Below are 72,089 nucleotides of genomic sequence, written 5' to 3'. Positions count from 1 at the left end.
TTAAACCTCACATAGTCTTTTGTTGTTCACTTCTCTCCTCAAAGTGCCTGCTGCTTTTCTAGGAGGAGAAAAGGTTTTAATCTGTACATTTTGTAGTCGTCTATAATAAATCTGAGCAGTGTTAAAAATCCCAGGGATGTATGTGAATTCATTCACTTTCACCAACTCTCAATCTTCATTTGGAGACACCAGTCTCTCTGGCAACAGAGGCATCTGCCTGGGGAATAATTCTAAATTATCTGTGTGAACCAACCACTAAGACATCATGAGAGATTTTCTTAAGATGGCATAATATACAGGCAGCTGAACTCTCCAAATATTCCCCTCCAAACCACTTTAAAATAAATCCTCAAATTAATTTTATCTTTACCAAGTCAAAAACCCTCAAGGCAAACTTTCAAGTAGTAGAACAAACAAAAGGTCAGAGGAAGACATTTTCCCAGCCAAAGAAAACTGAGAAGGTTGGCAGGAAAGGTCTGTGACACTAGTGGGAATGACTAGGAGCACACATTGAAAGACATCAGGTTTGGTTCCCTGACAGAAGTGACAGTAGTAGCTATAACTTCAGGAACTCTGAGACCAAAACCAGCAAGGTGGTCAGACAACTGATCAGAAAGAGAATCCAAGGAACCATTTACTGGTGCTGGTTGTAGCTGGCACTAATTGGCAACTTTATTGCCCATAAGCAGTTCTGGGTCACAGTCCCTGGGTTACAGGAGCACTTGTGATCTATCACAAGTCAGCAAATACCCTGGTCACAGTTCTAGGACAGCAAAGATCAATAGTACTTACAGCTGCAGAAGGCCAGAGAACCTGGTCATAGTTCCAGAGTCAAGAGGAGCACTAGTGCACACAACTGCCTAGGAGCAGGGGTCCTTTCTAGGTAAACATCAGCATGCAGAACAGGACAACACTACCTTAGAAGCAATGAAAACTTGCAGATCATCAGCACTAACTGACAACAGCCAAAAAAAGCCTAAAGTTTGAAATAATGCCTTCCCTACCTCTAGGTGAGTAGAGCCCAACTGTAACATAAAGTTCAAAGTCAAGAAATGGACTAGAAAAATGAACAAACAACAAAAAGTACAAAAAGAATGTGTCCTTCAAAGGCAACTTCAATGGCAGGGAAGATAAAGACATTAACTCAGAAAGAGGACTATAATGTTAAAATGGTTACAAGCAAAACCTCAAAGAAAAATGTTAATTGTACCCACCCCAACAAGAATGCTTGGAAGAGTTAAACCAAGGGTGTCCAGCCTTTTGGTTCTTTTCAACCTGAAATCAGGAAGACTTCTTTTCCTGAGTATAAATCTGGACTCATATTTAGTTGTGTGATGCTGGGCAAGTCACTTAACCCTGTTTCCTTAGGTTCCTCCACTGTAAAATGAGCTGGAGCAGGAAATGAAAAACCATTCCAGTATCTCTCCTAGGAAATCCCAGATGAGGTAATAGTTGAACTGAAAAATGACTGAACCGAAAGGTTATAAAATTGTGCATTAATTGTGCAATAATATCATGACTAGGTTTTTACCTTAAAGAAATTATTTTAGAAAAGAAGAAAGGTACCTATATGTATAAAAATATTTATCTAAACATATTTTTGTGGTGCCAAAGAATTAGTAATTAAAGGGATATTCATCAGTTGGAGAATGGGTAAATTTTGTCATGATTATAATAGAGTACTTTTATGTTATAAAAAGGATGAGAGAGTGGGTACAGAAAATACGGCAAGGACCTATATAAACTGAAATGAAGTGAAATGAGAAGTAAGAGATCATTGTGCATAATAACATTTTTGTTGTAATGGTGATCAACTGTGAAAGAACTGTCTATTTTGAGCAAAACAATGATCCAAGACAATGCCAAGAACTCATGACAAAAAAATGCTATCCACCTCCAAAGAAAAAACTGATGAACTCAGAAAACAAAGTAAAATATAATTTTCTTATTTAATTTTTTCTTTTTTATTATATGGCTAATATAGAAATATATTTTGCATTATTTCAGATATATAATTGATACCATTTTGCTTGCCTTCCCAGTGAGTAGGGGAAGGGTTAGAAGGAGAGAGAAAATTAGGAATCCCAAATTTAAAAAGAATAGAATATTGAAAATAAATTTTACAAAAGAATTCAGCAGGGACAGCTAGGTGGTTCAGTAGATAGAGCACCAGCCCTGGAGTTAGGATTCTGAGTTCAAAGCCAGACTCAGACACTTAATAATTATCTAGCTGTGTGGCCTTGGGCAAGTCACTTAACCCCATTGCCTTGTAAAAACCATAAAAAAAGATTTCAGCAGTGCCTAGTTCATAGAAACTGAAATAATACTCTTTTCAAGAAATGGGGGATCATCAGGGTCTTTTGACTAATATAATTGTAGTCCCCTCTCCACATAGCCCTTAGAAGTTTCCAGTGAGTTTGTGGGACTTTCAAAAAGAATTACATTTCAGGAAATTGGAATTTGATAGTGCTTAAATAGATGACAAATGAGTCATCATCCAACATAAATATATAGTGGTTACCTGAGGCAGAAAAGAATTTTGTAAGTAATTTTTCTCCAAACTACATAGGGATAGTTCAAATTTTAAATCATTGCCCTATGTCCAGTGAGACTCCATCCTTATAAATTGCTTTGTTAAAATAAGTAAGGGCAATGACAAAAAACAAATAACTTCTTTTACAAAATTCCCATTTTAGAAGCTGATAAAAAGTGATTTTAAAACACTTTGTGAATATGAAATAAGATCACCAAATTAGTAATTTTCCATCTAGTGTATGCTGGTAGAAATAGTGATGGGTAATACATAAGAAGTGTTTATTGAGCTCCTCACATGTACCAGATAATTTTACAATTATCTCATTTGTTCATCACAATAGCCTAATTAGATAGGTGTTAGTCTAATTCCCATTTTTACAGTTGGGGAAACTGAGACATACAGCAGTTAGAGTTAGATTGGGTTTCAATTCAGATCTCCAATGCCTTAGTCATGGTGCCATGCTGCCTAGGTAGCAGATTTAACAAAATTATCATCTCCTATGTGTTTTATATATCAAATTTAAGGTTAAGATGGGGTAAAGGGAGGAGAAATAAATATGTAAAACATTTCAGACATCCATTCTTTCCCTGACTAGGTGATAGTATGTTTCTCACATAATCCCATTCATTCTCTTCTGCAAGGATAGGTACAAATCAGTAATCAGGTTGAGTGTCATGATATAATAAATAAAATAAATAAAAAAATAAAGTTAAATGTTGGGGTTTTACCCTTTATTCAGGAATATATAGTTAATAAGTCATAACATAGTCCTTTTTCTCATCTTCCTTGGATCCTGAGGTAATTAAAATAATCTGTCAAATTTCAGAAATGTATCTATTTCTCTACCTAGAGAGAGAGAGAGAGAGAGAGAGATCTCAAAGTGATACCTTTAATGGAGAGTACTGAATGAAAACTATATTTTAAAACTTGTGAAAAGGAAGAAATAATAGCAGGTTTCTTCTTTGCAACATAGGGTTAAATTGCAGTAAGAAAAAAACCCAACTGAGGTATAACAATGGGGTTTAGCTCTCTTCTGAATCTATTTGGGGATCTATTAGTGGGAAACCAAAAGTGTAAAACACAAAGAAATAAGATGGAATGAATTAGTTTAGGATACAAGGCAATACCAAATAATCGAACATATATCTCAATGACTCATGTGTCCCTATCCAGTGGATTAAATAGAAATTTGAATTTGTCTGTTTCAGGATGATCTGTGAAAATTAATGTGATTTACATAACAAGTACCAGGTGGGATTCAGATAGAGAGTCAACTTGTCATTAGTGGAAAGATTAGTCTTTCTATGTATGAAGACCTGGGTTCAAGTCATGCCTCAGATACATCCTGAAGAGAAGGTACCAACTTGATTGGTAGAGAAATTTTCCCCACTTTGGAGTTCACTATATTAAACAAATCAAAGGTCCAGTTTTTATCCCCTAAAATCTATTATTTAGATGAAAATGTGCTATCTTTTTCCATGTAAGGAAATTCCATTTAGAATGGCTGTCATAGCAAATACCATTGTATTTAATGGAATAAAGATTATAAGTGGGAATGTAATGCCCTCTGATGAATAATAAATAGGTTCACTTTCTTCCCACCCACTGAGAAGAAGCCTCTTTGAATAGGAAAATGCTTTTGGCTATTTATTTCCTTTGAGATGCTCTAAGCTCCATCTCTTAATTGTAATTTTATCAGAAAACAACATACCTGCATTATATCATTTTAGTGTTTCAAAGAGGCACTTTTGTTGAGATAAAATTTAATATCATGCTTCCAGGTTTTATAGCCAGTCAGGTCAATTTGAAAAATCATGGTTGATGACATTGTCTATACTAACATTTTTCCTCTCAAGATTTCTAGTAGAATTCAGTGCCAGGAAAAACTTCATTTCCACAATAAATGTTTACTTGACATGAGACTCAGGAGATATGATTTTTAAGAAATAGAGAATTTAGACAGTCAGTCAATAATATGCTTACTTTTTAATGATATAAACAACTACCTCATTAGTTTTTCTATAAAAGTTCTAATATGTTTTCTCTACTAACAGCTACTGGAATACAATATCTAATAAGCATCTCATTGCCAAAAAAGGGTTCAAGTTCTTTTAGTGCATGGCCAAGATCCAATTAATCTACTAAAAAATACCAGAAGAAGCCAGATCCTAACAGCTTTTTTTTTCTGGTACTGACTTGGCTCCAACCAATGATCTGATTTGAGATTAGAAGATTAATTTGAGTTTCAGTTTAATCCTTGCCTGTTAATCTATAAAAATCTATAAAATCCATTTCAGTAACACTACACAACGAAATCTTGCTAGAGCACTATGGCAGGACTGGAGAGACGGGACTCTCCTTCTAATAATGACTGAATGGCATGAAAATAAACCTAAGGCAAGAACTAAAGAAGTAGTTAAATACACAGGGAAATCTTCACCTTTAATCTCTATTCCTGTCTTTATTATACACCACTGATGGTTTCAAAATTTCTCTTGTTTTGACTTCTGTGTTCTCTTTGAGAATTAACTACCTGTAACTCCATTACGTAATAGTTTTATTAGTTAAATAGATATTGAGAAATGGTAATGCTACCAAGCTTCCATGGCCTGAGGAGAGGAACATGAACTAAAAATCTTTCCCCCCCCCCTCTTTGGGGAAGGCAGCAAAGTTCCTGATATCCAAAATGGGATTTCCAATAGTTAGAAACTAAAAAGAAATAAAGCAATAGCCCTACTTTTCTTATTACAGCAGTCACTTCCATGATTAGGCTGGCCATTGAATTCCAGATTCATCTTAAATAGGAATGTACCTGATTTTAGTTTTTTAAAACTGAAATGGGAAGAAAGCGACACTTATCACTGGAAATGCATTAATCATTCTTCTATTCCAATTTACCTGGCATGGGAATTTGTAGGAGATTTGATTATAAGAAATGAACTGAGAATTTAGTCAATCAATCAATCCTTACTATAATTACTTTGAAATGATATAGGAACAAAAAGTAGTAGCTATTACTAACTTCCTTAACAAAGAGACAATTTTCCTTCTCCTAATTATTCCATCTCCAGTTGAAAATTGATGCATGAATTTTCAACTTTCCCACCTGTTCATGATGGGGTTAATTCATATTACATGAAATGGTGACTGTTTATTGAACTGACAAAATAATTTGAGTCAAAACAATGCAGCAGATAAGGCTCTAGGATTAATTTAAAAATCTGCCTTAGATGCTTATTAGGTATACCCTCTGGTCATCTCACTTTAAGTCTGTGCCTCAGTTTCCTCATGTATAAAATGATGCAGTTGGACTTGCATCTTATTCCCTTCTAGCTCTAAATCAACAATACCACAATCATATGCTTTCAAGGTTAATAAAGACCCACTAAATTTCAGAATTTCAAAACTGAAGCCAATCAATTTATCAACCAACCAGCATTTATGAAGCAGCAGCTATGAGCCAGGCAATGTGCTAAGTGATGGGGATATAAGGACAACAGAAAAATGGATCCTGCCCTCAAATAGCTTCCATTCTAGCAGACAATGCAATAACCAGTTTGGCATATGGGAAGGGAAGAAATAGAAAGGAAATGTAGGACAATGCTACAAATGACTTAAAAACTAAACAGAATGGGTCCTATGTGATCCTAGGGACAAAAAGCATTGGGTATTTATCAAGTGGGGCAGTGATTTTTATGTACACAATAAGAAAATATGTTTGTTAGCTACATGGATGATGAATTGGAAAAGGGTCGTGAGGCAGGGAGACCAACCAATGAAGAGGCTATTGCACTAGCTTAGAAAAGAAATAATGAGGGTCTGAACAAGGGTGATGGCCAAGTGAATGGAGAAAATGGGAACAAATGCCAGAGACCTGGTGCAGAGAAAAATAGTAAGATCTGGCAAATGATTGAAAAATATGGTCTGAGACAATGAACAGTAAAAGATAACACCAACCATGTGAATCTGGATGGTTGTGTCCTTGACAGAAACTGGGAAGTTCAGGAGTGGGGCAGAAGCAAAGAGTAGTACATAATTAATTGATCAGTAAAATATGAGTTTAGGTTCAGACATGTTCAGTTTGAATCTTTATCAACTGGTTCTTCATTTACTGCCTTCAAATATATTCAAGTGCCAGCCCCAACCCCACTTATTAAAAAACAAAACATTTACAAGGCTCAAACTTCCCCTTAAGTTATTCTATGTTAACTTCATTGCTTAACCAAATTCCTAGGAAAAAAGTTGTCCATGCTTGATGCCTTTAGTTCATTTCCTCTCACAATTTTGCAATCTGGCTTCTATCCTTATCAGTCAATTGTTGTCTCCAACAAATACCAGTTATCTTTAGTAGTTTTTTCTCTTTACTCATCCTTCATATACTCTCTGTTTCACATGATGCTTTTGAACACTTACTCCCTTTGAATATTCTCTTCTCTGGGTTGCTGCTCTTTCCTTGTTCTCTTCCTCCTGGTAGGCTTGTTCATTTTCTGAGTTGCCTATATCACATACCTGTGGGGAACCACTGTGTATGGGAGCACTGTAAATTATCATCACGTGGTGCCTTTGACTGTCAGAATCTTGTCTTGCTAAGTGCCATGGGAATGGGAGTGGATTAGGGTCTAGAATCCCTATGATTGGAATGCATCCCACCCCCCTCCACCACACACACACACACACACACACACACACACACACACACACACACAGAAACAAATACACACACACACCTCTATTTCATAGAGTTCCTCAACTACTGACTCCCCCAGAGTTCCCTCTATTGCCAAATACCTTGTTTTGGAAAATTCCTCTTCACCTACAGATTCCTTCCTCCAACTGATGAATTCCTTTTAGAACTTCTATTTTGAGAAATTGCCCAATGCAATCATGCTCACTTCCTCACTCCTCTCTCAGTTCCATTACTGACTCTTAGGTTTTCTCTATCAAACTCTGCTTATCTGCTGTCTTTTCTCCTTACAATGCTCCCCGAGGGAAAAGACTTTCTTACTTTTTGCTTGTATTTGTATTCTCAGTATGCCACAGTACCTGCAACATAATAAGTGCTTAAAAATGCTTTCTTCTCTTCATATAACTTTCCATCCATCCATCCATCCATCCATCCATCCATCCATCCATCCATCCATGCATCCATCCATCCATCTATCCATCCATCAATTATATATATATATATATATATATATATATCTATATCTGTCTATCTATGATCTAGTTAGCTAACTATCTCAAACTTTATCTGATTCCCCAACTGTTTTACATTTAACCACCTTTTTTATTTTGTATTTATTCTGTATCTGTTTAAGCTGCATATTCTTAATATGTCCTTATTGTCTCTCTGAATAGAATATGAGTTTTTAAAATGAAAGATCATTTTATTCATTGTATAAGTATACCCAGGATCTAGCAGAATGCTTTGTACCTAATAAGTGCCTAGTGATGATGATGATGATGTTGATGATATTGATGGTTTATCTTTTGGTCTCCAAAAAGACCATGAGAAGGTGATGCCACAACAAGCAAGTGAATTGGACTTGAGTGAGGGGGAACTGTGCTAAGTCTCCAACTGCATTTTCTCCTCTGGAGTCATTTGGGTCCAGTGGCCAGATATGAATCAGAATGTAGGCAATCAGGATTAAGTGACCTGCGCAACCTCACACAGCTAGTAAGTGCTAAATGCCTTAGACTGGATTTGAACTCAGGTTCTCCTGACTCCAAGGCTGGTGCTTTATCCACTGCACCACATAACTGCCCTACTAATTTTTCATCAATTGACTAATTCATAGGACTAATTCATAGTTCATAGGACTCAGGTACTGAATGATATAATCCAGGACATTGCATAGTATATAATCCGGAGCATCTCCTATAATATTGCATCAATTAAGCTACACTAGGAGTCTTATTTTCCAAAGGGAATTCATCTACATAACTTCTAATCTAAATTCTTTTAGAGCACCAAAAACTATGAATAATCTTGGTATGATGAAGAGATGAAGAATTCTGCTAACCCATAAGAATTGATTTGGGGAAGGGATGAGCTTATCTGGTCAATTTTTAGCAATAAGATTTTAATAGAGTAGTAGAAACATGAACAAGAATTCATTTTATCAATTTGGGAGGCTTTTGTAGAATTGATGCCAATAAAGTGCAAAGAGGAAATATTAAATAATAGAGGCAATCTGCTGGAAAAACCAACCAATTGATTATTCAGCAATATTTATTAGTAAAATATTTCCTTTAAATCTAAAAGAATCAATTATTTCCCAAACTATGTCAATGATAATTGATATTTATATAATACTTTATAGTTTGCAAAAAAGCTTCTTTTTTAACAATTTATTTTTTCCCAGTTACATGTCAAGGCAATTTTGACATTCATTATTTAAAAATTTTTAGTTCCAAATTTTCTCTTTCCCTTCCTCACCACTCCCTTCCCTGAGACAGTAAGAAATTTGATATAGGTTTTTCATATTCAATTATGTAAAACATATTACATTTTACCCAAGGGAAAAAAGCATGAAAAAATACTGAAAGTGAAAAATAGTATTCTTCATCCTGCCTTGCTCTTTTTCTGGAGGTAGATAACATTTTTTCATCATGTTCTTTGGAATTGTCTTGTATGGGACAGTTAGATGGTACAGTGGATAGACTACAGGCCCTGGAGTCAGGAGGACTTGAGTTCAAATCTAGTCTCAAAGACTTCATGCTTACTTAGATGTGTGATCTTGGGCAAGTCCCTTAACCCCATTTCCTTGCAAAAACCAAAAAAATTCTCGGATCATTCTATTGATAACAATAACTAAGTCATTTACAGATGATCGTTGTGTATCATTGATTTTTCTGGGTACAATGTCTTCATGGTCAATTCACTTTTCATTACTTCATATAAGTCAGAGAGACTTTCTTATGTTATCCCAATGATCTCATACTACATATGAAATATGTTTTCATTGAACAAGATTTTTCCCCTGGATTTGTGACTTCATTTGTGAATGGAAACTCCCTCCACCTATGTATATTAACAACTCCTCTGTCACTTTTAGTTTTATTAATTTATCTGGGATGCTGGGGAGCCAAATGACTTGTCTGTATCACCATTATATGCTACTGAGACAGGACTCATGCATGATCTAGACATACAAGTTCTCTAGTCAACCAACAAAAATTCAAGCCTCTCATTATAGAATTACAGAAGTTTTAGAGTTAAAAAGACTTCAGTAGTCTTCTACTTCTATCCATACCAGGGAAAAAATCCACCTTATTTCATAATTGGAAAGTAATTGTCCAGTCTCCACTTGAAGACTCCCTTGGTAAGGGACCCTACCCTTTCCTAAAACCACTTACTTTCCACTTGAAGAGTTCTGTTTATTGAGAACCTTTTCAGGGGTGGCTAGGTGGTGCAGTGGATAGAGTACTGACACTAGAGTCAGGAGGACCTGAGTTCAAATGAAACCTAAGACACAATAATTATTTAGCTGTGTGACTTTGGGCAAGCCACTTAACCTTGTTGCCTTGAAAAAAAGAACCTTTTCATAATTTCAAATTTAGTATACTTCTTCATAACTTCCACCTACAACTCCTGCTAGTGCTCTTTGGGACCAGGCAGTTAAATTTCATGCCTCTGATACATGATAAAGACAAATATATTCCAGTTTTTTTTGGAAAAGATCCTCTTATGACATCCTCATCTTTGTTGCTTCCTTTTCTCTTTTGTCAAGGTGACCTTCCCTTTACTACTCACTAGTGATGGTCATCCCTCATTCCTAGAATGTATGCTTTTCTCACCTCCTTCTCATTGAATGCTTCTTCTCCTGATTCTTTGGATTTCACCATCCATTTCACCCAAAAAGAAGTCTCTCTGCCCTGTGACCTGCTCTTCTGAGAAATTCTTTTTAAAAATTTTTTTGTCTATTTTGAGGCAATGGAGTTAAGTGACTTGCCCAAGGTCACACAGATAGGCAATTATTAAGCCTCTGAGATCAGATTTGAACTCAGGTCCTCCTGATTCCAGGACAAGTGCTCTATCCACTGTGCCACCTAGCTGCCTCTCTTGTGAGAAATTCTTCCAGAATTTCCATTTTGAAGAAGAATTTATGCCAACCTCTTTCCTCTTTTCCTAGTTCCATGCCTAATTTTCTGAATCTCTCCACTAGGTTCTTGTGTGAGTATTTTCCCCTCCTTTCCATGTGTTGCTTCTCCCTGACAAAAATGATTCATACTGAACTTTGTCTAATCATTCCTCTACTCTTGTTCCCACTATCTTGAATTTGCCCAGTTGCTGACTGAAAGTATATGACTTGACAAAGCTAGTTTAGGTTATAGAAAAGATTTGGATCCAGATCTCCCTGATCCCAAGAGCAGGCTTCCATCTGCTATATCAAGGTTCTCCCAAATGGGATATGCATACCCTGAGGACTCATGAGATGATTTATGGGGAGGGGTGGGATTTCTTTGTGAGATAATAATTAGCATATCAACCATGGCACTCAAACATTTGTAGGTTCAACCAATTGTAGGGTCAACTAAATGAAAAATGGTATACTACCCATGCATATAAAGCCTCATTCCTCAAATGGGGTCATCTGCTGCTTTCTCAAGGTGATAGAGGGATAATGTATGGACCATAGGGATAACACTTTGAAGTTTGCAAAACACTTCACACAGATTATTTCATTTGATCACATATTTTGATGATTTATCTACTGGTGAATGACTTTTAGACTCATAAATTTGAAATTGTTTACATGTCAAGATATATGACCTTTATCAGAGAAATTGGCTGTAAAGATTGTTTTCCAAAGATACTTATTTCTAATTCTAACTTCATTGGCTTTGGTTCTGTAAAAGCTATGATCAATATGAACCACTTTATCTGTAACTCTGTTTTTTTGTTGGTCACAAACTCTTTCCCAATCCATGTATCTAAAAGATAATTTCTTCCTTGTTCTTCTAATTTGTTTATGATGTCACTATTTTTACCTAACTCATAAATGCATTTTTATCTTATTGTTTTACATGGCGTGAGATATTGGTTTATACCTAGCCTTTGCTGGACTATTTTCTGGTGTTTTCCCAGAAAACTTTTTCAAATAGTGAGTTTTTACTCCAATAGCAGGGTCTTTGGCTTTATCAAACACAATCCTATTAGATGTTTGAGTTTCCTTGACTGGATTAAAAGACTCAGGTTATTTCCTGGCTGCCTAGAACAAAATGGAACAAAGAAGCTTCACATACCTTTCATGATACTCTTCTGGCATATCACAATGGGAAACTTTGATTTGGAAGCTTTGTCTAGCTGAAGTGGGAAGGGTACGCTTTATATAAGTCTAAGGGCTTATGTCCTAAATGTCTATCATTTTAGAATGTCCTTCATCGGCTATGATTAAGTAAATATCCTTCTGCAAATCTGAATTACCAGAGGACTGACCTGAGTTAAACTCTACTCCTAATACTTTAAGGAGGACCATTACCATTTATCACTTCAAGTCAACCTTCAAATACAGAAATATTGTGGCAGAGAATAACCCAAGTGTCTGTCCTCTCTGTTTGCATTGGCTTGAGAAAGTTAATGATTGAAATGTTCTAGATTTTTTTCATCATTGCCCTTTAGAATAGCTATTTGCAATTATATGATTTTACCTCCACTGGTCCAAGGATGTTTCCCACCCCCATTTACTTCTGTGTAGAGATTAATAATTGATTTGCTCATATCACATGTGGAAAGTTCATCGGAAAGGAGACAACCACTTTTTGAAATGACCTCTCATAGAGGTGATGAACCTTGTGGCATCAACATGAATTCAAGTAGCTTAAGAATGATGAAAGTCCTGGTCTTGCTACTTTCTATAACATTTATTCATGCTGAAGAGAGAGGTAAGATTTTTAAAGCTGGGATCCTATAAAAGAAATCTTTTCTATGCACATATTCCATTCTTTTTTTTAAAAAATCTAAAATGAATTGCAATAGACAGTTGTGGGTTTTCTCTTTTTCAGATAAACACATCTGATGATTGAATGGATTTTAAATATTTAAAAGCTGTGAAATTAAGGTGTGAACTGTGTAAGGGATTAGAGGGAAAGTATTAGGTTGTAAGTTTGTCTTTTCCTGTTTCTTTGACAGTAAAGAATATTGTAAAATTCATGGGTTTTAACTATGAAAATTAACACGGTTAGCTAATACAGTATCTATAACATACCAGCTATATATTTGTTGATTTTAAAATTGGCACACATTCATAGGTCCAGAGAGAAACTAATTTTTATGGTTTCTTAAAAATTTCACATTACTAGGGGAAATAGTGACAATGGATAGTAGAAAATATGACCCAAAGATAATAGTATTTTTTCAAATCTCAATTTGAATCACTTTCAATTGGGTCTTTTATCTGAAAACCTATATAGGATTTCTAGACAGAAAGATTCAGTTACTTGCTGATATCTTTACAAAGTATGCAGGCCATTTATAAATCTGTTCAACTTTCTGAAGGCAGTTTGCATCTACTCCATAGTTAAAATTTGAGAAAGTTCCAGGTTCAAATTCTATCTTAGACATTTCATAATTATTTAACCCTGGACAAATCACTTAATCTCATTCAGGCTCAGTTTCCTCAACTGAAAAAATGGAGATAATAATAACACTTATGTCCTAGAGTTGTTGTGAGAATCAACTGGGCCAAAGCAAATTGCATACTTTAAAAATCTTGAAGCTAATATATGCATGTTAGCTACTGGTTAGGATCAAAATCAAAAGAATTATGACTTTGAACTCGGACAAAATTATGCATATGTAGATATATGTCTATCACACATATATAACATGTATTATAAATAATATACACCTGTAAGTGTGAATATATGTGTGTGTATATCTACATGTGCAAAATTTTGTTGAGTTCAAAGTCATCAGTTATTTTAATTTTGATTAATTTTGTATTTATATTCACACATAGATTCAGAATAGATTTTGAATGACATCCTCAACTGTGGACTATTTTTGAATTTTTAGTAGGAATAATTCTATTAAAGCCATGCAAAGTAAAACTTTATTCTGACTGATAAAACTATTCTCTATTTCTCATTCCTTTTTTTTTACCACATACTGAGAGATCTCCATTCATCTTGTTTTGTCACTCGTGAAATTATTTTATTATTCTTGCAAAGGTACTGAATCAAACTTCAGAATCCATTATAGGTAACATATTCAAGATGAAATGTCAATTGAATTTGCCTCAGGAGTCACCTATTAGTCCTTTAAGCAATCCATTTGATTAGGCAAATAATTATTGAAAATTTCTTAAGCACCTACTCTGGAGCAAAATGCCAGGGGCTAGGTGAGGACACAAAGAAAAAAGCAGTGGGGGATCCCTGATGTCATGAAACTTAAGGTCTAAAATCAAGATATATTGTCCCCAGGGGCAGCTAGGTGGCATAGTGGATAAAGCACTAGCCTTGGAGTCAGGAGTACCTGGGTTCAAATCCTGTCTCAGACACTTAATAATTACCTAGCTGTGTGGCCTTGGGCAAGCCACTTAACACCATTTGCCTTGCAAAAAAAAAAAAAGACATACTGCCCCTCCCATCAAATGCAATACAAAAATACAGAAGGAAAGTAGAGAAAGGGAACATGTGATGTCAGATGTGATACAAAGGCAATTACAAAACTTGATCATTTGTACCTTTTCTGAAGATCTGACAATTGTTTCACTTTTTTGAGAGCTATCATCCAAGTCTAGTATCAGAGAAGACCTCTTTAGGTTACTTCAGACTATGATGACCTCCAAACTTCAAGAGGTAATCTAGAGAATGTAACTGCAGATGAGGGGTGTATCCTATATAATGGGAGACTTCTCCAAACACCTGTTTTTTCAATATATGCTTTTCTTTTTCTTTTTTACTTTTCTGTTGTTTTTTTTTTTGCAAGGCAATACAGTTAAAGTGACTTGCCAAAGGTCACATAGCTAAGTAACTATTAAGTGTCTGAGGTTAGATTAGAATTATAAGGTCCTTCTGATTCCTGGGTCAGTGCTCTATCCACTATGACACCTAGTGCCCCCTTTTACTATATTCTTACTGGTTTCATGCTAGGACATTTTAGTAACAATAGTCCAGTAAATAAGACTAGAATATTGTATAATTTTAAGACTGAATGGCAGAGTGGGAAGAGAAGTAGCCTCAAAACCAGGTAGTCCTGGCTTCAAATGCTGACTCTGATACATATTGGCTTCTTTTTTATTCCAACAAGCATTTCATTGTTATTATTCAGAAATATATTTTCAACAGTAATTTTATAAGATTTTGAATTTCAAATGTTTTCTCCCTTCTTCTCAATTCTCTCCCCAAGGGGGCAAACAATCTGATATATTATACATGTTCAATTATATAAACATAATTCCACATTAGTCATGTTGTAAAATAAAAAACAGAACAAAAGGGAAAAGGCTCAAAAACAAAAAAATAAGAATAGTATGCTTCAGGATGCATTCAGACTTCATGGTATTTTTTTTCCTATGTGTGTGGATAGCATTTTCTTTCATGAGTCTTTGGAAATTCTTTTGAATCATTGTGTTTCTGAGAAGAGCTAAGTGTATTATCATTTATTATCACATAACATTGCTATTTCTTCATATAATGTTTCCTTGATTCTGCTCATTTAATTCAGCATCAGTTCATGTAAATCTTTCCAGATTTTTCTGAAATCTACTTGCTCATCATTTCTTACAACTGAATAGTATACCGCTAAATTCATATACCACAACTTTTTCAGTCATTTCCCAATTGATGTGTATTCTCTCAGTTTCTAGTTATTTCCTACCAGAAAAAGAGCTGCTATAAATATTTTTGTACAAAAAGGTGCTTTTCATTTTTTATTATCTCTTTGTGATGGACTTAGTAATGATATTACTGGATCAAAGAGTATGCACAGTTTATAGACTTTATAGACTTTACATACTTTCCAATTGCTCTCTAGAATGGTTATATCAGTTGTGTCCCAAATACCCCATAATCCCTCCAAAATGTATCATTTTCCTTTTCTGTGATATTAGCCTGCGTGAAAAGTGTGAGGTGGTACCTGAAAATTGTTTTAATTTTCATTTCTCTAGTCAATAGTGATTGAAAGCATTTTATATCACTGTCAGAATTTCTTCATCTGAACACTATCTGTTCATATCCTTTAAGCATTTATCAATTGGGAGGATGATTTGGATTCTTATATATTTGACTCAGTTCTCTCAATATTTGAGAAATGAGGCCTTTATCAGAAATTCTGGCTACAAAAATTATTTCCCAGCTTTATGCTTTCCTTCTAATCTTGGTAGCATTGTTTTTGTTTGTGCAAAATCTTTTTAATTAAATGTAATCAAAATTATCTGTTTTGTTTTTCATAATGCTTTCTGTCTCTTTTTGGTTATAAATTCTTCCTTTCTGCATAGATCTGAGTGGCAATGTATTCCTGGCTCTCCTAATTTGCATATGATATTACCCTTTATGTCTAAATCACATACCTATGAAATTTATGCTAGGCTGGCTCAATATTAGGAAAACTATCAGTATAATTGATCACATCAGTAACAAAACTATCAGAAATCATATCATTATCTCAATAAATGCTGGAAAAGCTTCTTACAAAACATAGCATCCACTACTATTAAAAATATTAGCAAATTTAGGAAAGATTTTTCCCTTAAAATGATAAACAATATCTATCTAAAACCATTAGTAAGCATCATGTACAATGGAGATAAGCTAGAAGCATTACCAATAAGATCAGGGGTACCTACTATTACCCACTATTACTCAATATTGAACTAGAAATGTTAGTTTTAGCCAAAAAAAGAGAAGAAAATGAAATTGAAGGAATTATAATAGGTAAAGAGGAAACAAAACTCTCACTCTTTGCAGATGATATGATTTAGGGAATCCTAAAAAAAACTTAAAAATTACTTGAAAAATTAACAACTTTAGAAAAGTTGCAGGATAAAATGAACCCACAAAACCCACCATCATTTCTATACAATTCCAAAAGATGGAAAGAGAAATTCCATTTAAAATAACTATATACCATATAAAATATTTGGGAGTCTACCTTCTAAGACAAAACTAGGCACTATATGATTATAATTACAAAACACTTTTTACACAAATAAAGTCAGATCTAAATAACTGGAAAAATATCAACTGTCTGTGGGTAGATTGAATTAATATAACAGTGACAATTTTCCTTAAATTAATTTATTTATTTAGTGCCATATCAATCAAACTACTCAATGATTATTTTATAGATCTAAAAAAGCAATAAAATTTATCTGGAAGACCAAAAAAATCAAATCAGGAGAATTAATGAAAAAAAATGCAAAGGAAGGTAGCCTAACTGCACAGATCTAAAACAGTATTATGAAGCAGCAGTTAATATAACTGCTACTAGCTAAGACATAGAATGGTAGATCAGTGGAATAGGTTAGGTACACAAGAAACAGGAAATGAATATTGTTTGACAAACCCAAAGACTCTAGCTTCTGGGAAGTTTTGACAGTTAATTGACAAAAACTTCTAGGAAAGCTAGAAAAAAAATGGCATAATTCAGGCATAGACCACTGTCTCACCAAAATAAGTTCAAATTGGATTCATGATTTTTTAAAAAACTCATTTATTTTTTCTTCATTTTTCTAATTATATGTAAAGATAATTTTTAACATTCATTTTTGTAATTTTGTCCCTCTCTCCTACTCCCCCAAGTCCTAGGATTACAAGTAAAATAAAAGTTATCTCTAAAGGTTATTAGGGTGCGAGATGTTGGTCTATGCTTAGATTCTGGCATACTATTTTTTTTAGGGTTTTGCTAGGCAATGGGGTTAAGTGGCTTGCCCAAGGCCACACAGCTAGGTCATTATTAAGTGTCTGAGGCCAGATTTGAACTCAGGTACTCCTGACTCCAGGGCCAGTGCTCTATCCACTGCATCACCTAGCTTCCCCTGCCACACTATTTTTCAGTTTTTCTTGCAGTTTTTGTCAAGTAGTGAGTTTTCATCCCAGAGGCTAGAGTATTTAGGTTTATCAAACAGTAGATTGCTATTATATTTTACTATTGTCTTGTGTACCTAAACTATTCCACTGATCTACCATTCTGTTTCTTAACCAGTACCAAATAGTTTTGATGACTGCTAATTTGTAATATAGTTTTAGATCTGGTAGAGCTTCCTTTATATTTTTTCATTAATTCCCTTGATATTCTTAAACTTTTGCTCTTCCAGGTGAATTTCATTATTATTTTTTCTCCTTGAAAAAATAATTTTTGATAGTTTGATTGACATGGCACCAGATGAGCAAATTAATTTAGAAAGAATTCTTATTTTTTACATTAGTTCAGCCAAGCCATGAGCAACTGATATTTCTCTAATTGTTTAGGTCTGACATTGTTTGTGTGAAAAGCATTTTGTGATTATGTTTATATAGATCCTGGGTTTCTTTTGGCAGGTAGACTCCCAAATATTTTACATTGTCTATAGTTATTTTAAATGGAATTTCACTTTTTACCTCTTCTTGCTGAATTTTGTTAGTAACAAATATAAATACCAATGATTTTGTGGGTTTATTTTATATCCTACAACCTTGTTAAAGTTCTTAATTATTCCAAATAGTTTGACTCTATAGGATTATCTAAGAATACCATCATTCATCTGCAAAGAGTGAGAGTTTTGTTTCCTCACTGCCTATTTAATTTCTTCAATTTCTTTTTCTTCTGTATTCCTAAAGCTAACATCTCTATTACCACACAGAATAAAAGTGATGATATTGGACATCCTTATTGGGAATGCTTTTTTGCTTATTGCCATTACATAAAATGCTTGCTGATGGCTTTAGATAGATACTACTTATCATTTTAAGGAAAGGTTCATTTGTTCCTTTATTCTCTTGTGTTTTTAATGGGAATGTGTCAAAATAATTTTTCTATAGTTATTGAGAAAAATCATGTTGATGTGGCTAATTATACTAATAAATTTCTTAATCTTAAACCAACCCTACATCCATAGTATGAATTCCCCTTGGTCATTTTGTTTTATCTTCATGATAATTTGCTATAATTTCTTTGATAATATTTTATTTTTAAAATTTGCATTAGTGTGTATTAGAGAAATTGTTTTATAATTTTCTTTCTCTGTTTTGGCTCTTCTTGGTTTAGGTATAAACACCATATTTGTATCATAAAAGGAATTTTGTAGAACTTTTTCTGTACCTATTTTTCCAAACAGTTTATCTAGTATTGAAATTAAGTTTTCCTTAAATGTTTTCTATAGTCATTTGTAAATCCATCTGCTCTTGGAGATTTTTCCTGAGGAGTTCATCAATGGTTTGTGCCATTTCTTTTTTTAAAATGTGATTATTTAAATTTTATTTTTTCTTCTGTTAATCTGGGCAATTTAAATATATATATATATAAATATACATATATATATATATATATATATTCATCCATTTCACTTAGATTGCCAGATTTAATGGCATACAGTTGGACATAATAGATCTTAAGTATTACTTTTATTTCTTCTTCATTGGTAGTAAATTCATACTTTTAATTTTTGAAGTTGGTAATTGGGTTTTCTTTTTTCTTTTTTTGATCAAGTTAACTGTTTATCTATTTTATTGGATTTTTTAAAAATAAAACTAGCCCTTTGGTTTTTTTTCATTAGTTCAGTAGTTTTCTTTCAATTTTATTAATCTCTCCTTTAATTTTCAGAATTTCTAATCTGGTATTTAATTGGGGATTTTAATTTGTTATTTTCTAGGTTTTTTGATTCATGCCCAATTCATTGATCTCCTTTTTCTTGACTTTATTCATTTAAGCATTTAAAAATATAAAATTTCCCCTAAGTATTGCTTTGGCTGCATCTCATGAAATTTGGTGTGTTGTCTCATTATTTTCAATCTCTTTGATGAAATTATTGGTTGTTTCTATGATTTCTTTTTTGATCCATTCATTTTTAGTACTATATTATTTAGTCTCCCATTACTTTTTAATCTTTTTTCCATGGCCCTTTATTTTTTTTTGTTTTTTTCCATGGCTCTTTATTACATGTAATTTTTTATTGCATTATGATCTGAAAAGGATGCATTTAATATTTCTGCCATTCTGTATTTGATTATGAGGTTTTTATGCCCTATTGCATGGCCAGTTTTTGTGTAGGGACAATGTACTGCTGAGAACAAGATAGATTCCTTTCTGTACTCATTTTTCCAAAGGTCTACCATAGCTAAATTTTCTAAAATTCTATTCACCTCCTTAATTTATTTCTTGTTTATTATGTGATTAGATTTATCTAGTTCTAAGAAGGGAAAGTTGAGGTTCCCTCCTAATGTAGTTTTGCTATATATTTCTTTCTGTAACTTACTTAACTTCTAATAATTTGAATGTTATGCCACTTAGTGCATATATATTTAGCATTGAAATTACTTCATTGATTTTGATACCTTTTAGCAAGACCTTGTTTCCTTCCTTATCTCTTTTAATCAGATCTATTATTTTTTTTTTTTGCTTTGTCTGAGATCAGGATTGCTACTCCTGCTTTTTTTTAAACTTCAACAGAGTTGTAATATATTTTGCTCCAGCCTTTTACCTTTACATTGTATGTGTTTTCATATGTTTCTTGTACAACATATGTTTCTTTGTACAAAAGATTCTGCTTTTTAATCCACTCTATGGTTTGCTTTTGTTTTATGGGAGACCTCATTCCATTCCCATTCACAATTATAAATTCTATGTATTTCCCTCCTTCCTATTTTCCCCCCTTTTATATTTTTCTCTATATTTTCATCCTGTTCATTGTTTTTGACCCCTGCTTCCTCAAATCTTCCCTCTCTTCTATCAGTCCCATCTCTTTTCTTTCACTTTGCCTCTCCTACTTCCCTATAGGGAAGGATAGTTTTCTCTACCCAAATGATTGTGAGAATGTTTTCTCACCAGATGGTTCTCTAAGCGATGAAATAACAGACCAATCTAGTCCTATTTAATACTAAATATTCCCAAAGGGTTAGTGATAGGGGAGTTTTCATTGTACATAAGCCTAAGGACTAGCATGAAAGAACTGAACTGTAATTTACTCATTTCTTAGACTTGAATAATCATAAGTCAAATTATATTTACATACAATAAAAAGTCTAGTATAAGCATGAAAAATGACTCTGACCACCTCTTTCTTCCATGGATAAACTCTAATAGATTATTCTGCCATCCCCTAGAGCACTGAACCCTTAATTAGCAAATCAATGATAATATATAAACTTTGATCTTTTGGGGTTTCTCCCAACTCTAAGCTATGTGCCAATTGATAGAACAGCAGAAAAAAAAGGGGAATATATTTGCTTCTGGAATTTAGATTAGAAAAAATTCTGGGGAATTGTCCATTTGCTACCATCTAAATGTAATTCAATTATGGAGAAGTCAGGGAGCTCTGAGGGCATAAATGGTTCTGTCTCCCTTACCTTCCTGGCCTCCGAATTTTTAGAATGACTCCATAGAGTCAGAAGGATCTGTTGTAGAGGAGGAAAATCAACACCTCAAAGATCTTACTGTCTTTTAATGGAGCCCATTGTGTGGTGCAACCAAAGCAAGCTACCCTGTAGCCCTGGGGCAATATTAATTTAGGAAAGTTATCAAGAAAGTAAGTCTTAATTTTCCAAATCCTGCCACTTGACATCCTTTTTCAATACTGAGATGGAGGGAGAGTAAGTAACCTGCCCCTAGGTCCCAGTAGTGAGTCTGTAACAGAAAGGGTGTCATAGTTGCAAGCTTATCTATGAAAATTCTCAAAAAAAGATGTTTTCCATGGAATTTGAAGAATGAAACATTGTCTTTTTGTTGCCTATTTAACTGGTCGTATTTTAAATACAGCATCAAATAACAACAGGGTAATTTCCCTTCCGTAAGGAAGCCTCTGATGTCATTTCTACATTATTTTCACCTTAGCCCTTTTTTTTAGGTTTTTGCTAGGCAATGAGGCCAGATTTGAACTCAGGCACTCCTGACTCCAGGGCCAGTGCTCTACCACTGCTCCACCTAGCCACCCCCTCACCTTAGCCTTTTCAATGCAGCCCTAAGAACTGATCAATAGTCCATAGACCCACTGACTGAATAAATCTTATGTCAAATTATATTTACATGTAATAAGAAGTTCCTCCAACAAGTTGACCTATATAACTGTCTACTTATATCATTCAACTGCCAATATAGTCCAACTGGTTGTCTTTGTAAATGAAGAGCTGTTCCAGTTGCAAGCCTGAAACTCTCCTTTGAGGAACATCAAATGCAACAGTTTGAAAATGAAAATTACTTTGCTATTCACCAAAATACCAATAAACAAATCATCACTAAGCAAAAACCTTCAGATTTCTTCTCTGCTGTCGATAAACATGTCCTGATCCCTTCTCTTTTCTTTTGTTCTTAATACTGATCTGTTCATCTTCTTTCTCAGTTCATTTCTGGCCCTCCCTCCACATCTGTGGTAGGAATTGAATATGTGTTATGTGGATAGGAAGTGAGGAAGGTCTCAGTTAAGAAAAAGGTATTGCAATGCAGTGGTGAGGATAGGCTTAAGTCCACTGTCAGAGTTACATCCAGAACCTTGTCTTTCTACTTTCTTTTTCATCTCACCTCCACGTTTACTTTCCCTTGACCTTATTTTTAGCCTTCCTGTCTTTCCAATACTCTGTACTGGCCTTTTGAGGGGTTGGGGGTGGGAATTAATTGCTTTCTTCAGTATCTTAAATATAAAAAAACCCATTTTGCGAGCAATATCTACCTGAGATAACATACTGAATACCTTTGCTACAAGACACCCTAGAGATGAGCCATACCTAAGCTGTGTTTAAGTGATTTCCCTCACATCACTGGTAAATTGAGGGAAGATGAGAAAGTATGACACAATCTTCCTTTGATTGCATTGTGGTCAGGCCCTCATTTTGTTTATTCTCAATGAATCTCCCCTTCCCTTATTAGAGCCCCTTTGCACATATCAGTTCTTTATCCCTCTATCATCTTTTTCTTTTTGATTTTTGCAGGCAATGGGGTTAAGATTTACCCAAAATCAAACAGATAATTATTAAGTGTCTGAGGTCAAATCTGAACTTAGATCCTCCTGACTCTAGGTCCAGTATTCTATCTACTGTGCCACCTAGCTGCCCCTTTAATCCCTCTATCATCATGAAAAATAAACTTTAGAATCATGGATTTAGACCTGAAGGACACCCTAAAGTCTATCTAGTTATAACCCCCCACCCTCAATTTATAGTCAAGAATACTGAAGTCCAACAATGCTAAATGACTTGTCCAAGAAAACTCAAATGGCAAGGAGTTGAGTTAGAATTTGAAACAAGTTACCAAACTCCAAATTTAACATTATCACCTTGTCTAAAATGTGATGATACTTTGGTTCAACCCGTTCTCATTTCTGTGTTTTTATTTTTGTAACATTTGAAGAAAATTCAGTGTCAGAAATAAAAGCCAGAAGGTAACCCCCATCGGGTATCCCTCAGGCATGAGTAGAGTGGTTTTATTTCTCTAAGTGTTACTGGCATTTCTTATATGTAATGGAATTATTATGATTCATCTAAACCCCACTAAGAATGATGTCAGTGTTAGAGGAGCATTTAAAACAGATTGAATTACAAAGTTTAGCTCAGAGTAATACTAAGTACTTACAACTTATTAACAGCATTTCCATTTAAAGGCAAGGATTTTATTTTTTTTTAAAGAAGCTTCATTAAAAATAATCTTCAGGTACACAGGTGAATTAAATAACCATTAGAGCTCAATATTGTGTATGGAGGAAAAACATGGTAGCACATGCCTGTAGTCCCAAATGTTAAAGATTCTGAGGCTGGGAGATTGCTTAAGCTCCAGAGATTTCCACTATAATAGGGTTAAAGCCTCTTGAGTATTCACAGCAAATCTGGCATCAATATGGTGAACCACTTTATTTCTACCAGACCAAGAGGTTACCAGGTTACCTAAGAAAAGGCAAAGTACCTCAGATTTGAAAACCATAGCTTATTAAAGCTACTGTGTTTATCAGTATTGAAATTTAACTTTCAAGTGACTATTGCTTTTCTGGTCAGAATAACATTGGAGATTAAAAAAAATACAACACACAACCAATTTATAATATTATTATAACAAAGAATAATTGTATCACTGACCTTGTTTTGTGAAAATGTGGCAAATCTGCAAGAACAAAAACAATAAATTATGAAAGGAGAATTCAGTGTTAGCTAAAGAGGTCTATACAAAATAATTCATCATGGAGGAATAGGAAAAGGAAATAAGCAATTACTAAGTGTCCGCTATTTGCCAGACACTACTAATTGCTTTATAAAATCATTCACTTTTAAAATGCTATTTGAAGGGTGCTAGGTGGTGCAGTGAATAGAGCACCAGCCCTGGAGTCAGGAGGACCTGAGTTCAAATTTGACCTCAGACATTTAATAATTACCTAGCTGTCTGACCTTGGGCAAGTCACTTAACCCCATTGCTTAGTTTAAAAAAACTCAAAAAATGCTTTTGCTTGAAATAATTATATAGACAAACAGGATTTTCTTAGAATTGCTTAATTTTGGGGCAGCTAGGTGGTGCAGTGGATAGAGCATCAGCCCTGGAGTCAGGAGTACCTGGGTTCAAATCCAACCTCAGACACTTAATAATTACCTAGCTGTGTGGCCTTGGGCTAGCCACTTAATCCCACTGCCTTGCAAAAAAACTAAAAAAAAAAAAGAATTGCTTAATTTTTGCAGTGCCATTTTATTGTAGAATAGGGACTACACCTGGGATTTCACTGGTATAGGGAACAACAAGATAAGGAGACTTCTTTTATCAATACAGGTCAGCACCTTCTCTACATCCTTCTGTCCTTTGGACTTTCTTAGAACACCAAGAAATCAAGTGACTTGTCCAGGATCACACAGCCAGTATGTGTCAGAAGTAGGACTCCTTGATGCTCTTAACTTAAAGGCCAACACTATGTCTATTATGTCAGCAATGCATTGGTTAGACAAAAATTATCTTGAAAATTAATCTAAACATTCAAATGGGAGCATGAAACAATGGAAAGAGACTGGTGCTCTCTCAACATGGGTTTGGGACCTGAGGTTGTCTGGATGTTACTCCTTCAGCTTAAAGGAACCAAACTAACTGATTTGGCTTTATAGACAAAAAAAGAAAAAGCTTCCTATCCCAAAAGGAAACCATGGTCCCTATAGAGTTTCCCAAACCACCCTTTTCCTTGAAGGGAATTTAGATCTGGGGTAAACATGAAATCATCTGTTCACCCTCAGATGAACACCAAACTGATTTGATGGATGGATGCTTGTTGAATGACTCAGAGTTACTTGTTTGAGGGAGTTCTAACCTAGTCCTTTCACCTCCCCACCCCCCAAACCATTCCTCAAGAATCATGTAAATACACTATAAAAATCTACTGGATTCCTGTGACTACAGGAAACAAGTCCAAATTTCTGCACAGATCCCTAAAAGATGCACATTTTATCAAAGGCAAATGAGTCCTTGGAGCTCCAGGAAAATTTCCTTTGGCTCTGTCTACAAAAGGTACCTGGAATTCACGAATTCTAAAATCACCCAGCAATAGAACAAGTTGGGTCTTTTAGAGACTAAAAAACACAGCTATATACATATATATATATATACGTATATATATATATATCAGATATCTAATAAAAAGGATTAAAGGACAGATTATTTAGGGTTTCTAAACCAATAGACAAAACATATTCTATGAACCTGCAGTTCACAAGAATCTTGGAGAAACTGTTTGGATTTGTGTTACAATATAGCAACCATTTTAGATCTGCTTAAAAGGGAAAATGGACATTTATGAGCTGTTTTAGTATACTTCAGGCAAACATCTAGGCACTGGTATTTTAGGGATGCAAAACACACATTTCTATTAGCATGAATATCAAAAAGGATAATAGATATTAATCCTTACATTTTCAAAAATGAAGAAGTCATCTGAAAAGAACTGAGCTGATTTTTTAAGGAAACAAATTTGAAAAACAACAAAAGTTCCAGGTGGAGAATCTCTTCAGAGTGAAATGTGAAAAATCCAATATTAATCTGAGACGAGGTTTTATATGCAACATTATAAGCTCTGGGATCCTCATCCCAGTTCTCACTTTCACTGCTGAGTTTACCACAAAGAATACCTATTTCTCTAAGTCCATGAAGATTCCATGGGTAGCTGTGACAAGTAGAGAATGAAATTTTTAATGCTCTCTGGTGCATGAGCCATCATTGTTGTGTTTTCTGCTGTGATTTTCAGTTGATATAAATGAGCCAAATAGAATTAGCTGTCAGGAAAAAGTTGTTTTTTCTGATTGTATAATCAAAGTAATTGATACAAAAAATGTCTGGGACATACTCATACATACAGGATTCAAGAGGAAATGAGCTTAAGCTAAAAGATCTCTTATGATAAAGAGGTAGCTACTGCAGGAGTCCTCAAGATAGTCCCCTTAAGTAGAGCATACATTTCTGTTGGACTCTTGGTAAGAACCTTAAATTTCTGTCCAGTCTTTCTGTGGCTCCTGATCCAGACCCTGATGTCATCTGATCTGAGAATATGGCTAGGTCAATGGCAAGAAAATGGGGGATCCTTTGGAGAGAACTTTTCAATCAAGGAGACCAAGACCAAGACAGAGAACCAAGGCTCTGATCCTCTCCCCCAGTGCATTGCTGCTCAGGTCTTTAAGCTGAATTGCTCTCTCCTTTGCAACTGCCTGCTTGGGTCTGTTTACTTTCAAACTAGCTCCCTTGTTTCACATAGAACCCAAAGAATATCACCAAGATTTCTCAGTTATTCTGAGTACTTTTCCTGTATTCTATCCCTCTGCTGGATCTAGGATTTTTAAGGTTCATTTTGAATACTTTGAGTTCCACTTATTCTAAAGTGAGATGCGAAACAAATAGGGGTAAGTGATTTTTACAGGGTCACATGGCTTCCTGTCTGAGACTGGATTAAACTCATAATGAAGAGTCTTCCTGACTCCATGACTCTATTCATTTTGATACCCATCTGCCCTGGCTTGATTTTAGTAGGTGCCAAATAAATTCTTCCTTTTGAGGGAATGAGCATTAGTTGGGGAATGGTTGAACAAATTGTGGTATGTGATTTTGATGGAATGCTATTCTGTTATAAGAAATGACAGGTAGGTTACTCTCAGACAAACCTGAAAAGACTTACATGAGCTGATGTAAAAGGAAATGTACTGTGTACAAAGCAACAGCAATATTATAGCATGATCCACTATGGATGACTTAGCTTTTCTCAGCAATACAGTGACCCAAGATAACCCTGAAGGACTTATCATAAAGAATGTTATCCATCCCCAGAGAGAGAACTGATGGATTTTAGAATACAGATTGAAGCATACGCTTTTTACTTTATTTTTCTTGTGGTTTCTTTCTTCGGTAGTGGTCCATGTTTTCTTTCACAGCATGACTCTTATGGAAATGTTTTGCTTGACTGCACATTTATAGCCTATATCAAATTGCTTGCTTTCTCAATAGAAGGTGTTGGGGAGGAAGTAAGGGAGATAATTTTAAAAATGAACCTTACAAATTGTTTTTACATGTAAATGGGGAAAAAGAAAATGCTAAATATTTAAAAAATTAAAATAAATGAACACTTCCTTGACTATTGTTTGAGAAGATTGGATTAGATGATTTACTGCTCTAAGTTCTGTGATTTTACAGGAAATCTGCAGCATAAGCTCTAACTTTGTGTACCAGAAAAATATGTCTTACCCTCATCCTTTTCATCCTAGCAGTGAGAATCCTACATTTTTCTCTCTGTTCTAGGATGATAGAACAATTTTAGTGTATAATAACTATCTGCTACTCTGAGGACATTAACTTTCAAGAGAAGGACTGGTAGTCATGCTCCAGTATCTGAGCCCATAAGAGTGACTTCAGTAGCAGTTTTTCCTGGTCCCTAAAGATGATGACCCCCTTCCCTTTTCAAATTATCCTTCATCTCCTCTGTCTATATCTTATATGTGTCTTGTTATTTACATGATATCTATCCATTAGAATATAAGCTCCTTGGGGGTGGCTGGTTGGGGCAATGGATAGAGCACCAGCCCTGGAGTCAGGAGGACCTGAGTTCAAGTCCGGCCTCAGGCACTTAATAACTACCTAGCTGTGTGGCCTTGGGCAAGCCATTTAACCCCATTTGCCTTGCAAAAACCTAAAAAAAAAAAGAATATAAGCTCCTTGAAGGCAGGGAAATTGTTTTTTCCTTTTTTATTGCTAGTGCTTAGCATAAAGCTTAGAACATGGAAAGCACTTAATTAATGCTTATTGACTATGTTTTTGACCAGAACCAGGGTTTAGGGGAGAGAGGAAAGAGATGAGGGCTGCTGAGACAGGAGAGACAACAGAAGTGCCATATATGGTGAACATTCCTAAGTCAAGGAGGCAACTGGTTGACTCAGTGAATAAAGACAAACAAGCCAAGAATAAGGAAAACCTGAGTTTAAATCTGTCCTCAGATACTTAAAAGTTGTGTGACCTTGGACAAGTCATTTTACCTCTTTTTGCCTTATTCCACTGGAGAAGGAAACAGCCAAACCCTCCAGGAACTTTGCCAAGAATGCCTCACAGATAGCATTGGTGACTATGGTCCATGGAGTCATGAACTCACCTAAACAACAACAAAATCCAGGAGCCACGTGCCATTTAATTAGCAGTCAAAAACCAAGATGAATATTCACTTTTTATGAATTTTCCTAATTAAGAATATCCTAATTACTAAGACTGAGCAAAAATTTCTTCTTTGATACTGAAGTTGTAAACAGAGCAATATATTCTAAATGTAGATTAATATATAATATATTATATATACACACATATAAACATGCATATGTATGTATGTATGTATATCAATCATACCATCTGAACCTTTTCCTCTGTAGCCTCCCTTGAGACAGAAAGTTAATGGGGTAGAAGGAACCTCTAGCCTTAACTCTGATCTTCTTTTCTTTTTTTTAATTTTGTTTTTTTCTTTTTTATTTCTTTTTTGTCTTTTTCTTCTCTTCTTTTCAAAGGGAAAAGTGGAGCAAATCCAGAATTCTCTTCTTCCTAGTCTCTCTGTCCCAAAGGCTACCTGTCTTATTAACTTCTGAACTTTTGAAATCTGAAATCATCTTGGTTTAAATCTATTGACTATCATTTTAAGACACCAAAGTTCAGTCCATGCTTTTTTATTGTACTATCCAACCTAGATTTTTGACCTCTAATCTATTTTCCACACAGCTGCCAAGATGAGATTCATGAAGTACAAGTATCATTTTGTCACTATCCTGCTCAGTAGACTCCTGTAGTTCCCTAGGGCTCCCACCCCATCAGCTGCTAGTTCCTCCCCTGAAAAAGTACCTCTGTTTATTTTGTACATATGTGACATAGTATGACATACAAACAGTTCAGTAGGCAGAGAGCTGGGCTGGGAATTAGGAAGGCCTGAATTCAAATTTGACCTCAGACACTTATTTATTTTGTGACCCCCATGCAAGTCATTTGATTGCTGTTTGCCTTAGTTTCTTCATCTGTAAAATGGCGGTAATAATAGCAACTACCTCCTAGGATTGTTGTAAGGATCAAACAAAATCATAAATTTACAGTGCTTAGGAATGTCTGGTACATAGTCGGCATTATATAAATGCTAACTATTATTAAGACATATTATACATACATGGCATCTTCTCTAAGTAGTGATATAGCCTCTTAGTTTCTTGAAGATAGGAACTGATTCATTTTTGCCTTTGTGACCAGGCCCCTAATGTACTCCCTCATTCATAAAGGTGCTTCTTAAATATTGTCAACTGATTGCTTGACATGAATTCCATTCAGCACTGCAAATATTCAGTACCAACTCCAATGATAAGACAAGTAGAAAAGTGATGCTTTAGTAAGTATTAAGATAGATTGTTGGAAAGGGACAATGACTGAGAAAGTGGCATTTCTGAGGGCTACCCAAGGGCACCATGGTCTTCCCATAGCTTCTCCACTGACTTTAGTCAGGATACCCACCATCTTTTCTATTTCTGATTGCTAGTAAGTCACTAGCAAGGTACACGAATGTTCAGTCTTGTTAGAAATTTTCATTCTTCAAACTCCTGAGGCACCTGATGTCATCCAGATGATGCCATTTCTAGCTGTCCTGATTTATATTGAGGCTGATGACTTAGCATCCCCCCAACTCATATCCAAATAATGTGCTTGTCATGACATTACCTCCCAGATGTCATGGTCTTCTTCAATAAAGAAGGACAAACATAATCAAGGCATCCAAATGGCCTAATAAATATTCTAGAATTGCCAGGAAATTCTTCAAAGATCATATCACCTTCAGAAAACAACCAAAGTGAAGATGATCTTTCCTTTCATTCCTGTGACTATCAGGCCTTTAATGCTTGACTCCTTAGCTTCTTTCTCCCCTTACCTACAAAGTCTTCCAAGAACAGCCCTGATCCAGAAGCATTTAAAAGCATCTGTTCTCCAAACAAAGCCATTTCCCTTGGGGAAGAACACAGGAAGACCTATTCTGCCAATCTCTTAAGGGTTTACACTGTGCCAGTCACTATCTCAATTAGATCCTTAGCCTAAAAGTAATATAATTATTTTTATTTATATAATATTATAATAAATATCATATTATATTGTATTATTCTATATTATACCATGTCATATGGCATTTTATCATATAATATTATATTAATTACAATCATAGTAATCATATCATATTATATATTTATATATTAAATTATGATTTTGTATTATCTCAAATATTTTACAACAAATAATTTAATCCTTCTTCCTGAAGAATTATAACCAATATTTATAGAAAGCTCCTAATTGTAAAAGTCCTAACAACTTGCCTACATGTCAGGTTTCTTAGTTTAGAAGCATGTTTTAACATACTTTATCTCAATTGAATATCATGACAACTCCAAGAGGTAATTAAGTAATAAGCATGGATTATGGCTATTATGTTACAGATATAGACTCTAAGGGAAGGCAAAACCACTCTTCTTGTACTCAAAGAACTATTTTATTTTATTTTTATTTTTTTAGGTTTTTGCAAGGCAAATGGGGTTAAGTGGCTTGCCCAAGGCCACACAGCTAGGTAATTATTGTCTGAGACCAGATTTAAACCCAGGTACTCCTGACTCCAAGGCCAGTGCTTTATCCACTATGCCACCTAGCTGCCCCAGAACCCACATTTTAAAAGACAACATGGTATATAAATACATCAGAAAATACAAAATAAGTTCAGAGTAGATGGAAACTAACCTAAGTTGGGAAATCACTAGCTACTGGGGGCTGGAGAGGTAAGGAGTGTGAGGAAAGATGAAAACCTCAGGAGGCTTTCATTTCAGAAAGTGGCATTTAAAGGAAATCAGGAATTCAAAGGGACAGTGACTTCTGGAAGAATATTTCTGGCAAGGGTGACGGGCTGGACAAAAGCTGAGAGGCTGGAGACAATTCACTGAGTAAAGAATAGAGAAGAGTCAGTAAATGGAGAGGAGTAACGTAGAAGAAAGTATAACTGATTATGAGTAGCTTTGAGTGCCAGTTTGTTTTAAAAGCCTCAAGGTAATAGGGAGTCATTGAATGAAGAGTTTAGGGCATGGTCAGACCTAGGCTTTAAGATTCTTGCTTGGCATCTGTGTGGAGAATGAGTTGGAGTGGTGAGAAACTTGGTGATTCCTAATGGCGTTTCCATGGCATGACCATGGTTAAGAGTTAGAAGGAACCTTAGAACTGATCTAGCTCAATTTCTTCATTTTGTCTTATATTTTGTGGAGTTGTTTTGTTTTAATTTTGCCTTTTGTTTTTACCTGCAAATATTCCTTCTTCTCTTCATTTTGGGGATCAACTTATTGTCAACTTAACCTGATTTCCCTAGAATAAAGATAAAGGTAAAAATTGGAGATAAAAGCAGAGAGAGAGAGAGAGAGAGAGAGAGAGAGAGAGAGAGAGAGAGAGAGAGAGAGAAGGAGAAAAGCTTCACAGTATACTCCTTGCATGTTGTCATTACAAGATCTAAGGGAAGACCCCTCCCTTTCTAGGGAATCTCTCTCTTTAAGCAAGATATCAAACCTTTGCTGACCTGCATTTTCCTCCATCAAGTCTCATCTGACTCACACCCAACATGAAATCTTAATGAGCCATTAAAAAAAACCCTAAGCAAATAATATCAGGGGAAGTCCTTGAGGGATGCAGATGGACTGGTGAGGCAGATGGTGAGCCAAAGAGCTCTACCAGTAACCTCAAAATGGCAAGAGAAAGTAAAAATGGCTTCTGGCAACATTGGGAGGATCTTTCTGAGGAACTTATGAGAGAATGTGCCCAAGAATCCCAGATAGGAATACATGCAGGGAAAGAATATAAAAATGGAGAAGATCACACATATCTGTTTGAGAATTTAATTTAAGAATGTTGTTCTTGCATAATGCCACATTCACTTTTAGACAAACACCTCCCCCCTAATAAGCAAGTCTTGTAACATAGGTGAAAAAGAAAAAAGAAATTAAAAAGGCAATTCTGCAAAAGTGAACAATTGTGTCTGACAGGATAGGTAACATTCCATACCTATAGCCATCCATGGCTCCATGAAAAGAAGAAAGAATATTTTTCATCTTACTCTTAGACCAAGTCTGGTTATTATAATTATTTTTCTTTTCCTATTTCTTCTGTTCTTATCAGTGGAATTCTTACGTAGATTGTTTTCTTGGTTCTATAGGTGTGTTACATTTCCCTTTTCAGTATCAGTTGCAATCTCTGTTTTTTTTATATTTCTCTGAAATTTTAGTTTTTCTCCTTCCAATATACAATAGTTTTCTTTTTCCTATACACAAAAAGAAGACAACAAAAAGGCACTTATAAAAACACATTAACCAAGAATTAATAATTAACTGTACTTTTTCTGAGAATGATTTTAAAAAGCCAACCATTTATAGGATTGCTAAAGAGCTACTTTCTATTTCACCTCAGCTCAGAACTGTCCAAACATTCCTATGTCTTCTGGAAAGTCAGGCAAGATAGTAGGATCATCATATTGTCTATGGTAGACAAAGGCATCATCTTCACCAGTGTAATGTAGAAATTCCTCTTTCCATAGTCAGATCGGACCAAGTGATCCAAGCTCTTACATCCACAACATTTTCTGCAAGACTGGATACATCTATCTCATTCTTACTATCCAGTCACCTATAAACCTATAAACACAAAATTAAAGAAGCTCCAGGAGTCCAGGCTCAAATTCACTTAGCTAAGCCATCTTTAAGGTATCACGAGAGAGGAATTACCCCTCAAGGTTTAAACTCAAATAATGATGATACAATCACCAATTGAGAAGAGAGATAAGGCAAATCATTCCCTTGATTATTCATTCTTCTGACTCAGTAGTCAAATATTTCATCAGTCCCAAAACTCCCTTGTCCTTCAGCACAGACAGGACAGTTCTGGGCATTAATTTTTAGGTTTTTACAAGGCAAATGGGGTTAAGTGGCTTGCCCAAGGCCACACAGCTAGGTAATTATTCAGCGTCTGAGACCAGATTTGAACCCAGGTACTCCTGACTCAAAGGCTGGTACTCTATCCACTGGGCCACCTAGCCGCCCCAGTTCTGGGCATTTTTCATGGCTTCTGCCACTCTCATTGTCTCTGCATCTTGGGTCAGAAAAGTTTGAGGGAAACACCGTCTTTGACACCCTGCTTACCATATCCTTGTTTATTTGACAGACAAGGGCACTGAGATCAAGAGTGGTAATGTTCCCTAACCAAAGTCACATAGGTAGGAAGAGGTTGAGTCTGATTATACATGCACCATGGTGAGTTTTGACAGGCAAAAAGTCACAACAATAAATTCTTTTCATAATACTTCTCTATGATAGTTTAAACCCTGGTTGGTGAAAATCTCAGTGGTTGTCCATATCAGAATTCAGTTGGGGAATTTGGGGAAGGCCAAGGCAATTTTAAAAGAATCACGGTAAGATAATATTAAAAAAAACTAAATCTAGTTTAATCTTTCACAAGACTAAAGAACATGAGGTAACATGAGGTTACAAAATGTAGTTTAATGAACAAGACAGGCAAACACTGAAGGTAGATAAGAAGAAAAACCCTGATATTACACTGGAGTCACTAGGTTCATGTTATATTTACTGTGACTGTGTCAAAGTCCACACAACCCACTTTGTAGCCAAAGGTCATAGGAAGGAGGTTTTAGTTCTTAACAATTCCTTTGCAATGTGCTTTTTAAAAATGATCAGAACTCAAATGGTGTCAAAGTATTAGTCATTAAGAATTATACAATGAATATGTTTATTCCTTTTTTGTAAAACAGAAATTACATTTCATTAATTTACATAAGTCCTTGGCTCTAAAATCTAGACATCACCACTTTCAACTAGCAAACTACATGAAAAATGGTTCATTCCTAAACTGAATCCTGGCTCAGATCTGAGAGACAAATGATGCAACATCCCCCTCTGCAGGTCGTTACTACAACAGTGAATGTTTCTAGTTTTAATCTTGATTTTAAGGATGACTCTGTTTCTCTGAATCTTAGTCTCTGTCTGCCTCTGCTCATGTGTCTATCTCTATATCTGTGTCTCTGTCTCTTTGTCTCTGTCTCTTTCTCTTCTTCCTCTGTCTTTGTCTGTGTCTCTTTTTTCTCCTCTTTCTATTTCTCTCTGTCTCTGCTTCTGTCTCTCTCTGTCTTCATCTCTCTCACAAATTCACATATGTACACATATATGACTATAGAGATCCAGAAAGCTAAGACCACTCATTGTCCTTCTTGATCTTGATGCATAAACTTATTTCCTCTTTCACAATACTGTATTCTACATAGAAGCAAAACTTAATATCTATGTACTTTTTGTAGAGAAAAAATTGATATTAAATACAATGTAGGCATTTTATTAGTGATTAGATATGTACTAGACTTGCAATTTCTAAGGTTGGATTATAAACATACATATATCTATAGATACAGAGAGAGATATGTGGGCATACATTTGTGGATTTTTTAGTTTTGTGTGTGCATATTTTATATGTGATAAATATAAATAGATTCTATCTGAATATACAAACATGTATAATGTGGTATATATATACACATATTTGTTTATATTTTTATTAGGAACTATGCTGAATGCTTCTAGTAGAATGTAATTTTGTAGCATTGTTATCTTTATTTGAATGCACTATATGTAAATAGGACATAAGAAATGAGTATATGAAGTTTCTACCATGGCTCTGACTCTTTGCTCTGGCTAATTGAGTGGATCTGTCCTACATCTGTTTTCCTCATGAAGGATGGGGATGTGACTTCATTACCAGAAGAGGAAACTCCCCTTATTGATGAAAGTCAACAGAGAGTGGCTTAGCCCTAGGTACGACTAGTTAAGTGATTTGACCAAGATCAAACAACCAATACTTGTCAAAGGCAAGGCTCTATCAACTCAAGGCCATCTCTCTTGGTCATGATTATTATTTTGAAATAAATTTTATTTTAAGAGTTTTTTAAGAAAAAAGAAAAGTCCTAAAATAAAAGTTTAAAAAACCAACCTAAAAACTGATCAGTCAGTGAAATGATGGATGTTAGTCCCTATGGTAAACTGATAATTCTTCCAAACCAAGTAAATATGTCCCAGTTCTAAATAGACAGGGAGTTGGCATTTTATGCTTTTCTCCTTTCAGTGGCCTCCCAGGTAGATAGGTAGAACTTAGGAGGTGAATTGGAGGTGGAATCCAAATCTTATTGTAAAAAAATGAGAACTTTTTAAGTTATTGTATAACTCAGAATTTAGGACAAACCATCTTATATCTTTGGAGTTTACTGGGGAATATGTATTTAGTAAAGTGAATAAATATGAGCATTCTTAGTTGTCTCTAAAGGAATTTCTTGGATTAAAGAATCTTTGTGTAGAAAGGTTCATTAGCAGTCCTCTAATCCAACCTCCTCTTCATATAGTAATCCCTTCAAAAATATCCCAGATATTTTATCTCTACTGGAACATTCTCAGAACATTCACAGAAAACTCACTACTTCAGGAGAGCTCTTCTGCTTTTGGACAACTCTAACTTTTAGAACATTCATTCCTTTTAATTACTTATTCAGTGCCAGACCAACCAAACAACCAAATAACTATTTTACTGAGCTAGGAAAAAATAGAAATGAAATTCATCTGGAGCAAGAAAAGGTCAAGAATAGCAAGGGAATTGATGGAAAAATGTAAAGGAAGATGGACCAGCTCTCCTAGATATAAAACTATATTATAAAGTGACAGTCATCAAAACTCGTTAAGAAATAGAGTAATGGATCAGTGGATTAGGATAGATTCAAAAGAAACAATAGTAAATGACAAACTGCTTGAAAAACCCAAAGACATTGGGTTCTGGGATAAGAACTCACAATTTGACAAAAATTGTTGGAAAAACTGGACAATAATATGGCAAAAGCTTGGCCTAGACTCACATCTCAGACTCTATACCAAAAGAAGGTCAAAATGGGTACAGGATTTAGACATAAAAGGGCAACACCATAGATAAATTAATAGCTTGATAAATTATCTATCAGATCTATGAAAGGGGGACAAATTTATGACCAAACAAGAAATAGAGTACATTATGAATTGCAAAATGAATGATTTTGACTTATTAATTTTAAAAAATTTGCACTAATAAACCAATGCTACCAACATTAGAAGGAAAGCAGAAAGCTGGGACACAATCTTCACAACCAGGAGTTCTGATAAAGGTTTCATTTCTAAAATATATGGAGAATTGCATCAAATTTATAGGGTTACAAGCCATTCCCCAAGTGATAAATGATCAAAGGATATGAACAGGCAGTTTTTAAATGAAGAAATAAAGCTATATGCAATCATAAGGAAAAAAATGCTCCAAATCATTATTGAATAGAGAAATGCAAATTAAAACAGCTTTGAGGTATCACCTCACATCTATCAGACTGGCTGAGATGAGAACAAGGGGAAATGATCCACGTTGGAGGGGTTATGGGAGTATTGGACATTGATGCATTGCTGGTGGAGTTGTGAAATGATCCAACCATTCTGGATAGCAATATGGAACTATGCCCAAAGAGCAATAAAAGTGTTCATTCTCTTTGACCAAGCAATTCCAATTCTAGGTCTATATCCAGAAGAAATCATAAAAATGGCAAAAGTCCCACGTATTCCAAAATATTCATAGCAGCTCTTTTTGTAGCGACAAAGAATTGGAAATTGAGGAGATGCCCATCAATTTTGGAATGGCTAAACAAATTATGGTACATGAATACTATGGAATATTATTGTTCTCTAAGAAACCATAAATGGTTGGACTCTAGAGAAACATGGAATGAGTTACAGGATCTGATGCTGAGCAAAGGGAGCAGAACCAAGAGAACAATGTGCACATCAACATTATGAGATAAACAATCTTGATGGAAGCAGTTCCTCTCAGCAGTTCAGAGAGCTGGGACAATCATATTAGAACAGCTATGCACAATGCTATCCCCATCCAGAGGAACAAACAAAAGAAAACAAAATAATTTTTTAAAAAAAGCCTTCAGAATCTGGTGAACACTTTATAAAAATATTTCTTATGTATCCCTTTCCCTTAAACCTAATTTCTCATACTGAAAATGTATATACAGAAATATGTATAACCTAATTGTTCACTGATGGGGGAAGGGGGATGGGAAGGGAGGGTGGAAGGGAATTTTGTTATTTAAAAATATACACATGTATGTGGATGAATGTTGAAAAACATGTACTTGTAAAAATAAAATATCAATAAAAGTAACATTATTGGGAAAATAAATAAAATATAAAAAATAACCAAAAATCCCCATTAATTCTTCTATTGATGTCAAACCTAGTTTCTGCTTAAGCAGCCTACGTGACTAATGGTTAGAATGCTGAATCTAGAGTCAAGAAACTTGAGCTCAAATCCAGTCTCAGATAACTTATTAGCTCTGTGACTCTGGGTAAGTCATTTAACTGACATATTCCTCAGTTTCCTCAAGTATAAAATGGGAATCCAGCAGCACTTACCTCCTAAGGTTGTTATGAAGATGAGATAATATTTGTAATGCTCATTATTGGACAGAGTACATATTTAATCATGCTATTTCATTTCTTCCTATATTTCTAATCACTTTTCCTTATTCTATCTTTTGTGGGAATTCAAAATAAACCTTCTTCTTTCTCTATATGACTCCTAAAAATTCTGCAAAGTTCTTATCTCCCCTTAGTCGTTTCTTCTTCATATATATTGTTTTATCACTTACAGAGCTTAAATAAATGAAATAAATGAATGAAAGTATCAAATACACAAATTAATTTCCTATCTTCTTTTGTCTCTTGGTTCTGTAAGGAATTTATTGGAAATATTTCTTTGTGATTCTTTATCTTTCATTTTACCAAGGTGCAAGATAATGTTTTTATAAAGGGAGCTTTGCAATTCTTCCAGTTAATGTAGTTGTCACTTGCTGGTGCTTCTGTTTTATAATTTATCAAGCACCTCTCCCAAAAGAGACTCCCCTGCCTTTACATTTTACCAACTAGGCAGCATTTTATGAGCCTTGAGGAACCAGGATCAGGATCTGGGTAGTATTAGGTACTAATACAGGTGAACAGGGCTTTGCTCTGGGGTGCTAATTTCCCATGGGGCAAAGAATACTTCCTTCTCACTTATATACCTGTTCCTATGCCTCACCTCTTGGTCCTCCAGCAGGGTTCTGTTACCCAATAACTCCTGAGGGAAGACCCTCTGGGAAATAGGATGTTTCTTTCCTAGAGCAATTACATCTGTTCCTCTCTGACCTACTCCTCTCAACTGAATTCATTCCAAGGGAACAAATTCTAGCTCAGCTAGTCAGAAATTCTGAATTATGTTGAATAAACAACATTGTTGCCTCTCTAGAGTACCATGCTATAAATCACAGAGAAAAGGGAAATTATAAAGAGGCATTTTTACTTCTCTGGACTACCATGTTACCTGCCTGTGTGGTATACCAGAATCAAAGAGAAGGGGAAATGTACAGATTCTTTTGTTTCTGTTTTGTAGGGCGTGATTATGAAAAATCTAAAGTCTGCAAGGAATTCACCAATCTGGGGAAAGATGACTTCCGATCTTTGTATGTATATCAGTGTATACTTACTTGGATATCATATCTGCTCTAAAAAAGATAGGTTGATCCAATAAGAGATCTTTAGGACCAGTCCAATGGATTAAATGGCCATATTCAGGAAATAATTTAAAAACCACAGAAAACTACCTGTTTTCCCCAAATTATCATCTCCTTCTTTGGGCCATATGGCCCATGATTTCCACCTTAGATGATAGAGGCAGAACATTGACTTGAGAAGATAAATGATAAAGTATCCTTGGGAACAGACTCTCATCCCAGTTGAATTATTGATTTGAACCTTTTTCCCTGAAAGAAATTATATTCAGAAAAGAAAAATAATGGCAGGAGGAGAAAGAAGAAGTGGCTAGAAACAGCAAGCTTTGGGTTTGGGGTGGGGAGACAAAGGCTAAGTAAAGGTCTAAACTCCAAAGAAATGAACAAAAGGTCTAAACTTCTTTTTCCTAATATAACTTGATCTTAACAAGAAACAATGTATAGTCTTGTATTCCTCATTTAAGCCACAAGACAGGCAATTTTGGGTAAAGCTCCTACAGAGATTTTTATAAAAAGAATTATTTCAAAATGATTTATTGTAAGTGAAGAAAAATCTTATTTGACAGTGTAATAACCTGAAATTTCCTCCTCTTTGTTCCCCAGATCATTTGTTCTGTACAGCAGAAAATTTCCCAGTGGCACCTTTGAACAGGTCAAAGCCTTAGTGGATGAAGTTGTCTCTTTGACAGAGACATGTTGTGATATGAAAGCTGACCCAAACTGCTATGATACAAGGGTAGGTCAAGATGCTCTGAGATCCTCCCTAAAAACCAGATCATTAGAGTACAAGGTGACCAATGCAAAGGACCTAACATGGAGGTTAACATGCAAAGCATATCCATCCTATATAGCCTTGGTGTGAAGCCACCATGAAGTCCAGAATCCTCACAACTCCATATGGTTTGGGATATAAGCAGTGTGACTACAAAGGGAGGAACCTATTTGGGTAGATCAGGGATAGTCCAAATTAGCCCAAGGGTATATCACAGAATCAGAAAGAACCTAAGGAGGTTCTAGTTCAACCATACCACAACACATCAAATGAGTGGTCAAGAGGTCATTCAACATTAGTTTCAAGTTAGACAGACAGAAAGACAGGCAGGCAGACAGACCAGATAGATCAATGGATCAATGCATCGATGGATAGACAGATAGACAGAGAGGCAGATTGATAGATAGATAATGAGATGAGATGATCAATGGATAGATAGAGTAGACAGAGGAATATAATCACGTATATACATAATCACATAATTTATGTGGATATGCATATGCATAGATATGATATTTCAAGAGAGAGAGAATAAAGGTGGAAGAAAAAGAAGGGGAAGGAAAGGAGAGAGACAGACAGACAGGCAGACAGACAAATAGAAAGACACAGCTATTTGCCAACTCGATCTGGTCATTTCCACTAGATCAATTCCAATATCTCTCCTACATTTTATGGCTGAAGTTCTTGAGAAGTCCATCCCTAATAGATGTTTCCTCTTCCTCTAATCTCACTGTCTTCTCACATCTCTACAATGTGACTTCCAACTCAACGTATCACTGAAACTCTCTGAAGTTAATGATGCCTTCATTCACCGCAGATGTCTGCTCTCAATCCACATCCTTCTTGACCTCTCTACTTGGCACTATTCACCTCCCACTTTCTTCTCTCTCAGATCCTGTTACTCTCTTTTCTCATGGTTTTTCCTACTTTCTGACTGCTCCTTCTCAGTTTCTTCTGTGGAATCTTTATGGGTCAAACTCCTGGGTGTCCTGGAAAATTCTGGCCTGGCCCCTCTTCTATTTCTCTCTGTACTCTCTTTGGGTGATCTCATTATTCCCATGTATTCGGTGATCATATTTATTTATCTAGCCCTTAGCTTCCTCCTGACTCTGGGCGTATCATCATCTCAATAATTTCAATGTCTTATTAACCCTAAGATCAAGCATAAAATCCATTGGTTTTACCATCCCTTTATAACTTGGCCTCTTCTGACTTTCCCAGTCTTCTTGTGCCATATTGCCCTCCATGTGTTTTATTTTCTGGCAACACTGACTTTTTTTGGTCCTTGCTCACACTAACTCTACATTTCCCAATTCCCTATTTGTTCATTGCCTATGTCCCAGTCTAGGTTGTTCTCTCTCCTCATCTTTGTCTCCTGGGTTTCCTAGCTTCAAGATCCATCTCAGAGTCTTTCCTGATTCCTGTCTGTTCCATAATTGATGCCTTCCCATGTACACAGTATCTATTTTGGATGTGCAAAGATATCTGCAAGTTTGTTGTCCCTATTGGACCATGAACTTCTTAAGAATAGAGACCACTTTTTATTGGGGGGTTTGCCTAGGCATGGCCCCTTCTTTTTCCTTCTGGATTCAAAACTCTTTTAGAAAGGCACTGACATTTCTCTCTTTCTTTTTTTTTATTTTCATTAGAACTTGTTGGGCAGGGTGAGTAGAACAGATATGAGTTAAAAGGAGTAGTCAGTAAAAAGATATCAGTGTTGGGAAAAGTAAGAAAGTGAAAGAGACAGTCACTTGAAGAATGACCATTATCTATTATTTTCCTACTTCTGAATAAATTATTAATTTAATCAAATTTTAAATTATAACAATGAATGCAATTGAACATTGAATATGTTAGCTGATTGGGAAGTTAGACTACATAAACAAATACCAACAGGAAAAAAATCTTGGAGGATTTCTGCATAGTTTTTCAAACACTCCCATTTGCCCCTCTTACTCTTCTATGGATTCATTGCCCAAATAGGTTTCCCGGATTAAATACTCCTTCTTTGCTCTGGGAATTTGTATCAAATGATCTGCAGCTCTCTATCTTTTGTGGCTCTGAGTCCATAGACAATATCCTGGCAAAACACCTCTCCATGAGATCTCCTTCTGCCTCTTCTCTGGTGATTCTTATCATTTATTTACCCTACTTAGTTCCAGTAAAAGCCTATAGTTAATACTATTTATTAAAAAACAAATGCCAAATATTAAAAACAAATAAAATTATATAGATATTGCAAAACCTGAAGGAAAGGTTTACCTGATGATTCCAAGGGAATTGGGGTCTATTGTCCAGGGGAATTTCAATAATATGGCTTCTTTTCCTACTCCTCATTCCCAAGCAGTCTCTCTGGCAGATTTCTGGTCCCTTTCTTTACAATGGCTATTCTTGCCTATGCTTCCAGATTTGTCAACTCTCCCTATCTTCTTATAGTTCCCCTTTCTCTTGGTCTATGAACCTTTATGGGAAGTGGACTCCTTTTTCTAGACTTGCTGAACTGATCTTTAAAGATCACCTGAAGGCACCTGAAGATTTATTATTTTTTTCATCCTTTCTTGCTTTCTCATTCACTCAAAACTCTAACACATATTACATAAAGGGATCCCCTAGAATGGTGCATTTTTGTTATCTGGTCTCTTTTCTGTGAATTAAGTTTCTAAATCACCAGTTCCCTTACTTGTGAATCTGAGTTCTACTAAAAACAAATCAAGATAAATGATCTGTTGGGAAGAAAAATTAACAAAACTTTCAGCATGTAACATTTTTTATCATTCTCAGAAAATATTGAGCTTGATTTTTTTATAAGAATGATTTGAATTCATAAATATTTGTTTAATTTCAATCATATCTTCTGGTAAGGAGTCAAAGAAAGAAGAATAATATAGCATGAACAAACTAAACCATCAAAATTCTGGCTTGAAAAATATCAACCTCAAACCGACCATCACTCAGAGATTCATTAGTTGATAAGTTCAACTGCAGTAATATGATATGATATGATATTAATTATATTATATCATATTACATCATATTATGTTAATCATATCATATCAGTCATACCATATAACATCACACCACATCACATCATATTATATCATGCTATATCCCATCATATCACATTGTAGCATATCACATCATGCTATGTCATGCTGTGTCATGCCATATCATACCACACCATATCATATCATATCATATCACAACAGTCAATTATACATTTTACTAATATTAAGTCAGCCCTACATTCCTAGGATAAATCTTTCCTGGTCATAGTGTATGATTAGTGTTATCTCAAAGACAATTATGAAGAAAGCTTTCATCTAAACCTCTCAACACTATAAAATGCAAATTATAAGCCTACAAGCTATGAACTATCAATGTTTGGCTTAGAGTAATTAAATGTGTTTACAGTAAATGGGACCACAAGACAGTAGGATTTAGAGATAGAGCAGATTTTTGAGGTTACTTAGTCCATGCTTTCATTTTATTACAATTTTTTTTTACACCAGAATTATTGAAGGATTTACTCTACTATTATCCAGAAAAGTTGGCAATAATAACTTAATCTTTTTTTTCTATTTCTAAAACAGACTTCAAAATTGTCCATCAGGTCCTGTGAAAACGATGCCCCATTTCCCAAGCACCCAGACATTGGCAAGTGTTGCAGCCAAGAGGGTCTGGAACGGAAACTCTGTATGGCAGCTCTCACACACCCACCCCAAGAGTTCCCAACCTACCTGGAGCCATCAAACAATGAAATATGTGACTCCTTCAGGATGGACCCCAGGGGCTTTGCTGACAAGTAATTTCCTTCGCACACATACATATATGCATATATATGCATGGACACACACATATGTGTGTGTATGTTCATATAGAGGGCATATATAAATTGTGTATGTGTATGTTGAATGCTTGAATAACTTATTCAACTTTGTACTCTACATATAAAGAGTAAAAGAATTTTCTTTCTTCTCTCTGGTACTATGCATCCAATGATGATTGGTCATGTCAGTAGGATCCTCCTACCTTACTTTTGTGAACATTTTTCCCCCTCATAAAAGATAGAGGTAAAGATTGGATTTGTGATTTCCTTGGTATAGTGGACCCCCAAATGAGAAACCGCCTTCTTCCCATGCAGGGAGTTCCCTGTAATTTAAAGAACCACTCTGTGTCTTAAAGATTGCCTAGAGGACTTAAGAGGTTAAATGATGTGTCCAGGGTCATATAACCCACATATATCAGAGTTGGGACTTGTATTAAGTAAGGCTAGCTTTCTAACTAATTGGATATACTATGATCTTCTTGAAATTTTTTCATAGGCAAACAGCCAAACTATGTGCCATTCCTGGAGAGTTCGTCCTCAACCTCAACTTAGCAAAGTCCCATAAGTTGGAACTGAACCAAAAGCTCTATAGGCAATCTTTTTTTTTTTTTTTGCAAGGCAATGGGGTTAAGTGGCTTGCCCAAGGCCACACAGCTAGGTCATTATTAAGGTTATAAGCTGGATTTGAACTCAGATACTCCTGACTCTAGGACTGGTGCTCTATCCACTGCACCACCTAGCCACCCCATAGGCAATCTTTGAGTAGAAAGCTTATATAAACTTCAACTTCCAAATACTTGAAAAACAAATTTAATTAATGTAAAATCAGTTTGCCTTTTCCCCCCAATTAAAGATAACTTGTAAATAAGGTAGCTTCCTCTGAAAATTGAAGGCTTCATTGATTTCAATTTATTAATTTATTTGAGGGTACAAGGATACTACTATATTTTCCTTAAAAAATGAAAACAAGCATTTTAGAAAGATGTAGGTAGGACTGTATTTCTTATGTGTGTAGTTGCTGACGTTATCACAGGTGGGTTATGGACTTTCAGTCATTACTGTTTTTAAAAGTTGTTCAGTCAACCCAAGTTTTCAAAGATTTCAGAAATCTATTTAGTAATTTTGCATATTTTCCTTTCAGTTAGGACTTCCTGAATTTTGGTGACTGTAGCCCTTGGTTCTCAGTAAAACTTCCTGTAGTCCTTATTCAACATGAAAGGAAATAAATTCTAGAGTTTATCAAGACTGTATATGCATAAGAATAACACTTTAGGGTTTGCAAGGTGCTTTTGACATATTATCTCTTTCTTCCCCACAAGAAGTCTGGAAAGGATGTATTTATTATTATTATTGTTGTTGTTGTTATTATTATTATTATTTTACAAATAAGGAAACTGAGGTAGGCATAAGTTAATTGACTTGCCCAGGGTTGCACAGGCTGTATTTGAATTCAGGTCTTCTTAACTCCAGGTCCAACACTTATGTGGCAACTTAGCCACATAAATAAAATAAACAAAATTAAAAGGTTTATTCATTTTACTACAATAATGTAGTTATTTATCAAATATTCCTTGTAACCCTTTAAGAAGTTTTTATAACTCCCTGGAAGATTACATTAGGAATTGCTTTCTGCACATAGCTCCCCACAGATTAATGGAATACATGAAATTCTTATTTAAAATAATCATTAAAATTCAATCTGTTCTTTTCAAGCTTTGACTAATCATTCTGTTTCTTCCAGGTTTTTATATGAATATTCAAGCAATTATGGACAAGCTCCACTCCCCTTGTTAGTTAGTTACACAAAGAATTATCTGTCCATGGTGGGGACCTGCTGCACGTCGGACAACCCTACAGCATGCTTTGTTACAGAGGTACATTCTGCTTTGCATTCTTCTCTGCTCCAATGCTTTGATCAGATCTTCTGTGATCTCCCACATAGGAGTTTTGTTTGATCTGTTTTACTATGTCTCTGATATATATTGAGAGTTGAGATTGAATCATGAACAAAGTCTAGATACACTGACACTCAAAGGGTCTATTAGTCATTTTTTTTGTTTTTGTTTTTGTTTTTTAGGTTTGTGCAAGGCAATGGGGTTAAGTGGTTTGCCCAAGGCCACACAGCCAGGTAATTGTTAAGTGTCTGAGGGCACATTTGAACTCAGGTCCTCCTGACTCCAGGGCCGGTGCTCTATCCACTGCGCCACCTAGCGACCCCTAGTATGGTCATTTTTGACTGAAGATCATCCCAAGTAGTTCTGAGTACCCTGCTGTTCTACCCACAAGAGAAACTCTATGGTTATTTATTCAGCAATATGTCAGACTTCTGTCTTAATATAAATGAGAAGTTTTCTTTCCAGTGTTCCCATTGAGAAGCCAGTGCAGCAGAGGTGATCCATTATGATAATCCAAAGAATTTAAAAATCCAACATTTTGGAATGGACCTTGTGAGGTTCAAATGAGAGGTGGTTAGGAGTGTGGTTAGAATATCGAATTTAGGGCAGCTAGGTGGCGCAGTGGATAGAGCACCGGCCCTGTAGTCAGGAGGACCTGGGTTCAAATCTGGTCTCAGACACTTAATCATTACCTGGCTATGTGGACTTGGGCAAGCCATTTAACCCCGTTTGCCTTGCAAAAAAAAAAAACCTAAAAAAAAAGAATGTTGAACTTAGAATTAAAAAAGATATATCTTCTAATCCTGCTCCCATACACTTACCAGCTGGTTGGCCCTGATCAAATAGGTTAGCCTCTGTCAACGTCAGTTGTTCCAGCTGCAAAATGGGTGATAATATTGGCACCTATCTCATGGAGCTGATGTGAAGATCAAATGAGATAATATATGCAAAATACTTTGCAAAATTTAGAGCCCTCTTAATATTAGTTATAATTATTATATAAATAGAACATTATAAAGCATTCTACAAATGATAGCTCTTATTGCTCCTCTTTAATTCCCAAAGTAAGATTATTATAATTATAACCAATGTTTTATAGAACACTATTTTATAGACAGAGGATATATAGATATAGATATATGTGTGTTTTTATACATGTATCATACACAAATGTATGCAAACTATTTTATATATTTTGATCCATATGACCCTTTAAACAATCCATAATGGTCTACAAATGTTATTATCCTTATTTTTTTAGTTAGGGAAAGTAATGAAGTGTTTTGCCCAAGTCCCATAGTAAACTGAATAAATTTGGGACCTCCTTTCTCTGAATCCAATTCTCCATCTGGTTCACTCAGCTGTCTCTCTGGGTGCTGGCCATAGAGTCAGGAATGCCTGGATTCAAAGACTACTTCTATTACTCCCCATGTTACCTTGAACTTTCTTGAGTTGAAATGATTAACAAAAGAATACATCAAGTCCTGGTTTATATCTGTTTCTGAGATATACATTTTCACATTGACAAATGAAGAACACACAAATTAGTGTGAATTGGTTGTGGTATATCCTTTCCAAATATTATTATTTTTCACATAATTGGGAATTATTTAATGAAATAAAATTTTTTAACTAAAATTAATTTTTGTATCAAATTCAAGGCAAGTTTACTCTGAAATCCTTGCAACTCTGGAAACTCTATGTATTTATATGGATGGATAGATGGATGGATGTAAATGACAAATTATAGAAAAGGCCCCATGGCAACCCTGGCTTCAACAATCCAGAAACAGATGAAACAATAGTCCGAGTCTTGGGGGCAATCTCTCTCTTGAAACACAAGAATAAGTTATATTACTCTTTGGAAACATGTGAAATGTCTAGGATATCTTCAAATTTGTGTGTCCATAGGGATATGTAGGCCTTAGAAGGTTACTAGAGGTGCATAGGGGTTAGAGATCACACATCTTTCTCCAAACCTTTTGAAATCTGCTCCCCTCAAACTTAGGGTGCATATTAGATTGTATGCATTCTTCACCTTTTCTTTTTATGGGTTCTAAGATGGAGAGGTCACTTCCCCCCAAACCCCAGTCTTTCCACCCCTGTAACTACAATGACACTCTACCATGCCAGGCTTATGATTTATTTCCCAAGTTCATCTATTTCTTATTTCCGTTTGGATGTTCTGATGACATCACTACTATTTCTGCTTTTGTTGTTTTTAAACCAAGTGCTCTGTATTCGACTGTTCATTTTCCCAAAGGCCATGTCCCTTCCTGTTTAATTCTGGTAGGTCTATTGACTTGACTCAGAGACTAAAACCAAATTCTTTTGAGTGATAATGGAACTCATTTGTAAGATAATAATGTCATTGTGAATAAAACTGAAGTTTGGGTTCATCTTTCTTTGCATTCCTAGTGCTTAACTCACATAGTAAGAGATTAATAAATGCTGATTGATATCACTAACTGAAGAAGTTTCCCTCTCTTGTTTATGGATTTCTTTATAAAATATATTTTATCACATGGCATATATGCTTTTAGAATATATGTGATTTCCATCTTTTCTCTTCTCTCTAAAACCATACACCCACACACCCACACACACACACACACATACATACACACCCCTATACCTATTCATTTTCTTTTGAATACGGTCTACCCTTGAAGAGACATATTCTGGAAATAGGTCTATAATCTTATCAGATTTCATCAATATCTTTCCAGGAGTCCAATGGGATATAAGCTCCTTGAGGGCAGAATTATTTCATTTTAGTCTCCATATTTCTAGTCTGCTACATAGGAGCCACTTAATTAATGATTATTGTTGACTTTAAAAAAAAAGGAATAAAGATCTGGGAGCCAAAATTACTACCTCAAAGAAGGAATTCCAGTTTTATTTCCCTATAACCCACTTAGGTCTTTTTTTTAGTTCTAACATTTTATTGGTAGATCTTCTCCCAGTCTTTATTTCAGATCAATTTTAGATGTCTCTGTCATCTTTCCTCCTGCAATGAGATCATTCTCTATGTAGTATGACCTCTTGTAGATTGTAAACTTGTTGAGGGCAGTAACTATATGATTCTTCATCTTTGAATACCCAGGATCTAATAATAGTACCTTGAATATATCAGATGCTCAACAAATGTTTACTGAATTGAGTTTATTCAAAAGTAAATATTTTATATTGGAGATACTAGCTCATAGTTTTTTAGATAGTTTCCAGCTAATGAGACTTTCTCTAATGTTCTAGAGGCTTCAGAATAAGCATCTATCACTACTCACCACAATGTCAAATAGAGTCTGCTCACAATTTGCTATCTATGGGATAAAGAAAACAAGATTCAGGTAAGCATGCTTGTCTTCAAATCACCATTCTCATATCATTCTTAATTATTACATGAAAGTCTATCCAAATTTTTCTAAGACCATTGCCCTTATTATTTCTTATAGTAAAATGGTATTCCATCATTCTCATATAGCACAACCTATTCAGCAATTCTCACTTTGACAGGCATTGCTGCAATTTCTAGTACTTTGCCATCTCAAAGAGAAATACTATAAATATTTTAGAACAAATAGCTTCTTTTCCTTTTGCCCTAATCATCTTTGGAAATAGACCTAGTGATATTGCTAGATTAAAGGTTTAGGCTTTTGGGGCATGACTCCATATGTCTCCCCAAAATAACTGGATCAATTCACATTTCTACCAACAATGAATTAGTGTCCCACTTTTTCAATATTCCCTTCAACATTTACACAGTAACTTTATTATATATTTAAAAGGAATAGTAAATTGTATGTAACAGATTTGCAGTTTTATATGCCATCTGCTTTTTTATTCTAATATGTTATGTTTTATTCCATAAATTAAAATTTAAACAAATAAAATTGTTAAAATTATTCTTTTTAACCACTGGCTATGGAACATTCTTTTCTTGCATTCTTTTCTATGATGCACAGGGGTCTAGGAGAATATGAAGAATAAGTAGGTAGTGGTCCAGGCTACAGCATACAAAGGGGGCAAAGGAATGCTTCTGAATATTTCTTTTCTTTTTTTGTAAAGAAAGATTTTATTTATTTTGAGTTTAACAATTTCCCCCCTATTCTGGTTTCCCTCCCCCCACTCCTCACAGTCTGTTAGTCTTTACATTGTTTCCATGGTATACATTGATCTAAGTTGAATGTGATGAGAGAGAAATCATATCCTTAAGGAAGAAAAATAAATTAGAAGAGATAGCAAAGTTATGTAATAAGATGATGGTTTTTTTTTTAAATTAAAGGTAATAGTCTTTGGTCTTCGTTTAAACTCCACAATTCTTTCTCTGGATACATGTCTTCATCACAGACAGCCCAAAATTGTCCCTGAGTGTTGCACTGATGGAATGACCCAGTCCATCAAGGTTGATCATCACTCCCATGTTACTGTTAGAGTGAACAATGTTCTTCTGGTTCTGCTCATCTCGCTCAGCATCAGTTCATGCAAATCCCTTCAGGCTTCCCTGAATTTCCATCCCTCCTGGTTTCCAATAGAACAGTAGTGTTCCATGACATACATGTACCACAATTTTTTAAGCCATTCCCCAATTGAAGGACAGTCACTTAATTTTCACTGAATATTCCTTTTCAAAAGATATTTTGATGCCAGAAAATCCCATATATCATGGAACATTGGTTTTATTTTGTGATAATTTCTTTGTATTATAGTGAGGCCTAAATTTTCTGGGAGGGCAACAATCTCCACATTTCAATTGTCCTAACTCTGGTTCAGAATCATTTAAAGTTTCTTTCCAACCCACTAAAAATTTGTACATCTTCCCAGGAGTCTGTGACTCACCTAGTAAGGAGTCTCTCTCCACTAAGTTGAACTAATCCTCAGATGGCAGGCATACAATTCATTAAGGGCCCAGTCTCAGAGTCAAAAGCACCCTCTTAGAGATGACATCACTTGCCCCTACTCACCTTTATGACTGAGGCTTTTGTGAGTTCTCCCTTTATTCCTAGTCTATTTGCACTGCCAGTAGTTGCTGCCCAAGTCTCAACTGTCTCAACTTCCTCTCATATTTTGCCAATTATCATCCCTCACCTCTGCAGTTGTGCTATGGAGGAGACTCAAAGCTGGCATCTTAACTATTCAAAAGCCAAAATCTAATTAGCCCTAAGACTGACTGGGCATAGATATGGCTGACCTTGAATGGGCATAGTGGTGACTGGGGGTGGGGTGTCACAATAAATCCAAGTTATCATATCCATTTTAGGAACTTCACCCCCTTCATATCAAATATTCATCTGTGAACTGGTGCCAGCTGAATTTCTCTTTACTAAGTCATATGCAAATATTTCCCCATTTTAGCCACCTGTAAAAGGTCAAAGAATAGCCCTCATTTGGAGATGCTAACGAATTTGTTTGATTTTATGAAGTATATACTTTGCAAATTCCTGCAAAGTATGGAATATGGTTTCTCAATATAGTTCCATTAGACCATGCCCCAGAAATTCCTAAAGATTTGTTTGGAGCTTCTTTGGAGTGGAGAAGGTTCATTCATAGCCTGCTCCCTGGGGCAGGGAGTCACCTGCCTCCTCCTCCTCCTGGGAGTATTTGTCCCCAAGCCAATATCCTTTCAGTTCAAGTTCTTACAAAAAGAATAGTAATATTAACATTAGAAACTAGAAATTAATATTAGTAATTATAGAGTAATATTAAAGGTAATAGAAAATTTAACAAAAGAAGGGTGATTTTTTGTTCAAAAAATCAAGAAAATAGAAGGAAAATACTATATTACTTAGCTTTTGTGTAAGTGAAAGTGACTCTCCTATTCCTTTTATCGCTAAACCAAATTTTGCTATTGACAGATGACCTACTGGCCACTGAAAAGTACACAAGGGGACCTAAAAACAATGCCGAACATGTAAAAAGAAAAAAGGCTTAGGAGCATAAATCTCAATTTCCATAAATCTAGGAAGGAGGAAGGAACCAGAGAGATTACCTCATCATTCATTTGACTTATCAAGAAATCCAAATCTAACTTTTTCTTATTCAGTATTACTTGTAATATTCTGATTACTTGTAAAAACAAATTTCAGCATTTTATTTTTAAAATTCTCTCAAATTTTCTCCCTTCCTTCTCACTCACCTCACTGAGAAATTGAGCAATTGATAGAGTTTATACATGTGTAATTATGCAAAACATTTCCAAATCAACCATGTTGCAAAAGAAAATATAATTCAAGATTTAAAAAAAAAAGAAAAAAGTAAAAGAAGCATACTTTGATCTTAAAAAAAAACCAGAAATCTAGATCATAGAGGGAGCAAATGTCAAAGCTTAAATTTGTATTCAGGGCCTACAACTTCAAGTAGAGTTCATTGCTAGTTTTATGGCTCTTGTTGAGGACTTGTTTCAGAAATGTGTACCTTAACAGAATAGTTGTGTCATTTTTCAGTTGTATCTGATTCTTTGTAACTGCTTTTTGGATTTTCTTGACAATGACCTGAGCAGAAGAGGAGGGACCTTTGGGTATTGAAAAGTTGCCTTTACTCACTGGGTATAGTTTCCATGTGAATGAAGGAGAGGTTTTGCAGAGGATCCCAACACATAGTTTGCTGTTGCTCAGTTGTTGCTGACTCCTTATGACCTCATTTGAGGTTTTCTTGGCAAAGAAACTGGAGTGGTTTCCTTCTCCAGTTCATTTTATAGTTGAGGAAACTGAGTCAAAGCGGATTAAGTGACTTGCCAAGGGTCCCATAGATAATATCTGAGGTCAGGTCCAGCATTCTATCCACTATACCATCTAACTGCCCAATACCTAGTGAGTAAACATTAAAAGGTCTGAGAAAAAGGATTTGAACCAATCATATTATTATCTCCAAATAGTGTAATATAGTACACTACATAGTAGAAAACAAATATAGTTTGCTTATATAGTATAGGGATAAATAATTAAGAGTAAAGATATTTGTGACCTAAGAAATTTGCATTCTCTTTGTCTAGCTACATAGTCAAGTTTTCCCAGAAAGTCCCAACAGCTAATGTAGAAGATGTAGTCCAACTGGCTGAAGACATGACCAATGTTCTCTCCAAGTGCTGTAACTCAATCCTTGAGGACTGCATGGCCAATGCGGTAAGAAGAAATGCTGATGCTTTCATTAGTCTCCCTGTATTTGATTTGATTTTCTTTTCTTTGCAAGGCAATGGGGTTAAGTGGCTTACCCAAGGCCACACAGCTAGGTAATTATTAAGTATCTGAGGTCGGATTTGAACTCAGGTACTCCTGACTCCAGGGCCAGTGCTCTATCCACTGCGCTACCTAACTGTATTTGCATTCTAGCATATTGCATAGTATTGAAGGGCCATTGGCTTCTGGTCCCTCTACTGAATGGGAGAAGGTACTGAGCATACTCAGTTGGCTCAGACAAAAGATGCTGATCAGCAAGGGAGATTGTGTTCTCCACAGATGATCTAAAGATCTGTATTTTTCTTTTATAGTGACAGAGGGGTGTTGGTATTAACCAGATCTCTGGAAGATAAAAAACAAAGCTTGCAAGAGACACTTTTGAGTTTAATCTTCCTTATTAGCATTTTTCTGCATCACTTCCTTAAGTCTAGACAATCAACAAGGCAATAAATCAAATTCTAATTTATTGTAGTTTGTTCCTGCTGAAAATTAAATAACCATCTCTCAGGATGACAGGGTATCTCATCCCAGTTAGGACTGATACAAACATGCCCTTAAAAGTCCTCTGTAGTCCTAGTCCCTTTCACTGGGAGTGCTACCTTCAACAGGTCAAATGGTGTGTTTTAACATGAAGCTAACCTTGCCCCCTGTCTGACATTATCCCAAAAGACCTACAGACACTACCAGTCCTATCTCCTGTGCCCCTTCCATGTCCCCTCACCTTGATCCTTAGTGTGGGACTGGGAGGGAGACCATGAACAAATCAGGAATCCCTTATGGACCATGATTCCTGGTGGAAGGACCCTACATGCTCTAGGCTGGAGGCTAGAGCATGACAGATTTGCAGATTCCAAGTCTAACCAGACTCACATACATTATTTTTCAGGGGCATCTTCTTGATCTAAAAACTAGAGTTAGGAGGCAGTATGATGGAAAGAGTCCTGAATTTGGAGATAGAAGGTGTGGGTTTAAGTTCTGTTTCCCTGTGGTCTTGGGCAATCATTTAATTTTATTAGGTTTTAATTTTCTTATCTATAAAACAAAAGGATGAGGTCAGATGACTTTTAGCATCCTTTCCAGCCTTTAATCTATGGCCCATGCATGGCCTCTTGTGCCCTTGTACCATACAAGGGCAACTAGGTGATGTCATAGCACATAGGGTGCTGAGCCTGGAATCAGTAAAACTCAGTTTAATGAGTTCAAAATTGGTTTCAAACACTTACTGGTTGTGTGACCTTGGCAAGTCGCTTAACTCTGTTTGCCTCAGTTTCTTCATCTGTAATTTGAGCTGAAGAAGGAAATGTCAAAAGAACCCCAATGGGGTCCAGAAGAGCAGGACACTATAGAACAACAACTACTCCAGGGCAGAGCTGGTGACCCACATTTCCTTAGTAATGCTGCAAAGAAACAGAAAATTCATAAAATAATGAAGCTGGGAGGATTCTATGAAATCATCTGATCCATAGTCCTTATTAGGCAAATAAGGAAATTAAGTTTCTGAAAAGAAAACTGATTTGACCAAAGTCATACAAAGTTAGTGGTAAATATAGGACGTGGAGTCCTCTAGTTTCTGTACATCCTTTCCAGTTCTCTTTCCATTATATAGTAAAAAAGTCAAACTATCTCCCCCCCCCCCCGAATCCTTCCTTGTCCCATCTCAGAGGGCAAAACAATGATCATTTACCATCTCTTTTACAGTTAGCAGAACACATTGTGAAGGTTTGTGAGAAGCTAGCCACCAAAGATAAGAGATTCGAACATTGTTGTGCAGAAAGCAGCCCCATGGACATTTTCCTGTGTATTTATTCTATGCCAGCTGCCCAAAAGATCAAACTTCCAGCACTTTTCAAACCCAGAGATGAAGACATATGTGTCTTAGAAGAAAATAAAGTAATTGACAAGTAGGTAGAGTTGAAGTTTGAAGGAAAGGAGGGAGGGAGGGAGGGATGGGAGGAAGGGGAGAGGGAGGGAGGGGTAAGGAGGCATAGAGAGGAGTGGGAGAAAAGGGAGGAAGCAAGAAAGTCAAGGGAAAGAGAAAGGGGCATGAGGGAGGAAGGAAAGAAAGAATTAAAGTAGAAAAGAAGAAAAAAGGAAGAAAGGAAAGGGAAAGGGAGAGATGGAAGGAAAGAGAGAGGAAGGAAGGGATGGAAGAAGGAAGAATGAAAAGAAAGAAGGGAGAGTGGTAAGGAGGAAGGAAGTCACTATGTACTATATTTTATTATACTTTTTATCATGGTCTTTAGGTCATAGGATTTATTTCAAGTTTACTGGCCTGAATCTTTAAGGATAAATGGCCATTGAATTTACAAAGATTTAGCAATCATAAGGTACGATGTTTCATTTTGTAGATGAGAAAAGTGAGGCTGAGACAGGTGAAGTGACCTATTAAAGGTGGATGAGCCACAATTTTCTATGTAGTCTTCTAAATTTGAGCTCTAAATGCAATGTTCTTTCTAATGCACCATGATTGCCTCTCGGGCAACCAAATATTTCATTAAAATGCAACCAATCTGCTGCATATTTGATTGTATCAGTATATTAAAATCTACAATTAGATAAAAGTAAATTGATAAGAATAGGAAGACATCGTAAGGGAAAAAACTTGCTGGATGTTCATTTTTTGTCATAGTGGAAAAGAACTAAAAGGAGTTTGCCTATGCGAAATATAATAAAAATACAACTTAATTTCCTAGGGATGCTTCAGACAGTATATATCTCAATTTCTGGAATATTTGACAAAATCTTTCACCATTTTCTTGTGGAAGATGAATAGACATGGCTAGAATGGTACCATTAGGTGAATTAGGAACTTATTGAATGATAGGGGAGAGGAGTGAGAGAGAGGAGCATGGGAATTGGTGCAGGGGAGAAGGCAGGTCTACATGCAGACTTGGTCAGCTGCCATTGGGTTCAGTTCCCAGACACCCCAAAGGATGTTCTAGATGCCCAGAACAAAGAGAAGAGCCAGTATGGGGACCCATCTTGACAATAAGGCTGTCTAAGAAGGCAGAGTTAGGATGATGGATTAAAGGCAAAGAATAAAGCTGACTACTGAAGGTTGATCTCCTCAGACTGAGAAAGAATCTAAGAAGATATTCTAATTGACCACTAGAAAATCACTTTTTGTCATATGTTTATATGTATATATTTTATATATCATTTGCCAAATATATAGCACAAATATATTGCATTGTGATTATATTATAAACATAATGCATATAAATATTCAACATGTTATTATCAAGTTATTTTTCAATCATGTCTGACTCTTCATGACCCCAAATGGGTTTTTTTGGCAAAGATCCTAAAATGGTTTGCCATTTACTTCTCCAGCTCATTTTACAGATAAGGAAGCTTAGGCAAACTAAAGGACTTGCCTACAGTCATATACCCATTAAGTATCTGAGGTCACATTTGAACTCAGATCTTTCTGACTCTAGGCCTGGCAATCCATCTTCTGCACCACCTAGCTACTCTCCATATTATGTAAATATAATATGTATTGTATAAATCTATTGAATATAGCTAATATATGTAATATTATACATATATAATATATGTTATAGAAACATATCATCTAAGCCAATAAATATATATATAATGGATATACATAATGTGCTTATATATTTGAGCTTACAGACTCTATTTCATTGGTGCTGAGAGCACCCCTTCTTCCAAGGGAGATCATCAATTCTAGTCTTAGAGAGATTCCTGGGACACTGATAGCTGATCACACAACCAGTATATATCCAAGGCAGGCCTTCAATGAAGGCTTTTCTTGAGGACATTTTGCAGCATTATTTTGCTCCATAAAATGGATCTAGTGGTATCATTCTCTCTTTGTTTGTATAGCCTCAGGCCCTAGAAACTTGTTCATTCAAAATGCAAAATGGATATTGTATGAATGGGGTTTTCCTTTTCTAGCCTTTTTCACCAGAAATGCCCTTAGTTATTTAACTAAACAAAATAGACATTAAATAGCCCATGCTTTGAGTTCTACCTCATCATCAATCAGTCTTTGGGGGTTAAAGTGGCTTTATCATATGTATATCGGAATAGCGAGTTCACATCTATACAGATTCTAACTATGGGTGAACATACATACACACATAAACACAATTTCTTCTCCTTTTCTCTCCTTCTACAGGTACACATATGAAGTAAGCAGGAGGAACCCCAATATTCCTGAAGTATTCATCACAAAACTCCACGAATTAATGCACACAGTTCTGAGTGAATGTTGTAAAGCTGTGGAACCAAATGCTTGTCTACGTTCCCAGGTAAGGTTCCTTGGATTTTTTTTAAATGACTATTGGTCATACCAGTGTAATATAATTTATACATACTCAGAGACAAAACAAAACAAAAACTAACAAGCATTTATTAAGCATCTTTTGACTCCTTGACATGTTGAAGGTAACAGGGATTCATTGAAATTTATTGGGAAATGGGGTGACATGGTCAGACCTGGGATTTTGGAAGATTATTGTGGCAACTGAGGGGAGGACATCTGACTGAGGGAAGGGACTTGAGGCAGGAGACTAATCAATATGCAAGAGGTGAGACAAGAGAGGCTGGTGGTTGTGCAAGCGGAAAACAGGCTAACCGCAAGAGATGTTGTGAGCAAAATGACTAATATGGAAATATGTTGAACATGACTGCACATGTAAACCTATATCAGATTACTCCTTATCATGAGGAAAGCAGAGGAAAGAGAGGGAGATAGAAAAATGTGGAACTCAAAAGCTTACAAAACATGAATGTTGAAAACTATCTTTTTATATTATTGAAAAAATAAAATAAAGTAACATTCAAGAAATAAAAGGAGAAAAGGAGCAAGATTAGAACTGGATACCTTCATATACAAAGTGAGCATAATTTAATATATTGGAGTTTATGAGATTACCAAGCAAAATAACATAGATTGAGAATAGAAGAAAGTCAATTAGAGTGCAAATATGTTCATTGTTTTTATTCTTGTTGTGGTTTGTGTTGTTTCCAATTAAAATCTTTATGACAGCTTTTCTTGGCAAAGGGTAAAAGGATATATTTGGAAAAGAATATGATTTTTTAAAAAAAATATCAATAAGAGAAAATCTGTCCAATAACCCCTACCCCAAAAAAGAGATGTTGGGAGCGTAGACAAGTTAAGATTTGGCAATAGATGAGTGGGGCAAGTGGGTGGAATCAAGGATGAAGCTGAGGTTAAGGGCCTGGGTGACTGGGAGAATAGTGATACCATTGAAAATAATAGGCAAGTTCAAGTTGCACAGAAGGTTGTAACACAAAAACATCTTTTTTTTTGGAAATAAGCTTCTCTTATTAATGTATTGCAGAGACCATTGGCAAGAAATGAAATGGACTTATATTTAGCCAAGGCAGAAGGCCTCTGTGGTGATTACTCTCAACATACTTTTACTGAGTACAAAAAATGGTAAAGTATATGTTTCAAGTAATGCTTTTGGAGATTACTGAGATCACATTTCTAGGCAGTATGAATTTTTGGCTGTAGTAAGGTTGTGAACATAAGGAAATATGTTAACTCAGAGCTGCCCTGTGAGGTGAAAATAGAACATAAGAGCGGAAATTATATTTTTTACTTTTGCATCATTAGTTATCATTATAATGCCTTGCTCATAAAGGAGTGCTTAATTAATTAATAATTGTTAACTGATTTATTGTAGAATAGGAACATATAATTGATGGTTGATATCAAACAATCCACACAGGAATATCTAATAGAGGACTCTGCTATGGGAATGTGGATTGGGACATTGTTCACTCAAATTAGGAGTGGGTAGAATGGCAGCATGTGATTAATTCTGTTGTCCCAGAACAAGCCTAGCAAACTTATAAAGGACCTAACAAAAGAACATTGGTTGATAGGTGATGACTTCTGGGAAATTTAGCCATTCATAAGTGTATTCATTAAGACATGAATGAGTTTCAATATTTGCTGAAATAGAGAGTATTCATGCTCACCTATAAGAATAGTATGTAATTAGGATGGGTGTCACCTTTAATCCCTGTTACCTGGGAAGCTGAGCCTAGTGAAGCTCTTCAATTCAGTTGTTCTGAATTCCACTGAGTTAAGGCTATCATGTGCCTACATCAAGGCTAGCACCAACATGGTGAGTTCCAGAGGATGGGAAATCACCATGTTGCCTATGTCAGGGGTGAACCAGGTCGGATAAGAAAAAGGGAAGGTTAATGAATGCTGCACTTCCAACCTGGGTTACATAAAAAGAAAGAAAGAGAGAGAGAGAGAGAGAGAGAGAGAGAGAGAGAGAGAGAAGAAGAAGAAGAAGAAGAAGAAGAAGAAGAAGAAGAAGAAGAAGAAGAAGAAGAAGGAAGAGGAGGAGGAGAAGAAGAAGAAGAAGAAGAGAGGAGGGAAAGGAAGGAAGGAAGGAAGGAAGGAAGGAAGGAAGGAGGGAAGGAAGGAAGGAAGGAAGGAAGGAAGGAAGGAAGGAAGGAAGGAAGGAAGGAAGGAAGGAAGGAAAGAAGGAGAAAGGAGAAGTACCAAGGAATGGAGAGCTCAGCAGTCTCAGTGAAGATGAACAGGTTTAGGAGGAGTGAGGCACAGTTAGAATGACAAGATATTATGTTCAGTTAGAAGAACATCAAAGCACCAAATTAGGGAAGAAACAGACTTGTGGACAATTATAAGATCTATTATATGCCCATCTCTTTGTGTAACAGAAGTGGAATGAAGGAAAAGGTCATTGTACTTAAGAATCCTGAAGGACTGATTAAGGTTAAGGAATCTGAGAGAACTTTTATATGGATATTCAATCCTATTATAAGGGCAGGAGCTGAGGAAGAGAGCCAAGATGGTGAGCCAGGTCCTGAACCCCTTGAGAAAAGGAGGATGAGCCTAAGGTTCAGTATATTTTAGCCATTATTATTTGGATTAGGTGGAAAATTCTGATGAACTGAGCTTCAAAAGAGGAAAAATTACTGAGTAAAGGAGATAAAAGTAAGGAAAGAAAGAGAAGCTAAGTAGCAAGGAATGAAGACCTCAGTCAGATTCAACAATACTGGAGTAACAATGAGGACTAAGGATTAATCTGACTCCTCTTGCAGGACCACTGTGTCAATAAATGTGAGAGAAGACTTAGCCAATGCTATGTCTAATCATAGCTGCAGTGTCATTGGAGGGAATTTGGATCTTCCCCAAAGCTGTAGTTAGAAAGGCTGCAGATTGACTGAACAAATTGTGGTATAGGAATGTCTAGCAGTTAAATGAAATTACAAAAGGAATGAATTCAGAGAAACTGAGAAGACTTATATGAACTGCTGCAGAATGAAGAACCAGAAGAATAATTTGTAGATGAGGAAGTGATAGGCAATGACTCAAAAAAATATTAAAACTCAGAAAAAAATACTGATCACATTTTTTAAATGCAAAGAAAACAACAGAATTAAGAAGACAGTCAATTAACAAGTATGAATCAATTGGCTTCTATGTGTCAATGTTGTGCTAAATTTAGGATTGTTGGTACAATCATATTAATTTAATAAACGTTTTAAAGAAACATGATAGATGTAATTGAAATTCATATATATATATATATATATACATATTCCATATATATAAACATGTGTATATCATATATTAATGTTATTTCTGACTTTTTTCTGTTCTTTGTATATGAAATTGCTTTGTATGTAGAAAAAGTAATCATGTTAAACTTAAATACTATAATATAAATATAAATATATTATATAAATATTATTTATATAATATATCTATATATTATATATAACATTATATATTATATAAATATATAAATAAATATAAATACTTTAAATAAATTTAATACTTTAAACTGTACATAATTAAAATTCATATATACATGAACAGATATGTATGTTCATATTGAATCATTTATTCGTTCTTTGTGAATGAAAATATGTGTGTTTTTGATGTTTATTAAAATCAAAGAAAATGTCAATAATAAATTTTTTAAATCTTTTTTTCCCCAGGTTGACCGAGCAATTTAAGACTAAGTTTCCTAAAACTAATTCTAAAACTATTAAGGAAATGGTTGAAAATCAAGCTGACTTTGCCTCCAAGTGCTGTCTTATGAATTCACCACCCCTTTACTGTGGTACAAGGGTAAGAACATTTAACTCTTCCATTTATCACCTTAGTACACAAGGTCTTGATTTCCTTTCTTCTTGATTGTCTTTGTGTTCATGAAATCATCGTTCTAGAATACTTTATAGGTCTACTTTATTTAAAACTTTCTTTAGAATACAAATTAACAAATAAGTGATGATAGAAGATAACTCATATTATGATAAAATTTTATACATATGTCAGCAGGAAAGTACATGAGAATAAGGACTACTCATTTTAGTAGCTCACATTCTTGGCAATAATATAGGTTCATTTCTCATAAAAATATGTTAATATAGAATTGGTTTATTATGATTCTTTAAAATTAATAAATAACTATTTTAAATTAATATTTTTGAATATCAATAACTACTGCATCACTGCTACTAAACAGAATCTAAATTTATCAGTTGTTCCTTTACAAACTTATCTTATTCCAACATAAATAATCCAAAATGTGAAATCATGTAGATTAGATCTGAGTTGATATCATTTTAAAATTATCTATAGAAAAAGAGTTATATGAATGCTGGTATAAATGAGATTGGAAGGGGAATGTTTCACCTACTTAAGAAAACAAACTAGCTTTGAAGTGTTTGTTTATTATGGATAAACAGAAATTGATATTCTAATGATTTGATGTGCAAATCCTGAGCCATTTTATATTCATTGATGCAAATCCTTTTACACTGCCTTGACACATATATGTGGTCCCTGCACTTAAGTAAGACCATTAATGTTTGTCTTGGCAATGTGGTAAATATACTGACTCTTGAATCAGAAGACATAAATTCAAATCTCAGCTATGTGTGGATCATTAAGAGAAATCACTCATTTTTCTGGAGCTTAGCTTCTTCATCATAAATTAAGAGTTCATTGAATTAGATGGCATCTGATTTTCATTCTGTATCTACATCTATCATTCTCAAAAATGGCAAAACTCTCTATCTTATAAAATGTTTTATTATTACAATTTTGACCAATTCAAGCAGGACTTCTATTTGTGACTTCAAAATTAGCAATGAATGAATGAATTTTCTTAAATACCTTCCATATGCCCAATGCTTCAATAAACAGTACAGATCAGATACAAATATAAATGAGAGGTAATGCCAATCCTCAAGGAGCTTACATTCTCATAAGGGAAGGCAAAACATGGAGAGGAGAGTTGACCAGAGGGAGTCATAGAGATGGTCATTAGAGTCATATGGGAATAGACTGATATCCCTTTTCCAAAAGCAATATCAGTATCAATTTGATTCTAGAAGCTTGTCCTAGAACCACCTAAATTTTCATCTAGTTGGTTTTTAATCTGGTACTGGCCAAAGCACTTTGTGGGGTATCATTTTGATACCTCTGGCATAAATTCTGAAGTATAGCTTGTGGAAGATAGTTCTAGTGGCTTGTTGACTAGCCAAATAAAAGAGATTTGATATGGAAACATACATACCTTCCCATGATAAAAATGGAGCAATTTCTTTAATGTTATCTCTAGAGGAGACCACAAAGATTTGAGAAACTGTCTAAGAGTAGCTTAGCAGCACAATGGACAGAGTGCTAGGCCTATAATCAAGCAAATCTGAGTTCAAATTGAACTTCCTCACCAATGTTAGTATTATTGAAGAACTAAGAGTCTTGGATGGAAACTTGATCTGCAAACCTGAGTGGAAAAATTCTATCTTTATTTTTATTCACCTTTAAGGGAAATGCTTCACTCGTCATTAAAATTATTATTCTAAGAAGGATTCACAAGGGTTTACAGCAGGCTTCACGGGAAAAGACAAAGGGATCCATGGCATGAAAGAAGTTAAGAAAGCCTGCTCTAGGAAGATCTGACAACTCATTTTCATCCAAGCACAGCTTACTTCTGTACCTTTATTTACATTGCCTCCATTTGACTGTAAATTCCTTCAATTCAAAAAGACTTAGTTTTGCAGATGAATAAATTGAGTCCCAGAGGAGGGCACTGAGTTAGATTACCCTGGATTGGTTAGTCAATAAATATTTATTAAGAATCTAGGATGAGGGGCAGCTAGGTGGCGCAGTGGATAGAGCACTGACACTGGAGTCAGGAGGACATGAGTTCAAATTTGAATTCAGACACTTAATAATCATCTAGCTGTGTGACCTTGGGCAAGTCATTTAACCCCACTGCCTTGCCCAAAAAAAGAATCTAGGATGAGTCAAGCATTATATTAAGCCCTGGAGATAAAAATGGGGAAAGGTGATACAAAAGATATGCCATCCCTGGTCACAGTCTAATAGGGGAGATAACAAGGAAACAACTATCTACAAAAGAAGTTATAGGTAGGATAAATTGGGTATAATCAAGTCAGGGAAGATGCTATTATTTAAAAGAGTCAGGAAACTCTTCCTACAGAAGGTAGGATTTTATCTATGATTAGAAGGAAGCAAGGAGACAGACATGAGAAGGTCTAGGCATTTGGACTCATCCTTTGATCCTGGACCTAGCATCTTTTTACTATCCCAAGCCTTTGAACAATTTGAATCTGAAGTGCTGGTGAGACAAGTAGATGGAGGTATCCTCTAGGAAGGTGGGGTCTGAGTTATATTTACAAAGATACATTGACAGTAGCAAAACCTTCAAAATCACCAGAACAATACAAAAAGGATCTCCCCTAATGACAACTCAAAGCTGAGAATCACAATTTCAAATACCATGGACAGCTCATCAAGGATCTAATGTGAAATTCCATCAAGTTAAGATGCATTCTCATGGCCTTTGAGGGTTTGGGTCTGTTTTGTTTGTCAAGCAACATTGGGCCTGGAATTCTGAATCCAGATTTCCATGATTCAAATTTTTGGCTCTAAAGACTCTGCTTCCTGCAGCTAGTACTGAAAATATAAAACTGCAGCCGCACTTCTCCAGGTCACAAGACCTAAAGCATGGGGAAAGTGAACCTTTCCCCTCCATCCCAAAACTCAGAGCATGGTATCCATGCTGTGAGTCAAACAGGACCATCAGCTCCTACATGCAGCAAGAAAGAATGAAACAGTCTAAGTTTAGTAGTTATAAAAACACAGCTTGTTCTCCCTACATAGTCATTGTGAAGGTATCATTCCAACCCACATGGTTGAGGACCAAAGGATGTCTTTTCCTAGAAGTAGGTCTCTATCCCACAGAGTTACTTTCATCTAAAATGATCTGGGTATGTTCAAAAGCCCCAGGACAATTTATGCTAAAATATTATGATATAAAAATATTATTGCAGAATAAAATATTCAATTAATTAATTATATATATATGTGTGTGATTTACTTTCAGATTGACACTGAAACTAAAAACTTCTGTGGCCATGATTCATGTCTGTTGTCTTTGGTATGTATGTAAAAGCAAATCAGTGACATCAGAGATCAGAGCTGTATTTTGTAGTTAACTGTCATAGAACTGTAATGCTAGAATAAACTATTTAGAGAATAATCTAATCTAATCCTCAGTTTATTTTTGAGGAAACTGAAACCCAGAGAGGTTAACCAAGAGTTATTGCTCAGTCATTTCAGTTATGTCTGACTTTGTGACTTCATTTGGGGTTTTCTTGGCAGATACTAAGGTGATTTGTACCATTTCCTTCTTCAGCTCATTTTATAGATGAAGGAACTGAGGCAAACAGGGTGAAGTGACTTGCCCAGGGTCACCCAGCTACTAAGTGTCTGAGGCTAAAATTGAACTCAGGAAGATGAATCTTCTTGACTCCAGGCCTACTACTCCATCCACTGTGCCACATAGCTGCCCATACAACTAATTAGTGGCAGAGCTGGGACTGCCTCATTCCTAGTTTTAATACAGTGGAAATAGTAAATGTATGTGGAGCCAGAGGTTCTATGCTCTATTCCTTATTGGTCATTTAACATTAGTATATAGTAGGGGCTTAATAATTTTTTTTATCTGACAAACATAAAGGGAATATTTTTAAGGACTAGAATGCATTCAAATGCATTCAAAAGTAGTGAGGTTCTTTTCATCCCAGGAGACAAAAGGATAGCTGGAATGTACAAAAAGCATTGATTGATTGATTAATAAGTCAAACTATCAACATTACAGTATCATCAGTTTCCAAGCCTTGGTAAAAATCTTAACTATATGAAAGAAATATGAGAATCATATCACAAAAAGGAATTCACATATGTATGCAAACACACTTACATACATGTATACACAAAAACAAGAAGTTCTGAAAATTAGAGCTAAAATTTTCCTCACTGGATTCAAAAGCTGACCTTGAATAAGTCATTTTTTCTCTTTGGGACTCAGTCTCCTCATTTGTGCAAGGAGGGGTTGGATTAAATAGTCATTACTGTCGCTTAGCTTTAAATATTTTATAACTTTATGCCAAATGTGCATTTCCTTTGGTGAAACATTTTTGTGACAAAACTTAGTATCTTAAATATAAAATTAGATCATTAGATAATTAGATTAATCAGATAATGTGTTTAATATAGAAAGAAAATAAAAGACTTAGGTCCTGCTAGGCATGTTAATCAGAAGAAAGATATCCATTTTCACTTTACTAACTCATTAGTTTATCAGAAATATGGAAATCAAGAGCAATTCAATCTTCTGGAAGAATAAATTGTTTCAATCTATTCAGCAGTTAACCCCATTCTGTCACTTGTATATGCTGAAAGAGTAAAATAAAAATATTTTCAGGAATATTTGCTTCTGTGACTATGAACAAAAATCACATTTCCTAGGTGACCAGTTGGCACAATGGAAAGAATGAGCATAGGATTTAAAGTTATGAAATTCTGAGTTCAAATTTGACTTCTGTTATTACTAGCTTCATGACCCCAGGCATGTTAGTGTTTGCCTTAATTTTCTCATCTACAAAAATAGGAATAATAATAGCCTGTGTCTCCCAGGATTGATGTGAGGATGAAATAAGATATTTGTAAACTGTTTTACAAACTTGAAATCATTATATAAATACTAATTTTCAATACTGTTGTCAAAAATCCAGCTTGCTTTGTACTTTTGTCATCTAAGTTATTATGGGGTTTTTTTTTTGCAAGTCAAACTAAATGGCTTGCCCAAGGCCACACAGCTAGGTAATTATTAAGTGTCTGAGGCTGGATTTGAACTCAGGTACTCCTGACTCCAGGGCTGGTGCTCTTTCCACTGCGCCACCTAGCCACACCTAAGTTATTATGTTTTACAAAGCAAATAATCACCTCTCTCTGAAAGCCCTTTGATTCAATTAGGAAAAATGTCAAAAACTGTAGTGATGGACTATCTCACCTACAAATTTTAGCCTAATCCTAGATTCTGGGGGGTGGGGGGGGGGGTGGGGAACAAATACACAATAGTAACAACAACAAAACCACCTCTACTAACACATGGACATCTACAAGAAGAAAAAAGTATTTATAGAGCATCTATTATGTGCTGAGTTGAGGAAATTTTGACAGAGAGAATTTAAATGACTTTTCCAGGGTTAAGTAGCCAGTAAGAGTCTGAAGCTGGTGAAATCAGTTCCTCCAGACTCCAGGACCACTGCTCTGTCCACTTGCCATCTAGATGATTTCACTTCCTTAGAGTCTATGTTTTATTTATTTTTCAAATTCTGAACTGAACAAAAAATAAAGATAATGGACATTTCCCTATTCATGAGAACAGAAAAGGATCACAGATAAAAATCTTTTTTATTATGTCATCTTATTTTTGTTCTTCAATGTAATTGATTCAAATAAATTACTATTATCTAATAAGATAAGTAATATTGTCTAATAGTAACATTATGTAAATAATAAATGATGCATTTATTATTTCATATTAATGTTACTAATATAAACATAATATTATTCAATATAATATTTCTGATTATAATAAATTCCACATAGAACTTTCAACGATATCTGTTTTGCCTGTGATACTTTCTGGCTTTCTTTCCATTCTGAGAACTTAAAAATGGCTCCTGTGATCCACTTTTCTTTCTTTATGTTTTTTTTTTAATTTTTGGCTATTATAGATCTAACTTCTCCTTTCACTACAGCTCACCCAAAATTGGAAAAACAAACAAGAAAAATCAAAACCCTTGTGATAAATATGCACAATCAAGCAAAACAAATTCCCTCATTAGTCACATTTAAACATGAATCTCCATTCTATTAATTCTGGCACATTTAATTATCTGTTCTCGGGAATGCAAATTGATCACTGAACTAATCATAGATCTTAAGTATTTCCAAAATGTATGTTTTTATTTTTTTAATTTATTCTATTCATAATTTATGAAAAAGTAGTTTTCATAACATAGTAGAATTAAAAAGATGATTATACATGAAATTGGAAATCTATGATGTACAGTTATATGTTTTAATTATGTTATTGTTATTTTATGTAATATATTTTATGTTATATAAATTAGTCTCCCAATTTGTCTCATTCCATTTAGCATTAGCTTATATAGTCTTCTCAGAATTTCTTAAAACCTGCCTTTCATAATTTTTATGGTACATTAATATTTGATTATTATATTATATAATTTGTTCTGGAATTCCCCAGTTGACAGACACCCCCCTTCTTTCTAGCTCATTAATGTATGAAAAAGAGTTGCTTTTAATATTTGTGTACATACAAGTACTTTTCTTCTTCTTTGATCTCTTTGGAATATAAACTTAGTCAAGTTATTACAAGGTCAAAGATGATGTGTATTTTTTAGTGACTTTTGGAGTATAGTATCAGTTTGCTTTCCAGAACTGGGTCGATTAATATTTTCACTAATATTGCAATAGCAGGTCTGTTTTCCTAAAACTTCTCTAACAATTATCATTTGCTTTTTAAATCATCTTTGCCAGTCTGATGTAAGTGAGATGGAACCTTAGATTTATTTCAATTTACAAGTCTATTATAAGTGAATTGGAACATTTTTTTCCTACGGCTATAGTTGGCTTTGAATTTTCTTTTTTGAAAACATCCCTTTCATATCTTTTGAAAATTTATATATTAGGGGATGGCTCTTGCCATAAATTTCAATCAGCTTATATATTTTTGATTTGAAGATGTTTTCAGAGAAACTTGAAAAATTGTTTCTAATTTTCCTGTTTGCCTCTAATTTTTAATTACATTGATTTTGCTTATGGAAAAAATGCATTTTCTGAATAAAAATTGCCTGTTTGGTCTTTTTTTAATCCTCTCTTCCCTCATTAAGCCATAAATACTTTCCCTTACTCCTATAATTTGTTTATGATTTAATATTTTTTTGTAAGGTAATGGGGTTAAGTGGCTTGCCCAAGGCCACACAGCTAGGTAATTGTTAAGTGTCTGAGGCCGGATTTGAACTCAGGTACTCCTGACTCCAGAGCTGGTGCTCTGTCCACTGCGCAACCTAGCCATCTCTATAATTTAATCTTTTATACCTAAATTTTTTCTCCATTCAGAACTTATTTTGACATTTCTTGTGAGTCATTGGTCTATGCCAAATTACTACCAAATTGTTTTCAAGAATTTTTTTAAATAGAGTGTCCTCAACTGAGTAGCTGGAGTCTTCTGATATATAAACCACCATGCTTCTGCATTTGTTTGTTTCTGAATGTAGTATTATTTATCCATTTCATTCGCTTCTCTATTTTTTAATACCATAAAGTGTTGATGATTCCTACTCTTTAGAATAGTTTGAGATCTTCCAAATCCTCTCCTGATTTTTCTCCTTTTATTTCCATTAAGTTTCATTCTTCTGGATGATTTTAAATTGTTTTTAATTTCCTATTTTATTTTTGTTATTTTTCTGGTTTTATAAAGTAATCTCTTTGGTGGTGGATTGGTATGGTACTAAATAAATTAATTTAGGTAGAATCATCATTTGTATCACATTAGCATTGTCTACTTAAGGCTAAATAATATTTCTACTTATTTAGGTTTATTTTTTATTTCTTTAAAGTGTGTTTTGTAGCTGCAATAATGTAATTCTTAAGCATGACTTTGTAGAGAGACTCTTCCTAATATTTTATACATTCTGTCATTAGTCAATGTAACTTTTCTCAACTTGTTCTTGCTAGGTTTTGTTGTAATATATATGGAAATACTAAACATTTTTGTAAATTTATCTTTTGGACTGTAGTTTGCTAAATATTATTAAGTCTATTTATTTCTCTCCTTTCTAGTGTTATTGTTTTTCAACAGAAGTAGGTATGAATTGTTTTCAAAAGCAATTTTAGCTTCTGTTAAAATAATGAAGAGGTATTTTACATAATAATTCTTGACTTTAGGGGGCAGCTAGGTGGCGCAGTGGAGAGAGAGAGCACCGGCCTTGGAGTCAGGAGGACCTGAGTTCAAATCCGCCCTCAGACACTTAATAATTACCTAGCTGTGTGGTCTTGGGTAAGCCACTTAACCCCATTTGCCTTGCAAAAACCTAAAAAAAATTCTTGACTTTTACTTTGTATTTCATTTCTTTGTGCAAAAGAAAAACCTTTACACTGGAAATGACACAAAAGAAGAGTAACAGGGAGATGATATCCAAGATAAAGAAATAATAAGAGAATAAGTGGCACACTAGATAGAGTGACAGACTTGGAATCAGGAAGACTCATGTTCATGAGTTCAAATCTGGCCTCAGACACTTACCAACTGTGTGACCTTAAGCAAATCACTCTACCTTGTTTGCCACAGTTTCCTCATCTATTTAATGAGCTCCATCTGTAAAATGAGTGTCTTTGCTGAGAAAACCACAAATGTAATCACAAAGACTTAGACATGACTGAAAAACAACTAAATAGCAAGAGATACAAAGCTTCCCTTGATAAAATTTAAATCACTAGACCCAGGTATACTAAATCCTTGGATCCTAAAAGAAATGTCATATGTGACAGTTGAGTCACTTCCATTGATATTTGAAAAAGCAAGGAGAATAAGAGAAGTAGCATAAGATTAAGAAAGGCAAATGTCTTGATTTTCAAAAAAGGAAAGAGAATATACTCTGCAAACTATATGCCAATGAATTTGATCTTAATTTATGGGGAAATTTTCTGGCTTCAGTAAGAACAAGTTATACCAGACTAAATTTATTTCTTTTTTCAAGTTTTGTATATGCTTTATGTTTACGTTAGAAACATTTTCAAATTTCCCCCACTCCATTCTAATAATCCTAACAGTTAAGCACAATAACAAATCACTACCTGTACCATTCCACATCTGAAGCATTACCCCTCCTCTCTTTCAGTGCTTTTTAAAATGACCAGGAATCTAACTTCTCTTCTTCACCCTCCATTTCATCGAAAAAGAGAGGAAAAGGGGCAGCAAAGTGGCACAGTGGATAGACACTGGCCTCGGAGTCAGGAGTACCTGAGTTCAAATCCCACCTCAGACACTTAATAACTACTTAGATGTAAGACCTTGGACAAGTCACTTAATCCCATAGCCTTGCAAAAAAACAGAGAGAGAGAGAGAGAGAGAAGTAAAAATATTTGCAATATTCATTTTCAAGCAAAAGAAAATCCTTTGTGGACAACATAATAGATATGTCTATATCTGTATTTCCATCTATATATGTATATAATGTGTGTCTATATCTGTATATATAGACAAACACATCTCTTTACATTTATTTGCATAGCTATAAATATGTTTAACAGTATCTATACAAATATGTGTAGATATGAACATATATGTCATGTGTCCATGTATATGTATATGTCCTGCCCCCTAATCCATCATCTCCCCATAAGAAGTCACTAGCATCTTTCATCACTGATCCTTTGGATGGTCATTAAATATTATGCATCATAGTTTTTAGAGTTTTCAAAATTCTTTTCTTTAGTGTTTTCTTGTTATTGTATAAATAGTTCTGGTTCTGCTCATTTCACTCTTCATCAAGATGTTACAAGTCTTCAAGTGGAATGTAATCTTATAAATTATTCTTCTGGATCTGGTCCCTTCAATCTGTATCTGTTTAGCTGAATCTTTCTGTATCTCTTTGTAATTATCTACTTCCTCATATCTTACAACACAAGTATTCCAAAAATGTATCTACTACAATCAATCACCTGATAGCAAAAACTGAATTCTATAGAGCAATAGAAATATTTTTTTAAATTTTATTTATTTAAGGCAATGGGGTTAAGTGACTTGCCCAAGGTCACACAGCTAGGCAATTATTGAGTGTCTCAGGTCAGTGTCTCAGGTCCTCCTGACTCTAGGGCTGGTGCTCTGGCTACTACACCACCTAGTGAGCAATAGAAATTTTATTCCCACAGTAGATTTTAAAAGATCATGATGAAATATGTGGGTGTGCTTTTATGCAGATGAGTGACATCTTATTTTATCAAGTAACAATTAAATTACACAAGGGGTCCTTTCTCATCTCAGTCATATACAGCCATGGTAAGTGGCTATGGATCTTCATAAGTTCACAATGAACTTTCAGTGCTGACCATAGAGCACTGAATGTCAAAATATCTTGAGTAGAACTATCAGTATATGAGTTCACTTGTAAAACTTTTCTGACATGACCCTTCTTTCTTTTGTTCCATTAGGAACCAGTATAATGAATGACCCCTGGAGGCCTGAACTGAAAGGAAATTGCTAAGCTTTTAGAAGAAACACAGATTTGATTCTCCTTCACTCTCTAAAGCATTTTTCCTGGAACCAAAGAAATAGAGTCTGTATACAAATAAAAACAGATAATGTGGAGTATATATCAAAGAAATGATATAAAAAGTGCTGATACCAATAATCTGGCATATCATTTATTCTTTTGCTACATAAAGATACTGAATCACAGGGTCCTGTCCAAAGGATATGGGTTTCATTTTGCTTATCTATTCCCAGAATGTGTGAGGGTCTGGCACACAAGGGGGCTTAGTAAAGGTTTATTAATTAATTGATAGAAAAGTTTCTGTCCCTTGCAGAAACTGCAGTTTCTCTTTAAAATGAATGCAGAAAAAGAATTTATTTTGTATTTTTTATGTGCCAAGTACTTTTCACTCTGATGATTCAAATGGAAAAGTAAGTTAGTTGCTGCTCTCAAGGAGCTTACACCCTACTCAAGGAGAGAAAGTATATGGATTTAACTGCTAGAAGGAGGATATGGCCATAGTTCCTAGACTATGGCAGCAGGGTAGATGAGAGCATCTGTCTCTTTGCTGGAGAAATGGAAGTGTTCCTTCAATGAGGGTTCCTTGCTTGTCTCACATAGATAGGACTGCCATGCCATATGTGCCAACATCCTTGTTCCAACATCCCTAGGTCTTTCATTACTACAGCTGCATCCAAGGTCAAGCCTCCTCCACTGCTTCTATGACCTGGAAATCCAAGATAGCAGCAGCTGACTGAAGGAAGAGAGGAGTTGTTGTTACCCAGTCTTTGTTTGGATTTGCTATAGTCATTGTTGATGTAGTCATCTTCTACCAATACAGGGCCAGGATGACAGTTGCCACTTAAAATGTCTTCTACATAATAATTGTTTGGACCTCTGTGGCAACATGAATCAAATTAGCTAAGATTTCCTGGTGCTCGAAGCTTTAACTG

At 35.2% G+C, this 72,089-nt stretch overlaps 1 protein-coding gene across 4 annotated transcripts; it reads left to right on the top strand.

Moving 5' to 3' along the window:
* Positions 1 to 12,266: 12,266 nt before the first annotated feature.
* Positions 12,267 to 71,295, top strand: GC (GC vitamin D binding protein). 4 transcript variants are annotated; one of them, XM_074228431.1, is made up of 14 exons: positions 12,267 to 12,424; positions 38,697 to 38,766; positions 39,418 to 39,550; positions 43,177 to 43,388; positions 45,154 to 45,286; positions 48,563 to 48,657; positions 52,299 to 52,428; positions 54,181 to 54,383; positions 56,630 to 56,762; positions 57,819 to 57,916; positions 60,469 to 60,601; positions 63,891 to 63,944; positions 68,831 to 68,942; positions 71,096 to 71,295. In XM_074228431.1, the coding sequence occupies exons 1-13, from the start codon at positions 12,307 to 12,309 to the stop codon at positions 68,915 to 68,917; spliced, it is 1,599 nt and encodes a 532-aa protein (XP_074084532.1). In that variant the 5' UTR covers positions 12,267 to 12,306; the 3' UTR covers positions 68,918 to 68,942; positions 71,096 to 71,295. The 4 variants fall into 4 exon arrangements, with proteins under 4 accessions (XP_074084532.1, XP_074084533.1, XP_074084534.1 ...); XM_074228432.1 differs by lacking the exon at positions 63,891 to 63,944; XM_074228433.1 differs by lacking the exon at positions 68,831 to 68,942 and having other exon boundaries at positions 12,268 to 12,424.
* The last annotated feature ends 794 nt before the right edge of the window (positions 71,296 to 72,089 follow it).

The sequence above is a fragment of the Macrotis lagotis genome, chromosome 3 (assembly GCF_037893015.1).
Source record: "Macrotis lagotis isolate mMagLag1 chromosome 3, bilby.v1.9.chrom.fasta, whole genome shotgun sequence".
Taxonomy (NCBI): Eukaryota; Metazoa; Chordata; class Mammalia; order Peramelemorphia; family Peramelidae; genus Macrotis; species Macrotis lagotis.
The sequence above is the reverse complement of the archived record's forward strand: the minus strand, read 5'-3'. Positions and strand labels throughout refer to the sequence as shown.

What these genes read in the sequence shown, in the direction of transcription:
- GC (XM_074228431.1), top strand. Translation starts at nt 12,307, where the DNA reads ATGACCTCTCATAGAGGTGATGAACCTTGTGGCATCAACATGAATTCA. An exon ending in ATGCTTGTCTACGTTCCCAG is followed by an intron (nt 56,763 to 57,818) that starts GTAAGGTTCCTT and finishes AATGTATTGCAG; the next exon opens with AGACCATTGGCAAGAAATGA. An exon ending in ATTCATGTCTGTTGTCTTTG is followed by an intron (nt 63,945 to 68,830) that starts GTATGTATGTAA and finishes TCTTGACTTTAG; the next exon opens with GGGGCAGCTAGGTGGCGCAG.